Source organism: Acomys minous (genome assembly GCF_964271855.1).
Source record: "Acomys minous genome assembly, chromosome: 11".
In the NCBI taxonomy this organism is placed as follows: domain Eukaryota; kingdom Metazoa; phylum Chordata; class Mammalia; order Rodentia; family Muridae; genus Acomys; species Acomys minous.
This window is the reverse complement of record NC_140492.1, coordinates 10,829,289-10,900,902: the sequence shown is the minus strand read 5'-3', so window position 1 is coordinate 10,900,902 and position 71,614 is coordinate 10,829,289. Positions and strand designations below refer to the sequence as shown.

The following is a 71,614-nucleotide window of genomic DNA, read 5'->3' as shown; positions in this document are numbered from 1 at the left end:
GGAGAGTTGGGAATATCCTAGTCTGTTAAATCTTCTGCCACATCATTAGACATTACTTTTTCTGCCACATAATTAGACATCACTTTTAAATATGAGTGCTTCCTTCTCCAAACTAACTTTACCTTCATAGTTTGGGATTAAAGGCAGGTACCACCATACCTGGACCTAAGCTTTTCTCTACCTGAAACTTGTTCTATACCAGGCTTTAGCTTTTTGCTGTTGAGACTTACTTTAGCTTTTAGCATAACTGTAGCTATTCCCCTAAAGTTCCCCTACCCTATCCCAGCCGATCTGTTTACCTTTGTCTTTTGGATTAAAGGGGTGTTTGTATTTCAGCCAGAATACGCAGACCTAAAAGGTCTTTATATGTGCCATATTCTGAAGTAAAATTCCTCTACACTTTTTTAAATGTCTATTTTTAAAGAAATGATTTGTATACATTTGTTATTCATTGATAGTAGATGCCACTGTTACCTTTCAGAACTGGAAAAGAAAAAAAAAACCCCACAAAGATAAATCCTCTATAACAACTCTCTAGCTCCATCTTGGAGGCTTTGTGGTTTTGCTGTTCCAATTATTATACAACCCCCCGAGCTTTTTAAATGACAATTTTAGAGTAGAACAGTTGTAAAGGGAGTGTGCCTTAGTGTACTCCCCACCTCACCCCAAGCAGTGTCTGAATGCATTTTGGATTGTCCAAGTCCTGCTATCTAGTATGAAGTGCTGTTTGTTTCACTTCCTGCAAAGCAGGGCATATTTCCCTACGGCTGAAGTTGCTGTTCTGAAACAGTATGCTAAAGCAGCTTGCTTCCATCTTAGGCTTAAAAGCCATATTATAGTAAATGCAAACTAAATGCATTTCTATTTATCATTAAATCTTAGTTCCTCAAGGATTGAGATGCCCCACCTGGTACTGGAGAGATGGCTCAGAGGTTATTAAGAGCACTGACTGATCTTCCAGAGGTCTTGAGTTCAATTCCCTTCAACCACATGGTAGCTCACAACCATCTGGTGCCCTCTTCTGGCATGCAGGTGTACATGCAGGAGATGTCCCACCTGTAACCTTAACTGCAAATGGTTCTGTATTGTCTGTTCCAGGAAATGGCAACCATGTCTTTGCTTTAGCTTTTTGCTGTTGAGACTTACTTTAGCTTTTAGCATAACTGTAGCTATTCCCCTAAAGTTCCCCTACCCTATCCCAGCCAATCAGCTTAAAATGATTTGCCTAGCTACCTAGATACAATGTACCTGGAATAGAATGGATTCTTTTTGCTTGGTTATGGTCTTTTTGTTTTGTTTTGTTTTGTTGTCTTTAAAATCTCACTCTGTCCAGGCAGTGGTGGTGCATGCCATCACTCCCAGCAATTGGGAGGCATAGGCAGGTGCCATCCTGGTCTACAAAGCAAGTCCAGGACCACCAAGACGATCACAGAGAAACCTTGTCTCAAAAAAAAAAAAAAAACAAAAAAACACACACACAATAAATAAATTAATAATAATAATAATAATAATAATAATAATAATAATAAAAACTCACTCTAAAAATGGCTCAGTGTCACAGTCTTGATTACCAAATCCAGACTGTGTCCCCAAGTGTTCAATAAACTCCCATCTATTTGAATCTAGTGTCTGAGTGGTCAGTGTGCAGCTATTCCTGAACCCCAACAGCTTCAAAAACAGTCTTGCAATCCTACCTTTGTTTCAGAAGGTCACTTTGACCACCTGTGACTATCTTGCTATGATTGCCTATTGTTATGACCCCCTGTAGCCATGTCGTTGTTATGACTAACTTGTTATGCTTATGTTCTTCTATAAGCCCATCCTATTTGCCTGCAAACAGCCCCCCCCCTCAATGTGGAAGCTCCCTACCACTGAGCTATAAAACCATTGCCTTCCCCAGTCCAATGTTAACCTCTGCAACCCTGTTATAGGGGGAGGGAGCCTGTGTACATGAATTAAAAAAAAACCTGCTGTAACCAAATACTTGCTGTTAGGGTCCAGTGGAAACAGGACAAACCATTCAGATACCAATCTCAGTTAGGTGTGGATGGTTTATTGAACGCACCCCCCAAGACTGATCATGATCAGGAACACAGAATAGACTAGGGAGCCAAACTGTGACATTGAATGTTTCTCAGAATTACCTAATAAAGGCAAAATGTCAATTAGATCACATGGAGGAAGGCGGGGGGGGGGGGGGGAAACACACAGAATAACATAGTCACCTCTGACTTAAGTAATTTTTGCTAACTAGACAAAGCAGTACTAGCTGACCTTTAATTTGAATGGTTTCAAGTGGAGTTTATAGTTAAAGCCAACCGTGCTTATGGTTGGGGAATTTCTAGGAGCAGCAAGGCCACAGAGTATACCAAACACACACAGTATTTTTGTCAACCTGCTCTTGCACAGAGAGATTCTCTATATCAGCAATGAGCTGAGATGATGTGGCCTTTAGGCCTGAAACAGAATAAAACAAAACAAAACAAAATGGCTATAGCTATTCCAAAAGGGCCAGGCCTCACATTTGCTGTAATTAATTTGTCCATGATGATTTTCCTTGGTAGTTTTTCACTTCCTATCTTTGGGATTAATAGATAATGTTAAAAAACAAAAACAAAAACAAAAAACTGGGGGCTGGAGAAGTGGCTCAGCGGATAAGAGCCACTGCTCTTCCAGAGGTCCTGAGTTCAATTCCCAGCAACCACATGGTGGCTCATAGCCATCAGCCATCTATACTGGAATCTGATGCCCTCTTCTGCCCTGCAGGCACATATGCAGACAGAGCACTCATATGCATAAAATAAATAAATAAATCTTTTTAAAAAAAAAATGATCTAAAAAAAATCTCAATGTTAGATCCAAAGGAAACTCCAATTCCCCAAAGTCCACAAGGCAGAAATGATCTCAGTTTGTGCTACTCCTTGTGGTTAAAGGCCAGCATTCCTCAGCAACTTGTTAGGCTGGTTCTCTTCTACCAAAAGGAATCATTTCTCTTACCTCTGGCAGAAGGGACATAGGCTCCCTGTGATGCTTATTAGCATAGCAAACCTCAGGATGGCCTCTGCGCCCCTTCAGCATCGCAGAAACCTGTTACACATTCCATACTCCATGCTAGCATTCTAGCCCTTCTCACCTCCTCTTCTATAAATGCCCTCCAGCTCATGGCTTCCCTACCCCCAGGACTCATTCTCCTTATAGTCCTGATATTCTTAGATGCTCTCTCTCTCTCTCTCTCTCTCTCTCTCTCTCTCTCTCTCTCTCTCTCTCCCTCCCTCCCTCCCTCTCCCTCTTTCCTCTCCTGCTTCTCTCAGTGTTTTCTCTATTCTCTATGCCCTGCTATTCCCCTCTCACTTAAAGATAGCCTTGGCCATGTCCAATTGGCTGTCCCTGTTCAGTCTACTTTCTCTCTCTCCTCTGCACTCTTCCAGATGCCTCTGGATGTTCTCTCTCTCTCTTGTATCTATGGAAAAGAAACTTTATTTACCTGTTCCAATTGTTGTCTGAGACAAATACAGACTAGGGATAAAAGTTAAAATTGTGTCTATAAGCCTGGAGTAGGCTTATGCCTTTGAAACCCAGGAAAAGCATGAACATTCTTTTCTCGGTCCAGAAGACTTGATATGCAGATTGGAAAGACTCATTTTAGCATGATGAGAACCACCTTTAAGCCTATATTCAGAATAAAACCAAAGAGAAATTAAAATCTTGAGCTTGGGGCTGATTAATAAGTAGCCAGTACGTTATCAGCTTATAATAACTCTATTGATCTTATTTTTCATATATTTTAAATCTGCAACTTGCATTTATGTATCTCAAACTTCTCTTAACTTTTTTTTTTCAAGACAGGGTCTCTCTGTGTAGCCTTGGCTGTCCTAGACTCACTTTGTAGACCAGGCTGGCCTTGAACTCACAGCGATCCGCCTGCCTCTGCCTCCGGAGTGCTGGGATTAAAGGCGTGCGCCCACACCCGGCTTTTGTCTTAACTTTTATAACTTTTATATCCATTAATTTTTATAACTTGCACTTAGCGACATTTAAACACTTTCTTAGACCCTCAAGTATTTCTTTTATAACTTGCATTTATCAACCCTTAAACACTTTCTCAGACCATCAAATACTTTAGATTTGCATAACCTAAACTTTCATATCCTCAGACCTTATATAAACTATACCTTTTTTTGTTTGTTTGTTTGTTTGTTTTTTGAGACAGGGTTTCTCTGTGTAACCTTGCCTGTCCTGGATTACCTTGGTAAAGCAGGCTGACCTCGAACTCACAGTGATCCGCCTGCCTCTGCTTCCCGAGTGCTGGGATTAAAGGTGTGCACCACCACCCTCGGCCACTATACATTTTTTTTAATCTAGTGATTTGCTAAGACACACAGGCAATTGATTACTGAGTGCAGTCATCCAAATGAAAGATTAATAAAAAGTTACACCAAAAACTGTTTACCATTTAACACGAAGCCTGTGAGCAAGGCAAGCCTATTTGCCCTTTTAAACAAGAGAAGAGACTTAATATCTAGTAGTTTCAACTAGCTAATGGATTGACTAATGTACTAACAGTGGGTCTAATTGTCCTCTAGCTGTCAAGTTACCATTAACTTAGCCATCATGTAATCAGAGACTTGAGAAGGATAAATTGTAACCTAGACGATTTTATGTATCATTTAAAATGACAGAGATGAATAACTATATCCTGGTACTTAGACAGCTGTCCCAGTTGTCTCCTATGGTAACATGGCACCATGGGCTGAGACAGTCTGGCCATCGGGCACAGAAGCACAGATGACAAGAGGCTCTTTCTATGGAAGGAGAACACGGAAGAAATTGACCTCACTTCGTATTTAGCAGCATAAGACAATGACTTTCTGGGTGTCCAGTTTGTCCAGTTAGGTTGACCCATAGCACAGGGCCAGATGTTGGGAGCAGTTTTGTTCAGTGGCCAGAAACCACAATCTAGGGTGGTCTCAAAATCTTCTGAGACCTTGGGGTGTTACTGCTAGGATGTAGGATTCTCTGTCATAATTAGTTTAAATATATTTAATGCCATATTCATCAGATCTCTGACAAGCTTGAGGGCGAGGATATCTGTGCTCAATACTTGTCTGTCTTTAGCTATCTGCTCTAAACTACATCTTTCAAATATAAAACAGAATATTATAATCTATAATCTGCAGATAAGAGTTAGAGGACCATATCTGCTTAATTTTAGTATATCTGAATTACTTATTTCTAGCTATATATTGGCTGATTAATTTAGAAAACACCCATGATTAACTGAACTAGTACCTAACAAAAACATAAGCTTTAATTATCCTAAACAATTTGTGATAGTGAAAGGGAAAATTTTTAATTAGCATTAAAGCAACCAGAACAGCAGAGCTCTCTAACTCATAAGTGCAGGTCGACAGGTATGCTAGCCCAAGGTCCCAGATGATAAGTCACAAAGAATGTGGAGATAGGAGACAAAGGCCTATTGAGTGTTCCAGGGACCGGCTGGTTATAAAAGATAGGAAGGATACACAAGGACAAATTCCTGAGAGAAACAGGTACCGGACATGGTCGAGTGAGTAATGAGCCAAGACCCCTCATCCAATCTTATGGTGTCTGCTTAATCCCCCCTTGAGGCCCGCACACAATGTTCCAGGTTTGAGTTTAATCAGATGTGTTGTTAGCTCAGATAAACATCTACTCTCAGGTTCCAAGAAAAACAGGAACCAAGGACTGTTTCCATGTGATTAAGTCTGAGCTTACCCCAGATCTGCCTACGCAATTTGCTGATGTTCAAATGTTTGAAACAACCAATCGTGTGTGGCCCCGCCAAAATTTCCCACTCCCCCCCCCCCCGACCCTTGCCCATATAAACCCCTAACCCCTGGGCTTCTGGGTCAACTCCTCTGTCTCCTGCGTGAGATACGTGTCGACCCAGAGCTCTGCCAATAAACTGCCTCATGTGTTTACAGCAAGACGGTCGTTTGTGTGTCTTTGGGTGCGCGCCATCCCGAGGCTTGAGTGAGGGTCTCCCTTCAGGGGTCTTTCATTTTGGGGGCTCATCCAGGATTTGTGCGACCACCCAAGACCCCCAACAACCCCTTGGAGGTAGGTCTGTGTGAGTTTTGTGTGTCTTTGGGTGCGTGCTATCCCGAGGCTTGAGTGAGGGTCTCCCTTCGGGGGTCTTTCAATAGTAGCTTTTAAAAGAAATGGAACTGCACATAGCATATTTAAGGATTACATAGGCACAATATGTTAAAAGAGTTGATACATAGTATGCTGTCATCAAAATATAACCTTAATTTTGTATCAATATGCAAAGATTTGAACAAAAACCATCTACGCCACCTTGGGAATGGAGCATCATTCTCTTAAAATTGTTACATTAACTATCAGGCAACTGATTCCCTGATGTAGCTTACCATAAACTATGTCAGTTATTAGTATAATTTTAAATGTATTTCTGAACTATTATCAAAGCAAAACTTTTAATCATAGATACAATTCATTGATAGACTGGCAATCTTGCTGATTCTGTCACATTTCATCATTAAGACTGAACAGAAAAAGCTAGCTTAAAGGACAAAGGTTGCCCTTGGTGCTAACCAAGGCAACTGAATGTGGTTGGCAGTCTTTAACCGAGAGGCTTGAGTCTCCCACAACCAAAATGGCTGCTAGCCACATGACTGCCCTTAGCCAAGATGGTGGGGAAGCTATAGCAAAATGCCTCCCAGCCATGGGACTGCCCTTAGCCAAGATGGCGGAGAGGCTATGGCCCTACCCTTTTTATCACAGAATCAACATGGTGGCCAGCCACATGGTGTTAGAGGCTGTGACAGGCAATTTTAAAACATAGCCATATTCAGAAAATAAGCCCAAACATATTCCTAAGGCGGTGATTTTTACCTTTTTGAGAATGAAGGTGTAAACTCATGTCGGGAGAGTCTTTTCCTGGAAGCCACAATGAGAGACTGAATCTAAGATTGATGCAAACGCAAGAGGCTTTTATTGATCCATCATGACAGGATCTACCTGCCTTTGGTAGGTAGGAGGAGACCCTGAGCAGCAAAAGTAGTGAGTTTTTATACCCTTTATAGAAGCAGACTTTAGCAACAGTAATTAGTACAAATTTGATTGGCTAACAGGGTGATTTTTAAGCTGATTGGCTGGATGACCAGAGCTAAGCGAGGGGACCAGACTCAGCAGTAATGTTTAAGCAGGAAACGGGAGGCACCAGGTTCAAGCTGCTATGCTTTCAGCAGGCCATAGAAAGCATTGGCCAGAATGCTTTCTGGCCATTTCTAGAACTGAGATGGTTACAAGCAAACAGAAACACAAAAGAACTATACAAACAGAAATGTACCAATACATCAAGAGAAAAGAACCAAATTTTAGAATGGTGGACTGCACATTCTGCCAGAAACCAAATCAGAAGCAGCCTGTCCCATAACTGGGCTGGGCCAAAATCAGAAAATCAGACCTGGTCTGGATATCCTATGAAAGATTCTTAGTCACAAGAGTCACACAAAGACAAAAAAAGACACAAAGCACAAACTGAGACTTCCTGGTGCTCACAGGAAGTGGGATGTTGGCATCTTGCCACACCACGGGAGCAACCTGCTTAGTCTCCCAGACAAACTTGAGGTTGTCTGTCCCATAAGTCTCAATCAACACTGTATACAAAACAGTCATCAGACACACAAACAAACAAACACGTTTGGCTGCTGAAAGTACCAGCTCCTCCAGATCAGGTAACAAACAGATGTGAGGCTCTAAATCCTCCTGATGGGGATTGGAGTCCCCCCTGATGGGGTCTGGAATATCTTCCAGACTCCCGCAGCCCTGACTATACAGTGTATGCACTAAGTCACTCCTGCCTGCCACAGATACTAAAGTACTGGGACACCTGAAAAGGAAAGTAACAGACAGAGTCATGGCACAGACACAAACAGAGTATACACTTACCAGCCAGTGTAAGACTTTCCTGTTTGGGGTCCACCGGCCAGGGGGGTGGGTGTCCTGGGGGATCCCAAATGAGCCTCCAAATGTTGTGCCAAGATAGTTAGACCCCCACCTCCAAAGATCACCAAGACTCAATACTGATGCAATACACACAGGGTCCTTTAATTTTCTACTCAAACTGGGCTCTGCCCATCACCACAGCAGTAGTATCCGGAAAGAGCACCAGACTTTAAGCTGAGGGTAAATGTATAGGTTCCTTTCCCTCCCAGTGTACCCAATGCAGGGGAGTTCCAGCCTGGAAATCACCTATTGGTTGATACACAAGGGATATTGTGCTTTAAAGTGATTGGTTGTGAGGGCACCAAAATCACAAATGGTTCTGGTTTTCTTTGCTCCCTCCTTCTTTCTCTCTCTCCCCCCATTCTGTCTCTCTCTCTTCTGGCCCCCACCTCTCTCTCTGGGCCAGTTTCCTAGCAACCTTATTTCCTGTGGGCAGAAAGAAATGCAACAAGACTCATTGCTGGTTCTTCCCTGCAGCTGGCCAGATTACCTCCTATAAGCCTATTCCTAAACCTTTGCCCAGGTAACCCTAAAATCCTATTTTAGTTCTTCTTGTATTTCTATGTATACATATATCCTTGCCCATATGTGTGTATGTAGACACACACAGTTATATCTGCTTATATCCTCCATTCACACATGTAAACATGCAAATAAATGTGTCAAAATGAAGGTTAGTTGGCATAGATGTGAAATAAGATGAGAGTGACCCAGTGACAGTGTTAGTTAGGCTGCTTAGCTTGTTTCTGTGAGTGTGAGCTTTAGGGAGTGGAATAAGGCACCAACCACAGAAAATTAAGGGATAGAGCAAGGCAAAGGAAGCAGGCAATGCAATGAAGGGAAAGGAGGGAGGAAAAACTTGTCATTGGGTCTGAAAAGTAGTGAGCTTTAAATTCTCGTGCCCTGTGTAGGCATGATGGTGCATACAGTTAACTCCAGTAGCCGGGAGCATGAAGCTGGCTCACAACCAGCCTGTTTTACATACTGAGTTCCAAGTCAGCCGAGCTACACAGTGAGATCCTGTCTCAAAATAAGTACGTAAAAGAAACCCACCACATGTTATCACCAGTAAAGAACAAGAAGGTTAGTAAGCTTTGTTTCTTTTGTGGTGGGGGTGGGGTGGGGAACGGGTTCAAAACAAGGTTTCTCTGTATAACAGCTCTGGGCTGTCCTGGAACTCACTCTGTAGTCCAGACTGGCCTCGAACTCATGGAGATCCACCTGCCTCTGCCCCCCAAGTGCTGGGATCAAAGGCATGCGCCGCCACCACCTGGCGGTTAGTTTTATTTATTTATTTATTTTGGTTTTTTGAGACAGGGTTTCTCTGTGTAGCCTTGGCTGTCCTGGATTCACTCTGTAGAGCATGCTGGCCTCGAACACACAGAGATTCCCTGTCTCTGCCTCCTGAGGGCTGGGATTAAAGGCGTGTGCTACTATGCGGGGCTCTATTCATTCATTCATTCATTCATTCATTCATTCATTCATTCATCCATTTTACCTGGTTGTAGCCCCACCCTCCTCTCTTTTCAGTTCCACCCCTCCCTCTCCCCACCTCTCCTTCTCTATTACTCAGAAAAGGGGAGCCCCCCTTTCCCATCCACCCCAGCTCATCAAGTCACATGAGGACTAAGTGGGTCCTTTTCCCCTGTGGCCCCACATGAAGCCTGAGCTGTCCATTGGCTACATCTGTAAGGAGGACAAAGGTTAATTCCCCCCACCCCCAAAGTTTAGTAAACATTACACTGGCCAATTTGACCACTTACTGCACTACTTAATATAGTCTTATCTAGTAACTAATAAGTTTGAATGTTTCATTTATATCATGTTAGGTCCAGAAAAGAGCTCTCGCTGGACTATAGAAGGCTTTCTGGTGGTTAGATTAAAGCCAGCATCCCTTAGGAACTTGAGGTTTTTCCCTCCCGCAAAGGACTCCTGTCCCTTGCCTCTGGCAGAAAGTTGTATGATTCTCCATTGCCAGACACTTATGGTTGTCTATTAAAGCCCATGGTAGTCTCCAGGCCTCCTCGGTGCCCTTTCACAAGTACCTATTACATACTCCACAGCCCACACTAGCCTCCCGGCCCTTCTCACCTTGGATTCTTCTTCTCTCTGTGTTGGACTCTTCCAGACGCCTTTAAATATTGTCTAGCTCTCACTCACAGTAAAACCTTCCCCCTAACAGAACAGTAGTTTCCACTGAAACTACTTTACTGCGCCCCCTTGCATATGCAATCAAGTCTGTGTCTGTTTTTTGTTTTATTTTGCTTTTGTTGTTTGGCTTTTGGGTGTTTTGGGATGGGAGGGTTTCAAGACAGGGTTTTTCTGTGTAGCCTTGGCTGCCCTGGACTCACTCTGTAGACCAGGCTGGCCTTGAACTCACAGCGATCTGCCTGCCTATGCCTCCCAAGTGCTGGGATTAAAAGCACCATCACACCCTGCTTTCTTTTTTATTGTGTTGCTTGCTTCTGCCTGTTTTAGTACTGACACCCGTATGTAATTTTCTGTGATTACAGTCCTATTGAGATCCATTTAATTTGTTTCACAAAGGCTTGGCACAACGTGTATACTTACTGTTCTTTATCAACCAACTGTAAATGTTACACTGTAACATTTTCCTTTAACTCCTGTCCGTTTTGGCAAGATCCGCAAGGTGAAGGCTGAAGTTGGAAGAATGATTACTCAGTTTTGTAAGTGGATAGGACAAAATTAGGGTTAATGAGAGACATTTGTAAGTTGTTCTCTTGGCCATCCTGCAGAAAGAATGTAGTTAAGAGAAGCAACCATCCAGGGCATTCTGAGCCATAGACCATCACCTGACAGCCACTGTATAGGAGGAATTAAATAGCTCCAAGCTTAACACTGGAGCTCAGAAACTTGGCCGAATGCGAAGGCCCGGATGCCAGGAGTCAGAGAGACACACTACCCTTGGCTGAGCCATTTCCCACAATGCCACGTTCCGGAAGTTGCCTCTCTTGAAGGGTGGCTGGTTCGGCCGCGTCGCTCTCTGTTCGTCACCAGGGGTAAGCGGAGGTGGCGGCACGGCTCCGTGCCGGTCGAGGGAGGCAGTTATGGGCGCCGTCGCCCCGGGTGAGTACTGGCCGCCGCTCGCCCGGCCTGCCCGTCACGCCGCTCTCGGCGCGGCGACCTCATGGGCTGCGAGTGCTGTCAGCCCCAGGGACCGCCGGTGTGTCGCGGAGCCGGCGTCCCGGGCCTGTGTGCCCCAGCCTGCCCCGTGGGCGCGGAGCAGTTGGTAGGGCCGGCGAGCGCCGGGAAGGTGGCAGGGTGGCTGGCGTGCGAGCTCCGGGGCCGCCCACTGACACCATGTGGTTCGTAAGCGCAGCTGGCTCTGTCACCTGTGGGGGACAGCCTACTCGCAAACTTGAAAGCCACGTTTTAGAGAAACCTGCTGAGAGGGATTTCCGTTCGTATTTGTGATGGCATTTCATAGGAAGATGAAGACCGGGAGGGCAGAAAGGCGAGCGGCCGGCTTGATAGGAAAGCGGACAACAGTAGTTTTGGTTTCAGTGTTGCGAGTGAGTTGTCGGTCCAAGATGCCAATTCTTATCTGAAAACTCACCTGAACAGTGCCTGCAGAGTATTAACGTTTTATAGCACCCTTTCCCACGACTCGTCAGTTGCCTTCTTAGCTGTCGCAATTTTACTGTAGCTTCTTCTCAGGTTCACTGCTTGTCCTAATTAAAATTTGCCTTTCAGGTTTTCCTTTGCTCTCTCGAAGGAAACTGCAATCCTAAAACTAGATTTTCAAGCGCTGTCTTCACAGCTGCAGGCTTATGATGAGTTATTTGTCTGCCTTTTTCCTTTTCACCTGAAGTTGTACCTTTTCTCCTTACATCCTGCCTGTCTGTCTGTCTTATCTATCTTTGTATCTATTTTTTGTTTGTTTTGAAGACATGGTTTCTCTGTGTAGCCTTGGCTGTCCCGGACTCCGTTTGTAGACCAGGTCGTCCTCGAACTCACAGCGATCTGCCTGCCTCTGCCTTTTGAGTGCTGGGATTAAAGGCATGCGCTACCATGCCCGGCTCTTTGTCTCTATTTTATCTGTCTGTCTATCTAGATATCTCTTTCTGGGTCTATTTATCATCTATCTGTCTATCTAATCTATCTATCTGGTACTATCTCCCCCACCTCCACCCAGGTTTCTCCGTGTAGCCTTTGCTATCCTGGATTCCCTTTGTAGACCAGGCTGGCCTCGAACTCAGTGATTTGCCTGCCTCTGCCTCCCTGAGCTGCTGGGATTAAAGGTGTGCTCCACCACCACTCAGCTAGTGTATGCTTTCTTAAAGTTTTATTGAGGCCCTGTGAGTTGGAGGCCAGCCTGGACTACACAGAGAAACCTTGAAAAGCAAACAATAGGGGCTGGAGAGATGGCTCAGTGGTTAAGAGCACTGCCTGCTCTTCCAAAGGACCGGGGTTCAATTCCCAGCATCCACATGGCAGCTCACAACTGTCTGTAACTCCAAGATCTGACACCCTCACACCAATGCACATAAATTAAAATTAAATAAAATATTAAAAAAGATTAAAAAAAAAAGAAAAGCAAACAAAAATTAAAAAGTGTGTGGTGATTTGAATAGCTTTGGCCAACACCGACTCATGTGTTTGAGTGCTTGGCCCACAGGGAGGTGGTTATGAGGAGGTGTGGCCTTGTTGGAGCAAGTGTGTCACTGCGGGTGGGGGTGGGCTTCGAGGTTTCCTGTGCTCATGCTCCACCCAGTGTGGAATGAGAACGACTTCCTGGCCGCCTTCAGATGGAGATGGAGAACTCTCAGCTCCTACTCCAGCACCATGTCTGCGTGCATGCCTCAGTGCTTCTCACCGTGATGATAATGGACTAAACCTCTGAAACTGTAAGCCAGCCCCAAGTACATTTTTTTTTCCCTGTCTATGAGTTGCATTGGATTTGGTGTCGCTTCACAGCAATAAAGCCCTGACTATGACAGAAGTTGGTACTAGGGACTGCTATACCCAGGTGTTGCTGTGATGGGCCTGACCATGCTTTTGTTGGGAGGAATGTGGATTTGGGGACTTTGACAGGAAAGCAGTGGAATGCATTAAGTGGGGCTTACTGGGCCATCCTAGTAGGAGCATGGTGCGGAGGGTGCTTTGAACTGTGGGGGGCCAAGCTCAAGAGGGTTCAAAGAAGAATTTTAGTATATTGTGTACAGATCATTCTTGGTGAAGAATGTGGCTGCTTTTTGCCCTTGTCCAGTAGGTATTCTCCACCAATGAAATGAGCCAGTTTAAGCCAAATTAAAGTATAAAGGCAGGTTTATTGGGGGGAAGCTCTCGGGATGTGTTCACCAGTCCCAAGGAACAGGGCTAGGGAAGTTACCCATGGAGACAGGGAGACAGAGAGGGTGGGGGCACGAGGCGGGGGAGAAGAAAAAGAGAGAGAGAGAAACAAAAATGTCTGGATTAAACTTCAGGGTAGAGGATGGGGCATGCCAGCCATGTCCTGTGGTAGGGACTGAGAGATGCTGGGAGAACCTGGAGGCTAAGTCCACTTTTGTATGTTAAATAAGGCACCTCAGCTGCTTGCCCTGGGTCTGAGTCCCAACGTTCTAGCCTTTTGCTGTTAGTCTATGGCTACTTCCTGCTGGCATTGGGTCATCCTTGTTGGAGGTCCAAAAGCTGGACTATTGGCCAGGCCTAGAAGAGCAGGCTGCTGTCCAAGCTCTGCAGGACCATCTGGGCTTAGGGACATGAATGGCCAGTTAAGCAGTTTGGGAGGCTGAACCAGAGCATCTGTAGATAGCCACTTTGGAGCTGTCTTGATTGCAGGTTTTGAGGAAACACCTGGACTTGGCAGGATGCGGGAACAGATATTTATGTTGGAGGCAGAAGATAAAATTAATTTAGGGAGAACATTTTTTTCTTGGATGTACATTTGAAACTTTTAGCCCATGGTCTTGGTAGTTGGATCGGGGAGGGGGTCCCAGGACAAGAAAACGGGGAATAGAGCCCACCCTTAGGAATAGGCAGGTGGAGGAGGAAAACAGGCCGTTGATTGACAGTACTTGTCTGGAGTCCACTTAACCTATGAGAGGTTGATTTGAGTGCATTCCCTAAAGCTTACAAGAATCTTTTTTAAAGTTTATAAAAAGATACATTTTAGATATGTTAGTATTACTACTGTTTGTAGTCTGTACTTAAATCCACATTGTAGAGAGGGCAGTGGCCTCATGCCTCTGAGTCATAGTAAAAGCTACAGTAAAATGACTTTGGTGAAAGCATTTACGCTGTCCTCCAAAGTCTATACTAAAGGAAATTTAAGACTTTGAGCTTTAACTATGAAGTGGATTGTATAGTGGAAGGTTTACCAGAGTTAGACTTATAGCTTATCAGAACTCCATTGATAAATGTAAAAGCTCAGAACTTTGAGGTCTTTTTTGTTTGTTTGTTTTTCTTTTTGTTTGATTTTTTGAGACAGGGTTTCTCTGTGTATCCTTGGCTGCCCTAGACTCACTTTTAGACCAGGCTGGCCTTGAGCTCACAGGGATCCACCTGTCTCTGCTCCTGAGTGCTGGGATTAAAGGTGTGCGCCACCAAGACTGGCTGAACTTTGAAGCCCTAATACAATAGTAACACAGTGAGGGGAAGGATCTGAAGCATTTTTTATTCCTTTTATACACCTTAAAGTATTTTCTTATCACCATTTAAGTTTTTACATCATCCAAACTTCAAAACTTGTATTTATCAACCATTTTTTTAAAAAAAGGTTTATTTATTCATTTATTTATTTAGTACACAGTGTTCTGCCTGCGTGTGAGCCAGCAGTCCAGAAGAGGGTACCAGATTGAACTCAGGACCTTTGGAAGAACAGCCCATGATCTTAACCTCTGAGTCATCTCTCCAGCCCGTATTTACCAACCTTAAAACACTTTCTTAGACCTTCAAACACTTTCTTAGATCCTCATAACTTAAGCTTTTGTATCCTCAGACCTTACATAAACTTACAGTTTTTCCTATTCCATTATTCACCGTGAGACACAGGTGGTTGATTACTGGAAACAGTCTCTGTAAAGTGAGTTCCTTTAGATAAAGGAAATAGTAAAAAGTTACTTTCTTTAGTCTAGTCTTCAAACCCATCAGAGACCTGAGAAAAATATATTGTAATCTGAATGGCCTCCGTGTCAATTAAAATGACAGAGACTAGTCCATAGTCCACTACCTACATCGTTGTCCCAGGCTCTATGGTCTCCATGGCACCACACGCGGAGGCAGTTTTTGGCGTCAAGCCCAGAAGATGAGAGGCTTTTTCTGTGGAGGAGGGATTTGGGAGAAACCGACTCCACCTTGACTTAGGCAATGTGGGACACGTAACTCTGCAGGTGGCCTATTTGTCCACAGTTCAGGCTGGGCCCTAGCAGCAGTGATTAGTGTACCACAATCCAAGTGGAGGGTTTTTTGGGTTTTGTTTTGTTCTGTTTTTGTTTGTTTTATCATTGTGCCCATGTCTTCTTGGAGACCCCAGCAGGGGGTTGCGGTGGAGGGTCACTGTTAGGATTTGGGAGTCTCTATCTGTCATGGTAAGTTTAAACATCTTAAATGCCGTATTCAGCAGGTTTCTGACAGGCTTGAGAGCTAGTACCCACCAAGCACTTCTGAGTTTGTCGGTTTTTAGTCATTTGTTTTAAACTGTATCTTGCCAACATAAAACTGGAGGCTAAAAGGCTTATTCCTAGAATTAATCGCATCTCCAGGTGTATTGGTGCACACCTTTAATCCCAGGCAGAGACAGGTGGATCTCTTTGAGTTCCAGGCCAGGCTGGTCTACAAAGGGAGTTCACGACATCGAGAGCTGTTACACAGAGAAACTCTTGTCTTGAAAACACAAAAAACCAGCCGGGCATGGTGGCGCACGCCTTTAATCCCAGCGCTCAGGAAGCAGAGGTAGGCGGACTGTGAGTTCGAGGCCAGCCTGGTCTACAAAGTGAGTCCAGGATGGCCAAGGCTACACAGAGAGACCCTGTCTCGAAAAACAAAAACAAACAAAAAAAAAAAAAGACAAAAAAAAAAAAACCACACAAAAAACCAAACCAAGCCAAAACAAAATTTGCACATTTCCTAGCATGACTTCCAACATATTTCTGAACACATTAAAGGATATGATCATTTATAAGGTGGCTGACTACCAACTTGCATTTCTTAATTATCTTTAACAGTTTGTAATAATTTAGTAGATTTCATGAGACTAGGACTTTAGGTTCCATCCATTTTAGGTTTGAACTTTACAGTTTTCAATTGAAGCTCTTTTGGTATCAAAATAAAACTTTTAATCATAGATACAGTTCATAGAGAGACCGGCAACTTTGCTGATCCTACTATATTGCATCATTATAGACCATTGTCATTTTCTGTATTGCTTAGTTTATCCAAAGAGCTAAAACTTAAAAGACAGAGAAATTAGATAAATATTATATTAAAAAATTATATAGCTTAATATAGATTGGCACATTGGCAGCCCTTAGTTCAGATGGTGGTGAAGCCATATCTTTGTCCTATAACAGAGATGGCTGCTAGCCATGTGCTTGCCCTTAATCAAGATGGTGGGGAAGCATGACTGTTGGCTCTGTTTGATGGGGACCAAATACGTGTTGTTTACACCCCAGAACAGAATCATGGCATGTGATTTAAGATTGTCTAAGCACAGACTTTAAATTAGTAACCCTAAGTTATAAGTTAACCTTTGATTATAAGTTTAAAGCCAGATATTGTTGCAGGTTATATAAATTTTAATTCATAACCAATGAGCATCTTATCAGAGATAAAAAAAAATTAAGAGTAGGGAAGTAGAACTTTTTTTCTTGAGACAGAGTTTCTCTGTGTAGCCTTGGGTCTGAGACAAACCCAGTTTGGATAAATTAGCAGCAGACACCCCCCTGGTGTTTGGCAATCAAGGTTTAGACCTGGGGTTGTCCAATTTCCTAGTCTTTGCTGATAACCTGAAGACTAACTACACCAAAAAGCCTGGGGGTCAGACAGTCAAGAGCGGAGTAGCTTTGGGTCAAACATCCTTGAATCTGAAGATTCCCATGGAACAAAGACTGTCTTTGTCTAGAATGGACAGTCCAACCTAGTGCAGCCAAAAAATTCCCAATGGTTGGGTCCTGGACCCAGAATAAGTACCCAGTACTTATAGACAGTGGCTGGGAACAGATTACGCACCGACTCTAAAGTCAGTCATGTCAGACGGAGAAAAAGATAGGGGAATGGGGTGCTATCCCTGACACCCCTCCAACACCGCCCACTCCCCGCCTGGCTTGGCCTAGTTAGCTCAACTGGGGACTCAGCTCCACCAAGTCTTGGCACCATTTGATAGGTATTCTTCTGCCAATGAAACGAGCCAGTTCAAGCCAAATTAAAGAATAAAGGCAGGTTTATTGGGGTCAGCTCTTGGGCAGGCTCACTGCTCCCAAGGAAGGGATCCAAGGAAATAGCCACACAGACAGGGAGACAGAAGAGTGGGAGGAAGAAAGACAGTGTGGGCATGCAGAGAGGAGGTGGGGGGTGGGGTGGGGGGAGATAGAGACAGAGAGAGAAGGCAGACAGACAGACAGACACACACACACACACACACACACACACACACACACACACACACACACACACGAGAGGTGAACCAAAACGCCTGGATTATATAGTGCAGAGCCTCTGGGGGAGAGGAAGCCCCGCCCCTGGTCTGGAAAGTTCAGTGTAGAGGGCAGGGCATGCCAGCCATGCTCTGTAACAGGTAGGGACTGAGGGGGTGCTGGGAGAACCTGGACGCCACGCCCCATTTGGTATGTTAAATATGCATATCAGCCAATTTTCCCCGGTCTGATGCCAGCAGTCTGTCTGTCTGTCTGAGGCTAATGTGAAGAGATTTATATTAATTGCTTTGACAAAAGAAATCTCAAAAAAGCATAGCATAGACTTTGTCTAGTGGTTCACTCTTAAGAAGAGCTTTTTGATCAACAGTAGCAAGCTAAGAAAGGAAAAAATACAAAATATATGGTTCAAGGATTAAAGGGGCACCAGGAAGTGAAATGGAGCTAAATCCTGTGTTCAGGGACATTAAATGCAACTAAAGGAGTGATAACCCCAGGCAAGATACTGTCCAGCTAAGTGTATTGTTTATTAGTTTGCTGCTGTAGGGGGTAGTCAAGGCAGTGGTGGTTTTGAATTGTGGAGTGTAATAGACATGTACAGCACTGAATGTGGCTTAGTTGAATTTTATCTTTTAAACTATATAAATCACGTTTCTTTCATATTTTGTCCTTTTGTTTTTGGTCAAGCTGAGTTTATCTTGTTTTCTAGATTGTAATTTTGTGTCAGTGGGAAATCCATAAAGTGCCAACATGGGAAAGAAACGAACAAAGGGGAAAAGTGTTCCAGTTAAGACTTCTTCTGAATCTACAGGTATATTTCACCAATTGCTATTAAATTCTGTTACAATACTAAAAGAGTATTTCCTGTTAAATGCTTTTTTTTTGTATGTGTGTCTGCACCGTGTGCATGCAGTCCTCTCAGGGGCCAGAAGAGGGCATTATGCCCCTGTAACTGTAGTTACGGATGGTTGTGAGCCATGTGCAGGCACTGGGGCACGAACCAATATGGAAGAGCAGTCAGTGCTCTTAACTGCTGAACCATCTCTCCTGCCCTCTGTGTGATATATAAGCAATGTATGTGTTGTTATGTAATAAGGTTTTACTATTTTTTTTTTATTATTATGTGCACGGTTGTTTTGCCTGCACATGTGTCTGCAGCATGTGTGTATAGTGCTTGTGGAGGCTGGAAGAGGGGGGCATCAGAGCCTCTGGAACTGTGGATCATAGTGGTTGTGGGTTGCCATGTGAGTGCTGGGATTAGCACCGCCAGTCCTTTAGAAGAACAGATACTCTGAACCACCCAATTTATTTTTTTTTTTAAGTTTCAGTCTTATGCCTCTGAGGCTTCTGACTGTGCGTATGCCTCGTGCATCACGTCTGCACTGTGGAGGCTGAAGGAGAGCATTGGCTCCTCTGAAGCTGGAGTTAGTGAGCATGATTGTGATGGACCCCTCTCTCCAGCCCCGTTAAGACAGGCTTTCACTATGCCTGCTGGCCTTGTACTCACAGAGTTCACCTGTCTCCCAAGTGTTAAGATTCTGACAGGCACAACCGCATCCAGCTTCGATTGTACTATTGGGTTTTTTTTTTTTTCCGAGACAGGGTTTCTCTGTGTAGTCTTGGCCGTCCTAGACTCGCTTTGTAGACCAGGCTAGCCTCGAACTCACAGCGATCCGCCCGCCTCTGCCTCCCAAGTGCTGGGATTAAAGGCGTGCGCCACCATGCCCGGCTTGAGACAGGATCTTTTATATATTTTTTACTGGCCTGGAACTCCATCTGTAGACTACAGTGTCCTGAACATAACAGAAGTCTACTTGCCTCTGCCTCCTCAATGCTGAGATTAAAAGGCATGTATCACCAGCCTTTCAGAATTTGAGGATGTGGTTTTCAGTGTGAGTTAGAGATAAAATGATCTGACTACAAATGCTGGCATAGTCATTCACTAGTTATTTGCTCTTACATACTAACCTTGGCTTCTCATTTGTCATTAGGAGTAGTAGTGTCTTCTTTCTAGGTAACAATAAGGATTAAGTGAGATGAATATATTTAAACCAGTTTATAGGATCCATTTAAATCAATATCAGAGACTTTGATTACTGCAAGTATCTTTCAGTACTTCACTTTATCTTCTCTTGAAATTTTTGTGTCACTAGACTTTTATTCTTTTTTTTTTTTCTTTAGTTTTTCAAGACAGGGTTTCTCTGTGTAGCCTAGACTGTCCTGGACTCGCTTTGTAGACCAGGCTGATTCAAACTCACAGTGATCTGCCTGCCTCAACCTCATATGCTACCACACCTGGCTTTAGACTTTTCTTTCTTTCTTTAAAGATTTCTTTATTTATTATGTATACAGTGTTTTGTTTGCATGTATGTGTGCACACCAGAAGAGGGCACCAGATCTCATTATAGATGGTTATGAGCCACCATGTGGTTGCTGGGAATTGAACTCAGGATGTTTGGAAGAGCAGGCCGTGCTCTTGACCTGAGCCATCTCTCCAGCCCCTAGACTTTTTTTCTAATGGATAATCAATTTGAGAAATTCTTACTTGAGAAATTTCCTTAGTTTCTGCTCCTGATAGAATGTGAGCTCCTCAAGAAGGAAAAGGTGTGACTTGGTCACTTTTAGGTTCTCTGGGAACTAGCATAGTATTGAACCTGTAATGGGTGTGCTAAACCCTTAGCATGTTAAATGGTTTTAAAAAGATATATGATAAAAGGCTTTATTAATGTGAATAGCAAGATAAAAGGAAATAGATTTGTAGATATGATTATATTTAGAACATAAAAGTTTTTGTCCTTGAGAGATGGCTCAATGGTTAGGAATGCTTGCTCTGCAGGCATAAGGACTGGAGTGTGGATTGCAGCACCGCATAACCTAGGTTTTCCACAAATGCTTCAAGGGACCAACACTCTCCTGGCCTCTGGGCTTGCTCTGCATGCACACCTGCCCACACACATTCACACATATACCCAGAAATAAACATAAATCTGTTCTGTTTTTTTTTTTTGTTTTTCAAGATAGGGTTTCTCTGTGTAGCCTTGGCTGTCCTGGACTCACTTTGTAGACCAGGCTGGCCTCGAACTCACATAAAAGTAAATCTTAAAAAAAAAAAAAAATCAATTTTAGATCTATGAAATTGATTTTCTTTCTCAGAAGAGTTTAGATGTAGCTTAGTGGTAGTATTTGTCTAGTGTGTGAGACTTCGGCCTTTCCTCAGTACCACAAAGAAAAAAGGAAATAGGAAAGTGCTGTTCATCCTACCAGTGTGGTTGTTTCCTTGGAGCCAGTGTTTGAGGACATAGAGGTCAGCTGATGGAGCCCCACCTTGCCACAACCACACACAGACCGATACCCTTCTCAAACAGTCTTGTTTGTTTGTTTGTTTGTTTGAGACAGAGTTTCCCTGTGCAGCCTTGCCTGCCCTGGACTTGCTTTATAGATCAGGCTGGCCTCAAACTCACAGCGATTCACCTGCTTCTGCCTTCCAAGTGCTGGATTAACGGTGTTCGCCACCACGCCTGGCTTTCAAACAGTCTTGTAATATTCAAGTGCCACACAGAATGATGGATGCGCTGATAGTCTGAAACCTCACTTGTAAATTTAATGCTGAAGTTTGGATACATTTCAATATTAATAATAAAAAGCCAAATTTAATCTTACGTATTGCTTTTTTTTTCTTTGCTGTTTTCACTAGAACCAATGTGCAGGCACCTGAGAAAAGGGTTGGAACAAGGGAATTTGAAAAAAGCTTTAGTGAATGTGGAGTGGAATATCTGCCAAGACTGTAAGACTGACAATAAGGTCAAAGATACACCTGACGAAGCAGTGGAAGACCCTTCAGTCTGGCTGTGTCTTAAATGTGGCCACCAGGTATGCTTAGACTTAATAAGCGTGAGATTTTAGGAAGCTCTGCGTTTGCTTTAGTAGGTCTTATGCACGGACAGTCTGGCTGCCTAACGCCAGCTTTCATAGATCATGCTCTCTGGCCAGCTGAGTCTGAGACTAAAACTTTTTGTATGTTGGTATTTTGGGAGGGTTCCCTAAGGTACCATGGTTGTAACAGTGAGGGAGCAGGGATAGGCAGAAGGAGATGAAGAAACACAACAGAGCATTAGTAGGTCTGGCCCTTGGCCTGTGTCCTGAATAGAAGAAAAGGACTAGGTGTTTGTGCCTGTGCAGAACAGGCCCTGCTCCTGGAGAGAAGTTGTAATCTTCAGCAAGGCAGCCCCCTTTCACTGAGGATAATTCTGGGGATGGGAGGATTGGGTTCTTGTCAGTACCAAGCTACAGTTCAGGCAGCTGGAGGAACGAGAACATTGGTCCTCTGGCCTGATCAGGAATCTTCCAGAGCATCTCATTGACTACTGTGTATCAGCAGCCTCCTGAGATAGTCAGCACTAAGGAAAGCCCAGGCTCTTAGGCACCATTAAACAGTGGCATGTCTGTCTATTGTCTATCCTATCATTTTTCTATTTTGAGACAGGGACTTAATATGTAGCTCTTACTGGACTGGAACTCCCTGTGTGGAACAGACTTGGCCTTGAACTCACAGAGGTCTGCCAGCCTCAGCCTATTCAGTGCTGAGATTAAAGTCACCATGCCCAACTGGTAGCACGTTTGTATTAGGAAACTAGACTCCTGGTCAGTCTTGCCATGGGGCTGTAAGATGAGACAGACAGCCAATTTTTGCTCCATCCTTTAAGCAGATAATAAAAGTAGAGTGGATATGGAGGTATACAGCTGTGGTCATGGCACAATACCAAACAACAAATAATGTTTGGCACTCAGGACAGGGCTATACTGGGGGCATCTTCCATGGCTAGCCATTGGTAGTACTTACATAGGAATAATATCTTGTTGAAGTTACTTTTATAAAACTGTTTGTTTCTCTTACTTTCTTTCTTTCCCTTATTTTCTCATTTCCTGTTTTTTGTTTTTGTTTTTTGAGTCAGGGTTTCTCTGTGTAGCCTTGGCTGTCTTGGACTCACTTTGTAGACCAGGCTGGCCTTGAAGGCACAGAGATCCACTTGCCTCCCTGAGTGCTGGGATTAAAAGCATGCACCACTGCGCCCAGCTCTAAAAATAAATATTTTAAGATTTATTTTTAATTATGTGTATTGTATGTGTCTGTGGTAGATATGTAAACCTGAATACAGATATTCATGGAAGCCAGAAGTGGCTGTTACATCCCTTGGAAGTGGGTGACAGGCAGTTGTGAGGCACCTGGTGTGTGTGTTCTGGGGCAGAACTATAGAGTAGTATGTACTTGGCAGCTGAGCCATCTCTCAAGCCCACCCCATTATTATTTAAAAGTTGAAACTGTATGGAAATAATTACAGATTCAAGTATAATTACAGTCCTAAAAGTTAACACATGTACTCTTATAAATTTTGCTCAGTTTCTCTCAGTGGTAATATTTTACAAAATTGATGCAATGCCATAGCTAACATTTTGATATTGATATAATTCATCAACTTAGATTTTCAGTCTTAGTCCTACGTGTGTGTGTGTGTGTGTGTGTGTGTGTGTGTGTGTGTGTGTGTGTGTGTGTGTGTTGGGGACAGAACCAGGGTCTTATTACACAAGGCAGATGTACTACCACTGTGTTGATGTGTTTTAGTGGGGACTAGAAAGTACAAGTAGTTGAAAAGGAAGAGTGATTTTAGTGCTAAAATGCCCTTTTCCTTGAATATCCTCAGTAGCCTATGGATATTTAAGTTAAAAAAAAAATCCAGGTGTTCTGGAGGCTCCTTTTTTTTTTTTAACATCTTTATTTGTGTGCATATGTGTGTGTGTGAGTAGGGATGGACATACCCAGGTGCTAGTGCAGGTTAGCAGACAGCTGGAGAGAATGTGTTCTCTCTCCTAGGGCCTTAGGTAACCACATTCAGGTTCTACCTGTTAATCTGTCGTCACTAGCCCGACACTTTATGTTTGAAACCATAGATGGCAACGCTTTTAAAGTGCTTCTGTACTCTGTGATGGGTTACAGATGAACTGGGTGAGGTTTTGGCTTTGATGCTCCTCATTATGACTCCCTAGGGCTGTGGCAGAGATTCTCAGGAGCAGCATGCCTTGAAGCACTACACGACACCAAGATCTGAGCCTCACTATCTGGTGCTTAGTTTGGACAACTGGAGCGTCTGGTGAGTTTGTCTGGAATACTAGAGAATGAAACTGTTGAAAAGTACTTAAGAACAAGTAAGGAAACTTGTACTGCTTTGTCTCTTAGTACTGCACGACAGAAAACAAGTTCATAGAAGACATAGGCACCATCACCTCTTTCTTTTTCTTGTGGTGGTGTTTTTAATGTAAAATGGGGACACCAAGAACAAATTTCAAATAAATGAGAATATAGTAGAAGGATAATTAGTTTCCACAAACCACTGTCACACCCCTATGTTACATCTCCTAAATTTTAACATTACTAACTGATTTTTATTTCATTAAAAACTGCTTTTGCCAGGCGTGGTAGCACACGCCTTTAATCCCAGCACTCGGGAGGCAGAGATAGACGGATTGCTGTGAGTTCGAGGCCAGCCTGGTCTATAAAGTGAGTCCAGGACAGCCAAGGCTACACAGAGAAACCCTGTCTCGAAAAAACCCCCCAAAACCAACCAAACAAAAAAAAAAAAATCTCGCTTTTATGGGCTGGAGAGATGGCTCAGAGGTTAAGAGCACTGGCTATTCTTCCAATGGTACGGGGTTCAATTCCCAGCAACCACATGGTGGCTCACAACCATCTATAATGTGATCTGGTGCCCTCTTCTGGCCTGCAGTTGTATATGTGATACAGAATACTTTATAAATAATAAATAAATGAATCTTTTTTTGGTGTTTCAAGACAGAGTTTCTCTGTGTAGCCCTGGCTGTCTTGGACTCACTTTGTAGACCAGGCTGGCCTCCAACTCACAGCAATCCGCCTATCTCTGCCTCCCAAGTGCTGGGATTAAAGGTGTGCATCATCACCTCCGTCATCCACTTTTTGATTTTAATGATGTACCTTGTGTTTGGAATTTCTGCACTTTTGTGTAGCAGTAATAGTGGTGAATTTATTAATAAATCAGACTTGTGATGTACACCTAGTTGTATTAACACACTTTTAAGTTTTATTTTTATTTTTAACTCTGTATACTTTTATATTTGTGTGTAGATTTGGCTCATGAGCAGGTCCCTGCAGGGCCCAGAAGCTACAGGATTCCCACAGGTGGAGTTACAGGTCATGTGTGCTGGCCACTATGGGTGCTGGGAACCTAACTTGGGACTTCTGGAAAAACAGAACTGTAACTACTGAGCTGTTTCTCCAGCCCTCAAGAAAGCAGTTTTTAGCCGGGCGTGGTGGCACACGCCTATAATCCCAGCACTTGGGAGGCAGAGGCAGGAGAATCGCTGTGAGTTCGAGGCCAGCCTGGTCCACAAAGTGAATCCAGGACAGCCAAGGCTACACAAAGAAACCCTGTCTTGAAAAACAAAAAACAAAAAAACAACAACAACAAAAAAGAAAGCAGTTTTTTATTTTCAGTTTCTCTACATTTTGTAGCTTATTGTGTATATAATGTGTGTGGACATGTGTGAGGGCTGTTGTGCAGCCTGGGCACAGTGCATGTGTGAGGACAAAGGGCAATTTCAGAATCAGCTCTCTCCTTTGGTTGGTTCTGGGGATTGAACTCAGGTTGTCAGGATTTTGAGGTGAGCACTTTTATCCACGGAGCCATTGCCAGCCCTACTCCTGTTATCTTTAGTAGAATAATTTGACAGTTAAATGACTTGTCTCTCGCTCTTGTAGTTGTCAGTTTGTCAATTTTCTTTTCTGGTTATAGGTGTTACAAGTGTGATGAAGAAATCAAATACTGTAGTTCAAACCGATTGGGCCAAGTGGTTGATTATGTTAGAAAACAAGCTAGTATCACAACTCCAAAATCAGGTAATACAATAGATCTTTCTTAATAGACGTGGCAATGTTGGATTTGTGTAGCTGCTTTTATTTACTCATTCTTTTCTTTTTGAGACAGTGTCTCTCTATATGTATGTAGTCCTGGCTATCCTGGGACTGTCTGTAACCAGACTAGACTTGAGCTCACATTGATCCTCCTGTCTCTCCTTCTTACATACTGCGATTAAAGGCATGCACAGCCATGCCCAGACATTCATTTGCTTTCTGAGACCACATCTTTCTGTAGATAAAGCTGGCCTAGAGTTTGTGAGTAGCTTGCCTCAGCCTTCTGTTTACTGGATTATAGGTGCTTGACCCCACACTTCATTAATTCATTACCTCTAGTATTGCAAATAGCAGGTCATATTAACTATGACTCATTTTGAACTGAGAAGCTATTTTTGGTGTTACAATTAAATAGGATGTAAGAAATGATCAGTCATATATGAAAAGGGGCCTGGACTAAGGTCATTGAAGGTCAAAGGAAGTAGGCACAGTCCTATTATAACTGTGGCCCAGAGCGTGTGTGCAGGGGTGGGGAGCAGGGGGGTGGGGGGGCAGGAGGCAGGGAATGATAACGCCTTTCTTTCTCTATTTTTCTTTTATTCGACTGATTCAATTGTCAGCTTCAAGGCTTACTGCCTCTGTCTGTTAACCTAGGCCTATAATGTTTTCAGCCTCTAAGACTTACTGCTGAATAAACTCATCCTTTCTTTCTTTCTTTCTTTCTTTTCCTTTCATTTCTTTCTTTGGTTTTTAGAGACAGGGTTTCTCTTCATAATAGCCTTGGCTGTCTTGAACTCACTTTGTAGACCAGGCTGGCTTCAAACTCACAGAGATCTGCCAGCCTCTGCCTCCCTAGGATTAAAGGCTTGTGCCATCTCACCCATAAGCTCACCCTTTCTTGTCTTGTTTTGTCAGTTCTGGCTGGCTGGTTCCACTAGGCTGTTCTAGCTCAAACTCCTCTCCAAAGCTGACTGATTCAATCTGGCTTCTCTGAGTTTCTTACTGAATTGCTCTGCTTGGCCTCGTACATGTTGTTAAAAAACAAAAACAAAAACAAAACCCTCAAAATCCCAAACACTCAATTTTACCAATAGATTCAGGAGCCAGATGCTGGTGTGAAAGTCTAGTTCAGAGAGGCAGAGAAAGCATCCAGCTGGCCTTCCTCCTCAGATCAAGTTCCAGAGAAAAAAGCCTTTCTACTCAGCTCACATCCAAGATGGAAGAAGCCAAATACTAAAAGCGAAAAGCTTGCTAGCTCAGCTGCCAGCCCAGAAGGAAAAAGCCAAAAGCCCAGGAGCTCCTTCTCTATGCTTCTTAAATGCTCTTCCCTCAAAGTCCCTCCTTTCTGCTTCATCCTTGTCAGCTGGTTTCTGACTCTGGTTCTAGTCCTACAGTTAACTTTATTAAATCCGGTGTACAGAAAATTCTTGCATTAAAGGTGTGTTAGGGCTGGCTGAGACACACCCATAATCACCTGTTTACAATAAACAGAAAGTTATTGGATTAAAAGTTGTGTGCTAAGGCTGAGCCGCTCCACGACTAGAAACAGGTTTTTACAGTTCACAATCTCATTTTCAATGGGATCAAATATTCTGCAACACATACTAACTTTGGCGGTCTGCTCTAATCTTCTGGCTTCTTCTCATTCTCTGGCTCCTTCTGCCTTCACCAGTGTCTAGCGTGTTCTCTCTTCAACCTCTCTGTAAAACTCTGCTGGTAAGCTGGGCATGGTGGCTCACGCCTTTAATCCCAGCACTGGGAGGCAGAGGCAGGCGGATCTACAAAGTGAGTCCAGGACAGCCAAGGCTACACAGAGAAACCCTGTCTCGAAAAACCAAAACAACAACAACAACAAAAAAAAAACCTCTGCTGGTAAAAACTGCCTCTGAGTTCCATGAACTGAACTGCCATGAACTCAGCTCCACCACACTGCCTCATAATCCAATAACTCACCCAAACTGCCTGAACAGAACTGACTAGAACTCAGAGATGCGTGCCTCTGTCTACTGAGTATCACCAAGCCTTGACCTAAGCTGTTCTTTACTTGAAGCTTGCTCTATACCAGGCTGGCCTTGAACTCAAGGGATCTACTTGCCTCTGTCTTCTGGGAGTAAAGGTGTGTCTGCATTATAGCAGGATCACACAGACCTAGAAGGTCTTTGGATGTGATCTCTTGCCAGAGCAGCCATGTTCTGGGTTAAAATTCCTCTACAATTTTTTAATGCAATATATTCTGATCACAATTTCCCCTTTCCCAACCCTCAACCCCACTCAGACTCCCTCCACATCTCCTCCCATCCAAATCTTTCTCTCCCCTTACAGAACAAACAGGAATCTAAAGGATAATGATAAAATAAGGAAAAGCAAAAACAAATTGTAATACGACAAAACAAACATTAAAAAAAACAAAGGAAAAGCGTAAGAAACACACATATAAATGCAGAAACACACATGTCTGCATAACAGAAATCTCAAAGACATAAAACTAGAAATCATAATAGATACTCAAAGGACCTGTTGGTGGGAGGATGCTGATAAAGCATTAGAAGACAGAGAACCTCCAAAAGTGCCATTGGGTTCACCTGGAGATAGCTTCTGGGTTAGGGATGGGTGGGGTGGGTCATAAGTCTATCTGAGAACTGGGCCCCCATCTGGTGCAGACCAGTGCAAGCCCTGTGCCTGGACTCTGAGGAGATTGGTGGCTGTGGGTTGCCTCACGGGGAGTGTTTCTGAGACCCTGTCAGGTGTGGTCACTGTGGATCCTAAGTAGAAAGTGTTTATAGGAATTGGGAGTTGACAGAAAGAAATGAGGAGGGTGAGGAAGGGCTGGTGCTAAGAGGGTCGACAGGAGGGAGGAAAGCTGGAGTGCCACGACGGTCACTGTAGTCTCCTGGGAGTGAGGGGCCACAGCAGACGGCCTACCACAGAGCTGGGGATAAGACTAGGGCATTGGAATTGGAGGACAGGAAGGAAGAGAGTGAGGATTACTTACCTGCTTTCTTGCCTGATGTGGGCACCATGTTTCCAGGAATGCCTATAGACTTAACTGTATTTAGTGTGGTATATTTGCAATAGAAATTTTTCAGTCTATCTGTTAGGTAAAATGAACACATTCACACTGGCTTTTAGGCAAAGGTTGTGTTTTGTTGTTTTGGAGATCTTGGTCCTTTATGACCCTGGGTAGCCCTGAACTCACATAGGTCTGCCTGCCTCTGCCTCCCAAACGCTGGGGTGAAAGGTGTGTACCACCCTGGCAGGGTAGAGGCAGGGTCTCATGTAGTCTTACTGACCTTCTATGCAGTCAAGGATGACACTGAGTTTTTGATCCTCCTGTCTCCACTTTTCAAGTGCTGGCTTACAGACATGCAGTACCACCTTTTGGTTTTATGAGGTGCTAGGATTCAAACCCTAGGCTTCATGTTTGCTAGGCAAGCTGACCTTGAACTCACAGAAATCCACATGCCACTGCCTCCCAAGTGCCACTGTCACCCAGCATTTGTGACATTTTTCTAACTGTCAGGTTCTTAGATGTTTCCTGAGTATTAAATGAATTGGCATGCTGCACAGTGTCTGCTTTAAGCCTGTTATTTAGCTACTTGTGTTGACAAATATCTTCTTCAAGCCACAGTTGCTTATTGCTAGTATTAGGTTCTGGTTAGTAGAATCCACTTAGACATATTATGCTCACATTGCTCTGTGGTCTAGCTGTACATGGTAAGATATACTCACGTATAGAGAATATTTATGTCCTAAAGGGAAGGCATATGCTACTTTTACATTTGCCAAACTTGTTATATCACCAGTTCTGAATGTCTATTGCTTCTTTTGTGAATTTACCACTACTTATTAATTATCAGTCAAATTGATACCAATAATTGATACCAGTTAAAATAAAAAATCTTATTACAGTGCTCTAAGTGTAACTTTACATTTAACATAGGCACATTCTATACTCTGATAATCTTTTTATCCTTTTTATAGCAGAGAAAGATAATGGACACATTGAACTTGAAAATAAGAAATTGGAGAAAGAGAGTAAAAATGAACAAGAAAGAGAGAAATCAGAAAACATGACTAAAGAAAATATTCCCATGGACTCTGCTTCCCAGATCATCGTGAAAGGACTCAGTAATTTGGGAAATACTTGCTTCTTCAATGCAGTTATGCAGGTGACAAAGTTTTCTCATCTCCTCAGGCTCTGGAGCTTAAAGTTGTGCCTTCCCTGTGTAAATTCTGTATATTCAATGTAACAAGTGCTAACTGCTTACTATAAAGCACTGGTGAGCACTGGTAGTGATGGAGTTTCAAGCAGTCATGGCCCTGCTCTCATGAAGCATGAGTTTACATCAGGGAAGCACAGGGCTGCCTGGTACAGAAAGAGGTCTGGAGCTGGAGCGGTAGCAAGTGGATGTGTGCGTTACTGCTGCGATGTGGGAACAGGTATTTCCGCCCTAGTCACAGCAGGACTAGCTAGAATAAACACTTAAATGTTTGAATGGCTTGATTGTATAATTGCCTCTTTTGTTTCCACCCTGCATTGCAGAATTTGTCACAAACCCCAGTGCTTCGGGAACTACTGAAAGAAGTGAAAATGTCTGGAACAATTGTAAAAATAGAGCCACCTGATCTGGCACTAACAGTATGTATTTGATGCAATTTAACTCTTATTATTTCTTTTTTTTTTTTTTTTTAATTTTTGAGGCAGGGTCTCACTGTGTAGCTCTGTTGTAGATTTCACCGTGTAGATCAAGCTGGCCTTGAACTCAGAGATCCTCTGAGTTCTGCCTCCAGCGTGCTGGGATTAATAGCATGTGCCACCACCCCATCTCTGTTTCCGCTTTAAGATAGGTTCTTGCTGTGTATCCCTGGCTGACCTGACAGTTCTGTGTGCCTGAGTCTGACCTCAAATCTTGGCAGGCTTTCTGTCTTGCCTTTCCAAGCTCTGGGATGGAGGGTATCTCACCATGCTAAGCCAGACTTTTAACATAATTAACCCAGAAAAACATGTCTCCATGGTTAAACTCACTAGCTGCCAAACCTGGTGATCTGAGTTTAGTCTTTGGGACTGACATGGTGGAAGGTGAGAACTGACTATCCAGATTTTTCCCCCTGACCTCCACACTTGACAGCACAGCATGTGTATGGACTTCTATACACAAAATAAATACATGTAAAAAAATAAATAAAAGTTGTCTTTTGAATATCTTCTTTGTAAATATACATATTCCAAGTTGTTTTCCGAATTAAAATTTATCTCTGCCTTTTTGTTTGTGTTTATTTCAGTCTAAATTAAACAACATGGGACCAATAGCTGTTACAAGAACCTTACATTTGCTATGAGTATGGCATGGGTTTTTGGGTTTGTTTGTTTTTTGTTGCTTTGTTTTGTTTGGTATGTGTGTGTTCTACCTCCCTCTTAGAAATGTTGATAATTGTGAAGTTCCCTGCCTGCACTGTTGCTTTATGTACGTATGTACATATACATGTGTGTATTTTATGTATATGAGTACTCTGTCTGCATGCATACTTGCATGACAGAAGAGGACATCAGATCCCATTATAGATGGTTGTGAGTCACCATGTGGTTGCTGGGAGTTGAACTTAGGACCTCTGGAAGAGCAGCCAGTGCTCTTATCCTCTGATCCATCTTTCCAGTCCCTGCACTATTGTTTTTAACATCTTTCAATATGACTTAAGGACTATGTAGCCAAATAAATTTTACCTTATCCATTGTTGTTAGATATATTTTGCCTTGGCTTTCTCAATTCTTAGGTAATAAGTTCCTATCCATTTAAAACTAAATTAGAGCTCAATTTTCCTTTTAAAAGCTTACTAAAATTTGTGTGTGTGTGTGTGTTGGGGGTATGAGTGTGTACTTGGCTATGGTATGCACAGGTCAGAGGACAGCTTTATGGAGTGGATTCTTACCTTGCACCTTTATACAGTTCTGCGGACTGAACTCAGGTTGTCAATTTTGCACAGCAAGTTTTTAACCACTGAGGTTAAACCACTGGCGCAGAGTTAAATTTTTTTTTTTAACAGAGTTTCTGTATCTTGTACACTTCAGATGTTTGCAATGGGTACCTCCATCAGTATCACTGACTAGTTACATTTTGTTAAGTGAATGATTCTAATGTTTGACTGAAATAGTTTTTATTCCTGTTTTCAGGCACCTTTAGAAGTAAACCTTGAGCCTCCAGGTCCTCTTACATTAGCCATGAGCCAGTTTCTTAATGAAATGCAGGAGAACAAAAAGAGAATTGTGACGCCGAAAGAGCTCTTTTCTCAGGTCTGTAAAAAGTGAGTATCCACTTGATTGTGCTTTCAGTGGGTCAGGAAGACGCTGAGGAAAACGGTTTTGACTGATAGCATGAGAGCCAAAGGAATAAGCACATTGCATTCCAATGTAAAAGCAACACACTTTCTGCGACAATCAAAGCTGCTTGGGGTATTCTTACAGTAGACACATATTTTGAGAAAACTACGATGCTGTTACTTGGATGTAATCCTAAAACCTTAAAATTAGCTTTGTAATGTGGTGAACTCATCATTGCCTTTCTTTTCTTGTGTTTTTGTTCTTCAGAGCAACACGATTTAAAGGGTACCAGCAACAAGACAGCCAGGAGCTACTTCGCTACCTACTGGATGGGATGAGAGCGGAAGAACACCAAGTTAGCATACTCTGAGAACCCAGTACTGTAACCTCACAGGCTCGCCTGCCATTCCCAGCCAGTCACAGAGGCCACTGTGCTTTTAGACACTTATTTATACAAGGTTTTCCAGCCAATATGCTTCTTCATTAGAATAAGTGAAGAGGATTAAAATTATTCTCTCTTTAAAAAAAAAAAAAGATTTATTTATAGTGTACACTGTTGTTCCTGCATGAACAACTGCACGCCAGAAGAGGGCACCAGATTTCATTGTAGGTGGTTGTGAGCCACCAGGTGGTTGCCGGGAATTCACTCAGGACCTTTGTTTGGAAGAGCAGCCAATGCTCTTAACCTCTGAGCTATCTCCCAGCCCTAAAATTATTCTCTTAAATTGAGGCTTTTTTGTTTACTGGATGCTTGCAGCAACACCACCTTTAAGGGCTCTGTTACACTAGGCTCCACCATTAGAGGTGCAGAACACTGGAAAACCATTGCTCCCCATAGTGTTTGTTGCAGCTCACTCTTTCTCTGAATGTGTTTTAATTCAAGTGCTGAATCTCGGAAGTATTTTCACTTTAGTAGTAGGGACGATTTTTACCACAGAAACCTTTTTTTTTGTTAGTTACTAGGATATATAGTGTATTTTGGAGGTATGAATTTAATTAATTACACTAGTAAGAGCTGTAATAACTTGTTTGATTCTTTACTTATACCGGGCACTTCTACCTAGTTCTTGCAGCCATCTTATGTGGTAGAGTATTATTACTCCGTGGGCTGGTGTAGATGTCCCATGCTCAGTTCAAGTCACTCAGTAATGACACAGCAGGACAGTACATGTTGGAGCTGGTTCTGGCTCTGGAGTGACCTCGCTGGCACTAAGTATCTCAGTGTTTTCCTGAGGTGGCAGCATGTGCTACAAATCCAGGCTGAATAGGTTTAAGGTCTTGAAATGTCAAGACCACACCTGTATTCAGAGGTTTGCTTTATAGGCTTAATTGGCATAATTTATTTTAGCTCCTTGAATTAATTTTGAAAATGTGATTATCTTCATAAATTTGGGAGCTACATCTTAATCCTTTCTTGAATTTATTACATATTTCCTAAGGAAAATACCTTTAAAATGTAATAGTGTATATATATTCATTTTATTACTTTTAGAGAGTGAGTAAAGGAATTCTTAAAGCATTTGGTAATTCTACTGAAAAATTGGATGAAGAAGTAAAAAATAAAGTTAAAGGTAATGTCTGACTTTTTGAACTAAAACACTATAGTTGAATTCTTCTGTACCTTAGAACAAGATTACTGGCACATACGTTTCAAACCCAGAATCATTTTAAACACAATTTATCCATGTCAACATTGAGCTTTAAAAATTAATTAGTCCTACAGTGGTAAATATTTAGGAAAAGTTTAATTTGTATATATCCTTTTTAATATATTAATATGCTGAGATTATAAAGGCAGAATTAAGATAGATCACAGGTTTATTTTCAGAAACTAATTATAATTAACAAACAGTAAGTGAATGATACTTGTTTGACTTATCAATATCTGGTTACTAGTCATAAAGCTGGACTAGCTCTTGTGTGTCAGTTAAGGATTTAGGACAGAATCTTACTCTAGCTCAGGCTGGTCTAGAACTCTCAGATCTTTTTGCTGGGATTAAGGGCATGAGCCACCACACTTGGCTTTGTCCATAGAATTTAATGTTATGATGGGGCTCTCCTGTAAAGACATGACTGCCTACACGTAGCCTCTGAGCATTTGACACATGACTGATGAACACAAGAGCTACATTTGATTTTTATTTAATTGTGTAACATGTAAGCAGCCACAGTGACTAAGGGATTGAGTATTAAAGCTCAGGTTCCTGCCACCTCATAGCAGCTCTGCCTCTGCGGCTTCTTGTAGAGCCCGCTTAGTAACAAAGCAGTGCCTGCCGGCACATCTGCTGTAAAAGTATTCTCCGGCACCTGAGCACATACCACTTGAGTGATGCATAGACATTTCCTATATTTTGAAAATTAAATGACCAGATAGTAAAATACTCTCTGAATTTAAACATGTCAAAAGTATCGATAGGACTATAGAAAATCAAAGGGTACATTTTGCCTGATAGTTCCTTGGGGTTTTTTGGTTTGTTTTTAAATATAAGAAATGTTCAGTTTTAGAGCTCACAAACTAAGTTGTGCATTTTCTTCAAGTTTTCTTTTTTTTAAACGGCTATCTCTTATTATTACTGGTTGTGTGCAAATGCTGGAACAAGGCAGTGATAATATCAACCAGCAGGGTCTAACATTGTCATCTTACTGACCGATAAGTCGCATTGACTTGCAGTTTGTTTCTTTGTTTTGTTTATTGTTTTTGGTTTTTTGTTTTACTGACAGGGTTTCTCAGTATAGCCCTGGCTAACCTAGACTCACTTTGTAGACCAGGCTAGCCCTGAATTCATACCTATCCGCCTGCCTCTGCCTCCTGAGTGCTAGGATTATAGGCATGCGCCATTACACCCGGCTTGCAGTTTGTTTCTTATTAAGACTTTAGAAACGAACATTAACGTGTGTGTGTGTGTTTATAAGAAAGTGATTGTGCTAATTATATTCTCAGTGGTAGAATGTAAGTTAGTAATGTTCACAGCTTACAAATGCAACACTGGTGATTATGAATAGAGGAAAATATTTATGGACAGGACATTAAAAATGAAAATTTAGATGTTTTAAACTTTTCTCAATTTTAAGAACGAATTGTAATTTTTTTGTTGTTATAGATTATGAAAAGAAAAAGACAATCCCAAGTTTTGTGGACCGCATCTTTGGTGGCGAACTAACTAGTACAATCATGTGTGATGAATGCAGGACTGTAAGTGGATGTCATGTGGGGTGGAGAGGGCACTAAACTCACTGAGGACAGTTGGTCTCGAATCTCTTATAAGACAGGCATGACTAATTAAATATGATGTTGTCCCTTGGTTTAAGATGTAGCCCAGCCTGGCTGGGAACTCACCAAATTGTCTGGCCTAAGCTTTCTGAGTGTTGGAATTACAGGTGTGTAGCTCCATGCCCAGCCCTCACAGGACACTCCTTATTTATGTATATGGTTCTTCAATGGAAATATTAGCATCCCTAAAATGTTTAATGAATTACAGTAGCTTTACATTCTTCCCCCAATGCTGCGGACCTCCTCAGTTAGGTATAGGTCCTTGGGAATGAGAGTTCTCGAAGCGTCGGTGGATGAAGATAGGCAAGTGACAGACTAACCCAGGGGAGATTTTAAGTCTGAGTGTATTTTGCAGGCAAGCAAGCTAGGTTTTTATACACATTTTTTGGAACTGGGTTCCGGGGGAGGGTGTTTTTGTGGTTACATTTTTTCATACAATTCAAAATACAGGATGCAGAGTAATAACTGTTGTCATCAATCCTGAATCATCATTCTTAAGTCCTTAGATTGATGTCAGTACACATGTGCCCTCTTTATCAAAGGTCAGTGTTTTCTCATTATGCCAAACATCTGTGAGTCAAGACAGTTTTTTCTTAGCTCTTTTCTTCACTATCTGGAGCTTTCTTAAACACTTTATTTATAAGTCATAATATAACTAGTAACTGGTGATTAATTCTTAGCCATGTTTGTAATAACAAGTGGAGTGGAACCTGAATGGCCCTTGGCTGCAGTCCCAAGTTAGGCATCTCCTAGCAACTCGGTTATATTTGAAAAGTTTTGGTAAGAAAGTAAAAACAAAGGCAGAATGTTCCAAAACAAGTGAGTAAGAAAAACACTGCAATCAGTTACTCCTGGCAGGAACATCAGACCCATTCCAGCAGGCCCTCCCTGGGTGGGGGGGGGGGGGTCATCACCTCGGATTCTGCAGTATCATTTGTCACACAGACTCCATTGGAGGGGTCGTGACACCCCAATTTAGGGTTTTCAACATTCTGTAATTTTTTTTTATTTCAAAATTTCTTAATCCTTTGCTTATTAAATCCCATTTCCTATCCTCCACCTCTGAGTGGTGGGAGAGGAATCCTAATAGGTAATATTTAATTCAGTGTCTTTCTCTCCAGGACGGGAATGATCTAATATTAAGATTTAACAGAGTTGTTTTTTTTTTTCCTTTTCCTTTTTTGTTTTACATTGCCTCTTTGGTTGGTTAAGGTCTCCTTGGTGCATGAATCTTTCCTTGATTTGTCTCTCCCAGTTTTAGATGATCAGGTAAGACTATTTAATCAAACAAGATTCATTGCCTTATGTATTCATTTTGTCTTTGTTAGATTTTATGAGCAACACTCTCTTACCTTTTAAGGATGTATGTATTACCAGCCAGCCCATGGAGTAATTTTCCAGGGTCTATTTGAAACGGAATCATTTTTTTTGGATTTTAAAAAGAGACTATATTCTTTAATAAAAAGCTGTGTCTAAGCCAGGTGGAGTGGCACATGCCTATAATCCCAGCGTTCAGGGAGGCAGAGGCAAGTGGAAGTTTGCGGCCAGCCTGGCCTACTAAGTGAGCCCATGACAGCCAACACTACACAGAAAAGCCCTGTCTTGGGGTGGGGGAAGCTGTCTAGAATTCTTTGTATTATCTTGATAGTATTACATACAGGGAAGCATTTTTTTCATTAAACAGCTGTTTTCATTACTTAAGGCTGACCACAAGTTCCTTGTTGTCTTAAGTGCATAAAGATGAGGTAAAAATTATAATCTCAGTTTTATACCATATTGCTTTGGTTCCTTTAAGTGGCTGTAAGATACAAGAGAACTTTGCTGGATATGGTTTCCTATGGTTTTAATTTCGGCTCTGGGAAGGCAGAAATAAGCAGATCTCTGAATTTAAGGCTGGCCTGGTCTATAGGGAGTTCCGGCCCACCGAGATGACACACTGAGAAACCTTACTTCTAAATGAATAAATGAATATTGAATAAGTCATAATTCAACTTCATCATCAAATTAGGGACTTTTGCCTTGTTACTTAGAGTAATTAAAGACTTACCAAAGTAACTTTATTTGTTCTTCAACTATCACTTACATGCAGGGGACACACACACACATACACAAAAAGGAATTCTGTGGTGTAATACAGAAACCACTTAGACAAAATACATATACAAAAGGACATGTATACAACATGGTACGGCATGTAGCCAGGGTAATTCATTACATTCTCTTCGTATATACTTACATGTGATACTGCCTTTTTAAGATAATGTGTACATATGTGTGTTTGTGTGTGGGGTATGTGCAATTGACTGCAGGTGCCTGTGGTGATATTTTGTTTTCCTCCCTATTTTAAGAGTGGTAAGAAAAGTATAAATGATAAAAATGTGAAAAAGACAATGGAGGAAGAAGATAAAGACAGTGAAGAAGAGAAAGATGACAGCTACATGAAAACAAGAAGTGATATTCCAGTAGGGACAAGCAAGCACATACAGAAAAAAGCAAAAAAGCAAGCCAAAAAGCAAGCCAAGGTGAGTAACTGCAGGGAAAATCATGCTGCCCCCGACCCCTTTATTGTATATTTGCTTGTTTTGTTCTGGTTTGGTTTTGGTATTTCCAGACAGTGTTTCTCTGTGTAGCCATGGCTGGCCTTGAGTTCATAGAGATCTGCCATCACCGCTAAGCCCAGAGCATCAACCACGCAGCAGAGAAAGAACACTGGGAATGACACGGGCTTCTGACACCTCAGTGCCTTCCCCCAGTAACAAAGCCTCACCTCACATGTACCTCTGGGCTGTTTCCACTCAAACTCCCACGAGGGGGTTGTCAGAACCAGCACTGTGTCTAATACTTAGCTGCTCAGTTTTAACCTGTAAAACTCGGCATAGCTTACTTCTCACGAATACACGGCATCTCTTGTCCTGCTATTTCCACAGTAGTCCAATGTTCTGATGAATAGTGATTATTCTTGGTTTAATTTAAAGAACCTTTTGTCATAATTTACTTGAAGTCTGATAGTAAAGCAATTTTTAAAATCAGAATTTGAGAATGAGCACTCCTTATGAAATGGTTTGAAAAGCAACAAAGCCTGATGTGGTATGTACACCTTTTTTTGTCTCTCCTCTCCCTCCTTTTTTTTTCCTCTTTATCTTTATACATACTTTTTACACAGAACCAACGAAGGCAACAAAAAATTCAAGAAAAAATTCTTCACTTAAATGATATCTATACCACTGACCATACTGAAGACAATGGACATGAAGCTGAAATATCACCTGTGGGGGAAGTGGAAGTGGATATTGAATCCAACCATGTTTCTCAAGAGGCAGTTACACACACAGAATTCTGTGTCAATCACAAAGATTTGAATGGCCAAGAGAAGACAATAGAAAGTACAACTGACAGTCAAAAATGCCCAGAGGACCCAGATGTGACAAGTGTCAACACTGAAAGTGATCTGAGCATTTTGACATCTGCTACTGAATGTGCTAGGAATGTAAACGATGCCTTCCTGGAAGAAGGGGCCGATGGAGAACTAGACATTACCAGTGGTTTAAAAAACCTTAGTTTGAATGCTGCTATCCATCCTGATGAGATAAATATAGAGATTCTGAATGACAGCCATTCTGTGGCAAAGGTGTATGAGTTCATGAGTGAGGATCCAGAGACTGCTTTCTGTACCCTTGCTAACCGGGAAGCTTTCAGTACAGATGAATGTTCTATCCAACATTGTCTGTATCAGTTCACTCGTAATGAGAAACTTCAAGATGCTAATAAACTGCTTTGTGAAGTGTGCACAAAACGGCAGTGTGAAGGACCAAAGGCAAATATAAAAGGTATTTACATTTTTGGTTTTCTTTTTTCCTTGCTCTAAAAATTGATAGTAAAGTGCATATTTTGCAGGTAAAATACTTGCGAATTATAGTCACATTGGGGTTTGGAGAGTTACTAGTGCCCTTCTTGTTTATAATATTCTAATAGGAAGAAAAACTTAGTTGCCATGGCTAGTACACTGGTACCCTAACAACAATAAAGTGGAACAGCTTGCTTCCCGGTCTCCTTCTGTGGGTAAATTTCCCACTGAAATGCTGTCATAACATTCTGGCAGTGGCTGATTCTCTGCATCCTCATATCCTTGTCAGCATTTGTGATGGCCTTCATCTCAAGGAAGTGTGACTCAGGAAGTCACACCTGAAGTTCTCAGTGTCCTTATGTAGCACACCCAGAGCAAACACGACAGGCTTCCTGTCTCCTTCCATTGTGGAACAGAGATATGGATACTATCCCCTTGCCTTGTCCACATTTGAGTAAGTGGGACTGAAAGGGAGTGGATGTCACAGTTGAAGATCTTCACTAAGTTGAAGTATGATAAAGTCATTTTTTTACATGTAGATGTAAAGAATAAGTAATGTTTTTAGGGATTTTATTTTAGAGTAGGTAGTGGCAAGCAAGCCAAAACCCATAGGCTTAATACTGGTTTTGATAGTAAAACATGCTTCTGTTTTTGGTCATTTTTATGGAGGGAGGGATGCCACAAGTTCCTCCAGACATCTTGGTGATGTAACAGTTCTCAGTTATCTTGGAACCTTTTAGTGTCTGGGACTGAACCTAGGGCCTTGTGCATTTTAGTGAGCTGTACTTTAAGCCATATTTAAAAAGTGCTGTGTGAGATTTATATATCCCTTGCCTATCCTCAAATTTGCCATCCTTTTGCCTCTACCTCCCAATTACAGGCATGTGGCACCAGGCTCCCACTTCCTCAAAAGTGTGTTTTTATTGGTATTAATAAACGATTTGATGATATCCTAAGTAAATGTGCCACTTACTAAATATCTTTGATTTTTCTTCATGGTTAATAAACAGATACACACACATTATCTGGGAAGCTAATCCTGGTTTTAGTTTGAGATGACCTTATAATATCTCAGTGTTTGGAGCTAACAGCTTTCCTTTCTGTAGGTGAAAGAAGGCACGTTTACACCAACGCCAAGAAGCAGATGCTGGTCTCCCTTGCTCCTCCTGTCCTCACTCTACATTTAAAGCGATTTCAACAGGTAACCCCATTTAAATATGTAACACCTACTTTCTCTCTCCTGAATTTTTGTTTTCTCTTCTAATTTTAAAAAAATGGGTAATTAGAAGTATATATATCGGTTTGTCAATAAGGAGAAATGTAGTAGGTCCCTAGAGCTCAGGGCTATGGTCTCTTATTCAAAGCTTAACTTCAGATTAGAAAAAACACCAGTTTAACTGTGAAGATGGTTTTGTTTTGTATATCTTATTTTTACTGACTTGATAAGACAATACATAATTTTGTGGCTGGATCACCTTTTCTGGAAGATTTGATATACTACTATAACTTTCAAATTCTCCAGGATTTTTAAGGCATTTCCACCCCCCTCCCCTTTTTTCTTAAATTTTCCCTCTTATTGGTCAAGTGTTGGCTTGAACAGCTGGTTGGGTCTTACTAGAGGTTGTGTGACATGGAACATGAGCTAAAAAGTGATTCAAAGAAACTATTCTGCTATTGCTGAATTTCAGGAACTCAGAGCCTCTGACCCAGTCTGGCATTCCGGGTGACTAAGGCAGAATCAGGGAACTCTCATCATAGTAGTTTTGGTAGTGTATAGTAGTTCAGAAAAACTAAACTAGTTGGAAACAACCAATGAGGAAAATCAATCTCCCTAGAAAGGTGACTAGCCCTGGGTGTTGGGAGCTCTTTGGCACCAGAGGGGACAGTCTGTGCAGTTTTTACAGGAAAATAACTCTGTAATCCTCCTTTTTTAGGCTGGTTTTAACCTACGCAAAGTTAACAAACACATAAAGTTCCCGGAAATCTTAGATTTGGCTCCTTTTTGTACACTTAAATGTAAGGTAGGTAAAAATGATTTTTAAGTAGGGTTTCTTTGTGTAGCCTTGGCTGTCCTGGACTCAATTTGTAGACCAGGCAGGCCTTTGCTTCCTGAGTGCTAGGGTTAAAGGCATGTGCCACTATGCATGTAGTAACAGTAATTTTTAAGAGAAATCTTAACCTATCAAGTACTCCTCTAGTACTTCACAGTAAGTATGAAGTTGATCATTTTTGAAGACTGTAATATAGCTCAGTGACAGAAGTGTTTGGCCAGAATTATTTTATAGCATGGGACTGTGATCATTATACCTTTATAATTTCAAGATGAGTGATAAATCATTTTGAAATCTAGGTTATTTCAGGTTGTCTTACTGACTTTTCTACTGTTGTAATAAGGCACCATGACCAAGTAAACATATAAAAGAATGTTTGTTTGGGGCTTACAGTGTCATGTTAGAGTATATGACCATCATGGTCAAGCATGTCTAAGAGCTCACATGCTGAGACAACCATAAGGAAGAGAGAAGTAACTGGGAATGAAGTAGACTCTTGAAACCTCAAAGCCAACCTCACAGTAATACACTTTCAGCAAGACCCCACATTGTAATCCTTCCCAAATATTCAAACATGAGCCTCTAGGGGCATTTCTCACTTAACGCCACCACGAATAAAATTATTTTGAGTTATTCTTGTGGTAGACATTGTCTCAATAGTTGAGGACACACACACAAAAAAGATGGAGGTAGTATTACTAGTTAGTTCTAGTTCAATACAATTTAATGCTAAGATACACGGAACAGATACATTCTGCAAAGTCCTGCATGCTGGTGTATCAGAGAAGGCCATGTAAAGTAGAGCATGCCTAAGCCAATACAAGGAATTATAATGAATCAAGTTTCCACACAAAACAATCTCAGGACAGAAACATAATGGTATGAAAAAGGGTGGTGCCTGCCAAAGAGCAGGTTTACAGCTCACAGAACAAAGCATAGGAATTCTAAGCCAAAGACGACAGAAATGAGGACTTTCATGCCAAGGAAATTGGACTTACTAGATATGAAGCAATTTGGTGACCAAGTCCCACCTGACTGTTACCTAGATTATTTGCTTTATTGTAGAAACTGGATCTAAGGACAGACTGAAAAGGCATCGAGTTAAGTGAGGATTAAGCCAGTTCAATTATTAAAGCCATGAAGCCAGGGTAGGCAGGAGGAGGATAAGTAAAGAAATGTTCAGGAGGTAAAATTAGAGACTTCTCTGGCATTAGAAAGGGAGGCAGAGCCCTTTAAGTGGATGTTGAGTGGGGCACAGAGTTGAGGATTTCTAGATCCAGGCTTGAGTGATTGGACATATGGAGTGCCATATAGGGCCAGGCATGATGGCACACTTTCCCTCATTTTCTTATGCTTTTCAAGATATAGTTTCTCTGTGTAGCCTTGGCTGTTCTGGACTTGCTTTATAGACCAGGCTGGCTTTGAACTCAATGATATGCCTGCCTGCGCCTCCCCAGTGCTGACATTACCACACCCAGCTCATGGCACACACTGTTAATCCTAGCATTCAGGAGGAAGAGGCAGGTAGATCTCTTGAGTTGCTGGCCAGGGCTGCAGAGAAAAATCTTAAGAAACAGACAATGCTAGGGAATACAGGAAACAGAAGGACTGAGGTCAGCTTTGGATACACTGATTTTAGGCTTTTTTCCCCCCCTGGTTTTCCGAGACAGGGTTTTTTCCTCTTGTAGTCCTGGCTGGCCTCAAACTCACAGAAATCCACTCCTGAGTGCTGGGATTAAAGGCATGTGCCACCCCACCAAGCAGTTTTAGGCATTTTTGATGTGCAAGAACCTAAGTCTTGGAAGCATTTCAAATGTACATGTCTCACACCCAGGCCTGCCTGGGCTTGAGGTGCAGATTGGAAACCAGTGCATAGATTGTAGTTCAGAATGAGGTATCATTTGTGTTGAGCCTGGAAGATAGGAAGACATAGCATTTGAGTGGAGGGAAGACATTAGGAAAGGATTTCAAGGATCAGGTCATGCTGCTCTACTGCATTTTACTTGCACTGTTTTAATGTAAGCACACTACTAGTCCTTCTTGTTCTGTTATGATTTCATTTTAGTGTGCACTCAATTGTCATTTTTCTTACTGAGTATTGCTGTTGCTGCTTCACAGGCCACTTCAGAGTGCTTGAGGTTAAAGAGCACAGAAAGTTGAAGTGAGAGTGCAACACTACAGACATCTGGACTAGCCAGATGTGGTGGTACACACCTTTAACCCCAGTACTCAGGAGGCAGGCAGGTGAATCTCTGTGAGTTCAAGACCAGCCTAGCCTACAAAGCCAGTCTAGGACAGCCAGGGCTACAGAGAAACCCTGTCTCAAACAAAAGGTCTCTGGACTAGTAAGTCCAAAAACCCAGCCCGTTATGGCTGAAATGGAATGGCACTGCAAACACCATGCATGTCACAGGCGCCCATCTCTGGGTAGATGTAGGACAGGTAAATGGAGGCAGAGGTCACAAAAGAGTGCACAGTATAACAGTGATAATTTTGACAAGAGCGCAAAGTTGAAAACTGCCCCTGCTTGAGGGAATTTGTATTTGTCACAGGAGTTATGGTACGTTGGGTCTTAGTGCCTTTCACTCTGGGTGGGAAAGTGCAAAATGCAAGCTAGTGTTGCAACAGCTTACACTGGTGGCAGAACCATGACGATGGCCAAGGGTCCTGAGGTCTTTCAACTGGCAAATCTAGTTAACTTACTTGCATCACGTGGCCCATGACCTAGTTTTAGCAGGCTAAGAATAGTGTGACTGTGTCTTGCCAAGGACATCTGTATAAATGGAAGGAGACTAAAATTAAGCCTTTTCCTTTTTAAAAGAATGTTGCTGAAGAAAGTACAAGAGTACTGTATTCCTTATATGGAGTTGTTGAACACAGCGGCACTATGAGGTCAGGGCATTACACTGCCTACGCCAAGGCAAGAACTACAAGTAGTCATCTCTCTAACCTTGTTCTTCACGGTGACATTCCACAAGGTAAGTCATCTTGGACAATTCAGACATTTTTCAGATTATGCCAAAGCCAAAAACAAAACAACCTGATCTTTCTTTTTATATTTCCTGACAGATTGTGAAATGGAATCAACCAAAGGGCAGTGGTTTCACATCAGCGATACACATGTGCAAGCTGTGCCTGTAACTAAAGTACTAAATTCACAAGCATATCTCCTATTTTATGAGAGAATACTGTAATAACAAAAGTGCTTTCTCTGGAAATACACCTATGGCTTTTATACTGGCTGTAACAACAACAAAACACCTATAAATTATGTTCACCCAAGTAAATGACAGAAAAAAAAAATCATGCTTATTTATTTAAATATGGGCAAAATAATTTACAACAGTTTTTGTACTCTTACTGGTTTTTATTCTTTCTAGTTTCAACTTTAGAAAGGGTTTGAAGTACTAAAGTCCTATGCCTAATCTGACTGGGTGGTAATTCTAGACATACCAATAAACTGATATCCCCAAATTTTTAAGTCGTATTACTGGTAACACCCTCTAGTACTGGGATTAAGTTTATATTTCCAGTAGTGATGGGGAGCAGCGTGAAATCCTAGTGTCTATGTGCATAAGCCAGTCAATCAGGCCAGTCAATCACAGGAGCTTAAGATTTGAAAACTGCAAGTTTGAGGTAACGACTTTAAAACAAGCCTGTTTTGGTCTCCTGTTACAAATATTCAAATTGCCGGGCAGTGGTGGCACACGCCTTTAATCCCAGCGCTTGGATCACTGTGAGTTCGAGGCCAATCTGGTCTACAAAGGGAGTCCAGGACAGCCAAGGCTACACAGAGAAACCCTGTCTGGAAAAGCCAAAAAGCAAAATATTCAAATTGCCTTTCCCTTGAAGAAATCAACTGCCAACAACATATGATGATTATACAATTTATTTTTAGAAGCAGGCCAGATATACAGGAGAACAGTAATGTAAAAGTGACTTGTCTTGCCTGCTGCCTGTGTTTTAAAAGGTTGATATAAGCAGCAGTTGATCAGACACGCCCAACAGTAACACGTTTATTTTACCACTCAGCAGAGTATCAACACAATACTTTAATTTAAGAAGAATAAGAAAACATTAGGCAAATTCCACTCTACAAATAAAATTCTTCACCTATAACAAAAAGGTCCTTAGTCATTTTGGTCATCATCCCAGTCTTTCTTCCCACTTGGAGGTTTGGGCCCACCAGCTGGTTTTGCCATGATGATCTGAGTAAGCACAATAAACAGAAAAGACCGTTTTGTGTCAGCAACATTAGGAATTAAACTTCTACTGGTAGAGGCTTCCTTGCTTTTGTAGGTCAGAGCCACAAGCCCTGTGTAAAGGCTGTGTAAAGACACTTTACAGCTGTCAGTGGAGAACACTAGGAATATTAAAAGCCACCAGATTTCTAGCACCCCAGGCTGTGCTTGTTAAAGCAGGAAAATTCACCTTCAGGCCTTACCATCTGCACTTCTTTCATGCCCCACATTCATACCTCTCTAGAGTGCTTGTGCATGGGGGTTCTAAGACACACCCCAGTATGTCTAAGCATCCTGTCAATTTCAACACTCTAGATGTCAGGGTGAATAAATAGCACAAATCACAAGTGCTGCATCTCCTATTAAGAAGTATGTAATTTTAACTTGAGTGCCCTGGCCAGGCAGTGCAGAGTCCCTGGGATTTGCCTTCTGGGCCAAACAGTAACAAACTTAACGTCCTTGTGTTTGTAAGGAAAGCTTTCCCATCTGAACCATCTCCCTGGCCAGAGAATTTACTCATTTTGAGATAAGGTGTTGCTCTGCAGAACACGCTGGCTCGGACCTCAAAAAGATCTGCCTGTCTGCCTTCAGATGCTGGGACCGTGCCTGCCTCTGCTTCCCATGTGCTGAGATTAGTGTACCTTGGGGCTGGAGAGATGGCTCAGTGGCTAAGGTGCCAAAGGACCAGGTGACCTGACATCCGCACGAATGCACACAAAATTAAAAAAATAAATAAATAAATCTCATTTTTTTTCACTTACCTGATCCACTCTAAGTACAGTGACTGCAGCATTAGTGGCCAATTTAATAGCCCAGTATTTTCCCAAGTAAGTATCTAAAATACTTGCTTCTAACATATCCTTTACAGCAGGAACTTCAGCCTGTCGAAACAAAACTGTGTTAATTTCTTACACGAGAAAGCTTATACTCATCGTTATAAATGTACCAGGTTCCTAAACTACAACTAGTACTTCACTCCTAAGCTGTCAATAAAACTAAAAATTCTATCACATAAACTAAATAAAAATCAATCACAGCTTCTTGTAAAACTAGGCTATTTTGTTATCAATTCCCCCTTTATGCACACTGTTTAGACTGTATATTCATGAAAAAGTAATTTAACAAATACCTCAATATCCAACCCCACATTTTTGTTTCCTTCTTGGTGCACTGCATAGAGTTTAGAGATAACTTCATTGGCCTTCACGCCAGAGTTTTCTGCCAGTGCCCGTGGAATAGCTTCAAATGCTTCAGCAAACTTCTTAATAGCATATTGTTCAAGTCCAGGACAGGTCTAAAACAAAATGTGTTGATTAATGCATTTTTAAAAGAAACGGCAGTTTTAAATAAAAGGCAGTTTATATAGAAAAGGTTATACCTCTCCATATGACGTGATTTGTTTAGCCAGTTCAATTTCTGTTGCTCCACCTCCAGGTACAAGACGCTTATCCTATTTAAAACAAAACACAAAACTAAACTAAAATAGAATTATTTCTTCACATTATAGGTTTTTTAGTAGACCAGGCTGGCCTAAAAGTCAGAGAGATCTGCCTGCCTCTGCCTCCCCAAGTGCTGGAATTACAGGTGTGCGCTACCGCACCCAGTCAGACTAACTGCATGTAGGCCAAAAGAAGGCACTTGACCTCATTATGAGCCACCATGTGGTTGCTGGGGATTGAACTCAGGACCTTTGGAAGAGTAACCAATGCTCTTAACCCCCGAGCCAGCTCCCCCACCCCAACTCCTTTATCTTATGTGAATTATGTTAAAAAAAACTTGTGAAAAATACAAAACATAATTAGTTATCCTAATTTCTTTCTTCCTCTTTGCTTCAGTCCCACTGTGTTTCTATGTAGTTCAGTGATGATTAAATCGTCACATTGTTAATTTTCACAAACTTTCTTATTTTGTGAACTACATCATGAACCATCTCTTCAGGCCCCACTAGGCAAAATTTGGTGAAAGTAAGTGACTACACAATGGGAACACACAAACACAGCACTGAGCGCCTCAGCAGAAGACGCAGTCCCCATTCTAAAACAGCTTGGCTTGCTCCTTTTAAGGTAAACTTCATTGTCAGCAGATGTTGTTAAACTGTACATCTAGACATTCATGTGTGAGTCTATCGACTGCTGTCACAAAATCACACACTTCTGAAATTGCAAATACTGACCCTTGTGAGAACTTTGAAAGTATTGACTCCATCGTCTACTGCCCTTTCTATATCATCCATCAGATTGTCTGTAGAACCTCGAAGAACTATAGTAGAAATGGCACCATCTTCTTTTTCTGCCAATACATAATTTATGGATTAAATTTAAGAAAACATACCTCATAATTGTACAAAACACACTTTATGCTTACCACTATGACATACCATGTTTAAAAACAACCACCTGTGTGTCTCCAACTTCTGAGAGGTAAACACTGTCACAATGTCCCATTTCTTCAAGGACAGGAGGAGTCTACGAGAAAATGATTCTTATAGTAAAAATCAAATGTGTTCACCTATCTTTTGTTTTCCAAAATACATACCAATTTAGGAAGAGCTGTGGCACCAACTGTTTTACAGAGTCGTCTGAGATCCCACTTTGAGTTCAGCCTTCAAGAAAAATTATTCAATTATGTTAATATAAAATGCAGAGAATAAACAGCAAAACAAAATAAACCAGATGAAGTGGCACACCCCTTTAACCACAGCAGTCAGACGGGCAGATCAGATCTCTTGACTTCAAGGCCAGTCTCATCTACATGGCCAGCCAAGGCTACCTCAAAACAAAAATGTTGTTTTCACTCTATTCAAACTGAACACATCTTTTTTGCACTGAATTGGGAAGCCAAGAAGCTGATTAGTGAATTTGTGAATGCAAATTCACAACTAGCCAGTAAAGCTGTATTTGAAGTTTATGGCATCTACAGATACAAAAGCTAAGGCCAGTTTAACAGTGCACTCTTTAATCTCAGCCCTAGGGAAGAGAAGACAGATGGGACTAGGCCTACATAGTAGTTGCAGGCTAGCCAGGGCTACGTAGCAAGAACGTATCTTAGACAAGTAAGTACTTGTCAAATTGACAAATTTATAACAATGTTTTAGAAACTAGAATGTTGAAGTCTGAGACTTCTAACCAGGAGCCCAGGATATAGAAAACTTGTCCTGTAACTTGTAAAATGCAGTCTGTAAGGAAGAACAGAGATATCTGCTTTAAGTATCTGATTTGACACTAGGTAGTAAAAAGTTGTTTCAAATGTGTGTTGTCTATGAACAGGCATTTTTCTTGACTCACATACCCTATCTGATAAGCAATTCATTAAGTTTGTAGCTTAACCCTTAAGCTGTTCATGTTGCCTGGAATGCCTTTTCCCTCCCTGTTCAAATAACACCCACTCATCGATCCTTGGACCCCCCCCCCCCCCACTGCCTCCTTGAAAGTCCTTTTGCTGATCTAAGACCTTCATTTTCCCTTTACTAACTGTTTTCAATTTATTGGACTTGCTCAGCACTAATAATAATTTAGTTCTGTTTATAGAACGTAGCTCTTAGCCAGGTGTGGTGGTGCACGCCTTTAATCCCAGCACTCAGAAGGCAGAGGCGGGGGGATTGCTGTGAGTTTGAGGCCAGCCTGGTCTACAAAGTGAGTCCAGGACAGCCAAGGCTAACACAGAGAGACCCTGTCTCGAAAAGAACGTAGCTCTTACCTCACTAGCATGATATTGTACTTGTTAGCATAATGAAGAGCCATGTCTGCTACTTTGCCGCCTGTTACTATGACATTTGCACCAGTGCTAGCAATCGCTTTCACTTGGGCATCCATAAGATTTTCTTCTCCTTTACTAAAGTTCATCAGCTCTTCAGCAGTCTTAATCAGTACTGTTCCCTGGAAAATAAGGAAGCTTTCTTTAAAATCACTTCATAATTTTGGTGCTAAAAGTTGTAAGATAATGTTTTACCCAATAATTTAAAGATCTGAGAATACATGAAGATAAATACTTTATTATGAACAAATATGTAACATGTATGAAATAAGGTCCTCAGCTTGTTCCTACACCCCCATATTTCAAAGCAACTGCATTTGCAATGTGCTTGGCACAGATTTCTTTTAAAGATGTCACCCAAAAAACATACCAAATTTTCCTTGAGACATGGACTAGACAACCATCCTCCTCCCCTTAATTCTGTAAAATCAGCAATTTGGATCTGCCAGGAATGTTTGGCATGAATCCAAACATGTGGTTTTAAAGACTGACTTATTTTCAAATTGCTTAGCATGGTTAAGCGTGTAAGAGAATGTCAACATTTTCAAACAGTGGCTTCATGAGCAGACAAGATACCCAGTATTAACAAGGAGCTGTAAGAATGCAAATACTGCCGGGTGCGGTGGCCCACGCCTTTAATGCCAGCACTCGGGAGGCAAAGGCAGGCGGATCTCTGAGTTACGATGCCAGCCTGGTCTACAAAGTGGGTCCAGGACAGCCAAGGCTACACAGAGAGACCTTGTCTCAAAAAACAAAACAAAACAAAAAACCAACCAAAACAAATACACATACTGGGCACTGGAGAGGTGACTAAGCAGTTGGGAGCACTGACTGGTCTTCCAGGACCCAGGTTCAATCCCCAGCACCCATATTACAGCTCATAAATGTTATAATCCCAGTTCCAGGGACTCTGACACCCTCACCCAAACACACATGCAGGCAAAACACCAATGTACATAAAATGCATATAAATAAAATTTTAAAACCCATAAATACTGTCACAAATGTTTCCAGTTTAGTAGTTGGTAGCTAAAGCAAATATTCACAGTCTGGGGAAAAAATGATTCCGTAATTTTTAGTTTATTACAAAGCATATAGATATAGATATAGAGCAAACCCACCTAAAAAATAAATACTAATATAAAAAAGCAACCCAAACATACTTTTCAAATCACATACCTTAGTCTCTGTAATCATGCCATCAAATGGACACGAATACACAGCTATTTTTGCATCTTTGACAGACGTTACATCACCTTCGGTTTCCTTCTTAAAAACCATGCCATGTAATACTGAAGATGAATAGATACCAGAGCCCTAAGGAGTCAAACACCAACACTGTCACTGGAGTTCAGATGTAAACTAAGGCTGTATACATAGCAAGGTTAACAGGAGCAGACAGTAGGCGTAAACAAGCCATTCTTGTCAGGGCTGGGAGCACCATCGCATTAGTCACTGCTGTGGCGGGAAGGCATTTCAGTGCACCAGAACCACCACAGGTAGAAAGCCACCAAGCCATTTACTTGCCTAACCACCAAGCACTGGGCTCTAACGGACCTGGTAGACCCGCTACACTAAAGAGCAGGACAAAGATGGCTTCATCAGACATGAGCCTTCTCTCCAGCTCTACTCTTTTATGTTATGCTCACTCCTAAGCATCAAAGGGGAAATGATGACTTCACAAGGCAATATACTATTAACAGGTAGAAACATCACAATTTATTAATACCAAATGTTATTTAAAATTGATGCCTTAAAACAGCAGTTCTCAACCTGTGGGTCATAACCCCCTTTGGGAGCTGCATATCAGATATTTACATTATTTTAACAGTAGCAAAATTAGTTATGAAATAGCAACAAAACAATTTTATGGTTGGGAGTTACTACAAATGACCCTGTATTAAAGTGTCACAGTATCATCAGGAAGGTTGAGAAGCACTGCTTTAAGATAGAAGTACTAGGGCGTGGTGGTGCACAACTTTAATCCCAGCACTCGGGAGGCAGAGGCAGGTGGATCGCTGTGAGTTCGAGGCCAGCCTGGTCTACAAAATGAGTCCAGGACAGCCAAGGCTACACAGAGAAACCCTGTCTCAAAAAACCATAAAAAGATAGAAGTACTAAGTCTAAAACGTGAGGTAAAATTTAGGGGCGTAAAGATGGCTCAGTGATTAAGAGCACAGATTGCTCTTCTAGAGAACCCAGATTTGATTCTCACACCTCAGACAGTTGCTCAAAATCTGTAACTACAGTCCTGAGGGGTCTGATGCCTTCTTCCGACCTTCACAGAAACTACATGCACATGGTACACAAACATAAATGCAAGCAAAGACTTGCACATAATTTAAGTCTTAAAAAAAAAAAAAGAAGGGAGGGAGGGAGAGAGAGAGCAAGCTGGGGTGTGGTGGTGCACGGCTTTAATCTCAGCACTCAGGGAGGCAGATGCAGGCAGATCTCTTGTGAGTTCAAGACCAGCCTGGTCTACAAAGTGAGTCCAAGACAGCCAAGGCTTGTCTCAAAACAAAGAAAAGCAAAACAATTGGAGCAGAGGATAGGCACAGGAAGTGACCTTGGACTGGAAATGGACCTCCATGGTATGGTGCTTCCCCAGCACGCGCCAAGCTCTGGGTTCAATACCTACTACCGTAAGAATACCACCCTTCTCTAAGACCTGTCTGGATATGGTAACGCATTTTTTGGAAACTTACCAGAATCTTACATACTCTGATGTTATCAACATTGAAATTGCCAGAATCAGGAAAAATAGATACTGTCAAGAAAATGAAACATTTTTTAGACAACAAAGATATCTCAGTCATGTTAAAGATGATGTGTTTTGGATTTTTTTGCTTCTTACTCTTACTTACCACATGCCTGAGCAATAAGATTGGCCAGAAATGTTTCGCTGCCGTACTGCTTACTCATTATGGGGGTCCGAAGCAGAGATGACACTTCGTCAACATCTCGAAGGTTTTTTGCAGAACAACATACCAAATCAGGAAGAATCTCATGAGCTTTTTTGCAAGCTATTTCATAGCCTGATATCACCTAAACCATTAAGATTTAAAAAATATGTTTTAATAGACATCATTTTGACATGACTTACTTCGGTAATCAAATAGATGGGTATTTCCAACATAAAATGACAAGTTTTGTAAAAGACATACGGCAGAGCCAATAGCTATAGACTACACAGTTTTGAGGACAACACAATTTCAATCCTGACTCTACCATTTATCTGTTGTAGGACCTTCAGCAAAGTTTCTCCATTTCAAACCTTTCTTCATATGAAACAGTGAGTTTAAGAAGGCTTAGCAATAGGGTTCTTCTGAGGACACACCACAGGTGAAGCATATGCCAACGGCTAGCACAGTTTAAGCCATTCAACACTAGCTATTATTAGTACATTTAAAGTTTATTTTATTTTATTCTAATTTTTATTATTATTTTTTGGTTTTTCGAGACAGGGTTTCCTTGTGTAGCCTTGGCTGTCCTGGAACTTACAGTGATCCGCCTGCCTCTGCCTCCCGAGTGCTGGGATTAAAGGCGTGCGCGACCACGCCCAGCTCTAAAGTTTATTTTAAAATGTTCATTTGTATATGGTAAATGTATACACATGGAAGTAAGTGTGATGTATGTGTACAGTGTATGTCTATATGAATATCCAAGTGTGCATATGCACAGTGGGTAGAGGTCAGTGTCAGGTGTCCTGCTCCATCTCTGACATATTCCCTTATGACAGACTCTTTCCATCGGAAGCTCAACTGCTAGTCATCAAGTTTCTCTCACAGTGCAGGAATTAGGCCTGAGCACTACATGGGTTCTAGGGATTTGAACTCAGGTCCTCAGGCTTGAGTCTTCTTACTGACCTAGTCTTAAATTTTAAGCTTTAAGCAACTACATACAAGTAATCAAATATATGTAATTAGAGTGTAAGATGAATACTTGCCTCTGATACTGACAGACCAATCCGCAGAAGTTCTTCAGCTAGTTCCAAAAGAGCACCAGCAAATACCAGAACAAAGTTTGTGCCATCTCCAACCTCCTGTTCTTGCATATGAGAGGCCATCACAATCATTTTTGCAGCAGGATGCTGTACCTGAAATAAAGGGATTATCAAGTGAAAACATCTGTATAGTTAGAGTAACATAAAGCCATTCATTTCCTGGGGTGGCAGGTAAATGCCACCTGATCAGTTAGTTACGCAGTTTAAAGTATGTTCAACTATGGCCCACAAGCACCACTACACCAGTACAAAGTAAACAGTTTCAAAGCACACCTTCTGACAGCCACTCCACAAGCTCCACAAGAACGCCACCTTTATTTCTAACTTAGAAAGTATAACTTATTTCCCACCTATCAACCACTAAACTTAGCAATTTTAAAGCCTTTAGAAAAGAGAAGCTGAGTGTGGTGACATGCACCTTTCAACTGTCATCTTCTCATCCACCTGGCATGAAACTTGTGTCATCCCACCCCTCCCGGACCTCATGTCTGACAGTGTCTTGCCAAGTCTCTCCATGTATTGCCTAAAAAAATGTTTGGCCAGGTGTGTGGGTGCACACCTTTAATCCCAGCACTCAGGAGGCAGAGGCAGGTGGGGAATCTCTTGATCTGGAGACCATCCTGGTCTGCAGAACTAGGCCAGGTCAGCCATGAATACACACAGAAACTATCTCAGAAATAAACTATAGTCTTTAGAAGAACTAAAGTAGACATCACTCAACTTGAGTAAAACCAAAACACAAACAGGCCTGGGGGTGGTGGCTCATGCCAAGGCTACACAGAGAAACCCTGTCTCAAAAACAAAAACAAAAAAAGAAACCTTATTTTGGAAAACCAAAACACATAAAGGGAATATATAAGCTCCTTTTTCTTTCTTTTTAGGCAGGATACACACAGCTCAGACTATAGATGAGGACGGATGGAAACCTCTGGTCCTTTTGCCTTCACCTCCTGAAAGCTGAGTATCAAACCCTCAGCAAGCACCCTACCAAATGATTTAATGACTACATTCCCAAGCCTGAAGTAAATTTTAAAAAGCAATACAATTCTCAAGTTCTTCTAGATATTATTCCAATGTAAATCTTTGATAATGGAGACTGCTAGACTACAGAGCTGTCTCCCCAGGCTGTGTTGACAAATCAAGGGTGCCTCTGACTCTCAACACTGCAGTGCTGTGTGAAGGCAGGCGCTAGGTCCCTAAGAGCTGGAGTCACATGTTGTGAGCTGCCTGAGGTGGGGCCGGGAACTGATCTGCCAGAGCAGCATGCACTCTCAAGCATCAAGTCATCTCTGCAGCCATTTCATTTACCATAAGAAACTTCTCCACAAATCTTCTGTATAGTTAAATTTGTCCTTAATGTATCATTCTTTAAGACGTTAGAGGAATGTTAATTTTTCTCATTTTCTTTAAAGCACAGATTTAAGTTATTGGTTGTGCTTTGGGAAAATTCCCAAAGGTGAGCATGTACTACTAAAGACTACAAGGCCTAACAGGGTGAGAAATATATGTGCTAGACATTTCCCTTATCTGTTCTGTAGCCTCTTGGATATCAAAACTGCAGCAAAAGAAAGCAAAATTCCAATGGTTACTTTAAAAAAAAAAGCATCCATATTTATCAGCTATTTTATGTCATGTAAAAATTCTTATTAGAATTAATCTATAGACTAATGAATCTGATCATCCCAGCAATACTCCACAACCCATTCATCATCAACAATAATTTAAAACTTTTTAAGTAGCCAAAATGCTAAACCTAAAAAGACCACTTATAAATCTTCACAATCAACTTGAGGAAGAAACAGCCCTTTATAATCTAATTTGAAATGTAATTTCATCCATGGTAAAATAGTGAGTTTTGCTTTTGAAAAAAACTTACTTCTAACTCTCTTAAAATAGTTGCTGCATCATTTGTCACGAACAACTTCTCCAGGCGATTGATGACCATTTTATTCATTCCTCAAAAAAGAAAAAAAATCCATTATTATTCAAATATTCTTCGAAATAACCCAGGAAAAATAAGGCCAGAAGCTGTACCGACTTTAGCCCTCTGAGCACATTCTCTGTTACATCACAGCCTCATGGGCGTCCCTGGACGAAATGTCCACATGCATCCCATGCAGGAAGTGCTTAATAAATGGGGATCAACACACACAAAAATAATATACTTAGAAACACATTTGGCTTTATGCTTGGTCCCCTAGTCTGTATCTTTAATTCAACTGGTGGTTAAAGGTAGTTAACTAGGCCCATTTTTCAGACTGCTAAGCCTTTTCCACAATAAGAGCTATGCTAACAGTGAAAGTGCTGCAGTTTTCCTATCACCTAACAGGGTAAAAGTATCACTTTCAACTTTTCTTTTTCCAGAAAGCTGAATTTCTGACTGGAAATTAGAAGCACACTAGTGCCACCAACTATGAAACAACTTACAAGACCTGCCCTGTACATGTAACACTCTCAGGACAAACACCAGACAGCCGACACACAATCCCACCAGCGTGTCTTCTATAGCACGAATGTGGTCATTACCATTTGGTCCATACGCTGTTCGGGTGGTCTGAGCAAGCTCCTTGCAGGCTTGTATATTTCTATACACAGCCTCTTCTAATCCTGAAAAATGCTGCAAAAGAAAACATCTGCTTAAATAGGATAACTAGGTAAAAATTTCAAACATAGGCATTCTCTATTCATTATGTTTCTAATAAAGAGCCAGGATCACATAAGGATTTTTCACATGGAGTCTGGAGTCCTAATGGCCTTAGTTTCCCCCTAACTTACAACAAGATCTTGGTAATTTTTCCTATCTACAAATAATGGGATAACTAATAGTTCTTACTTTACAGATTGTTTAGATTCACCTAACTACCGAAGAATATTTTTCCCTCCCATCCATACCCAAGGAATCTACCATTAAATCACAACCCCAGGCAATTAATACTAGTTTCTAATGTGAACCATAAAGTGGTTCTATGTGCTAAAGTGCCAGCCTCTGAGTGAAATGCTTCCCATGGACCATTTCCTCCATCTAAGTGAGGGAGGAAAAGGCCTACATTGGAAGCTATGACCCACCCCCCAAAAAGGTGAAACATCAGTATCACTTTCCAGAACTCAACAACTTAGCATTAAACCCTGACATCCATTTAGTATGCCAAGTTATCACTATAAGTGAGAACCTACACTATTAAGCGTCCTCTATTTCCCTAAGACCTTAAATTCAATTCACTTATCTATTTCTACAAGTCTTAGAACCGTGGACAACAAAACAAAATTATCCAGCAGCTTGAACATCTCCAGCCAAATGCTGCATATGCAGTGTGACGCTTAAACAAACAAACAAAAACCAAACAAACATAAAACCCCACTTTTGATGGTCCTGGTGGCGCACGCCTTTAATCCCAGCACTCTGGGAGGCAGAGGCAGGTGGATCATTCTGAGTTCCAGGCCGGCCTAGTCTACAGCCAGGCCTAAAACAGAGAAATCCTGTGGGGTGGTGGTGGTGAGGGGGTGAGTTACTCTCCTAAAAATATGTTCAAGAGGGTCACACTATTTTTTTCTCTGCTGGGGCCTTACTTAGCCAGTGGGCTATTCAGTCAGATAGTTAGAATCTAAAGATAATAGCATCTTTTGGCCCAATCTCCCCAACTTAGAAAAGGTAAAGAAAATACAACCCTGAGAGGTAGGTTATGAATAAAACTTAAGTTGGGATCGGACGTCTCTGGATGGTCGAACAGGTTGTCTTTTAATTTCATTTGGAAGGAAGCAACCAAGAGCAGGCTCAAGGGTTGCTATGCAGGGCTGTCCCTTCCATCCCACAAACCCTGGGCCGTAAAACAACCGGTTATCAATTCTTTCCAGGTTCCTCAACTGCACCGCCAGCTCCCGTTAAGGGCGGGGCCGGTGGCTTCCATGCTAACAGAGGCATGCGGGGGCTGAGATGCAAAGCCGCCGCCTTGACCCTCCCGGTCCGGCCAACCCCGATGGGGGAATTACAAAAAAATGCCCAAGGCTTCAGCGGCCTGGAGAGCACACCTCCCTTTCTAGAACCTTCTCTCGTCACGCCCGCAGGCCTTTTGAGGCCGCCGCAGGCGCAGGCCCGCTCTCCCACCGCACCACGTCTCTCTGCCACCTACTTTTGCTCCATCCTTGAGCATCTGGGCAAAGCCCGGAGCTTTGGGGACGTGAAGCGCCATGGCCAAGTAGCAATCAACCGCTCACGCGCTCGCTCCAAGATCCGGAGGAAGCGGCGAGGACGCACAGCCTGCTGGGAACGGGGCTTTGCGTCGCTTCACGTCCCTCTACGTCCGGTCGCTCCGCCCCTTCTACACCACGCTCGTCTGAAGTATCGCGAGAACTAGAGGCGAACACTAGGACGGCTCCTGCTGCCAAGACCATTCTGGCGATTCCCGATCAAGTCGAACGATCAGGCCAAGCGCAGAGTTCGCGCCCGGGACGCGTGCACCGCTGCTGCAGACTTTGTCAACTAGCTCTCCGTGTCCTTAGAAAACTAGGTAGTAAACTCGGGTCTGGACGTTTGCCTTGTGACCAATCTGAGGCGGACACCGGATTTCTTAACCTTCATTTGCACCTATTCTTGTAGAGCCACCGCCCTGATAGGCTTGCCTTTTCTTCTCGGAGCGCACCCGCCTTCGTCCCTACAAACCACTCTGTGCGCTGGGCATTGTAGGATGTGCCACAGCGTGTGGTTAGTTCTAAGTGGTTTGCTTAAGCGTAGTTATCGTTGGTATTGGCCAAACTTAGGGATGAATATTATCTCCGTTTTTACTGAAGGGAGATTGACGCCCACATTGATATGCCAGAGGTTACCAAATCAGTAAATAGTAAAATGAGGGTTTCTACCCTAGGCTAGAAGATTTAACCACTTTGTATACTCCGTTTTATTTTTTTTTTTCCTTATTAGGGAAAAAGAAAAAAAAATTTCCTTCTACTCCCCCGGAATCTTTTATCACATGCCGCTACTATTCCTTCCCAAATCAACACAGTTAATATAAATAGATACGTTTCACAGAGAAGGTAAAACGCTCTTACAGGGAAAAAAAAAAAAAAGGAGGAAGGAAATGGAAACATTACTGTCTTTGCAGAAAATATGAAACGTTTTGGTGAGTCTTGTGGACATGTAGAGATTAAGGTTTTCTTTACATTGGGACAGGTTCATGCAATGTTTCCTACATTTAAAATCTGTAATCATCAAAATAATACTTTCCTGCCAGCTAGCATAGCATAGTAATTGTACCATCTATATGGGAAAACAGTACAAGAGATAGTGGTCCTCAAGGATTGGTTTAGATACCTCTGAGGCTCTCCAAGACCTTTCCACTGTCCATAAGATTGACACCATTTTCATACTAATTTCTTGGTGTCTCCTGTCTTCCTGTGGAGAGTTCTAAAGGTCTATGTGGTGTTCAGTGTTTCACAGTATGAATGTGGAAAGCATAAGGAGCCGAGTTGTCTTTCATTAAGCCACCTATGAAATATTTGAGGAAAAAAATTGTGAATGCTACTCGTCAAAAAAGTTATTTTCAATAATATTATGTTAGCTGGTTGGTGGTGGTGCATGCCTTTAATGCCAGCATTTGGGAGACAGGCAGCGGATCTTTGTGAGTTTGAGGCCAGCCTGGTCTACAGAGCAATTTCCAGGACAGCCAGGGCTACACAGAGAAACCCTGTCTTGGAAACAACAGCAACAAATTATGTTAGCTTGCAATATTCATTGTTCTGTTTTTAAATTGATGTTTAGTAGTTTGGTTTATGATATTAACTATGATCGATTACTATAATACACATTAATAAATGATCATTGAGGGACTCTACTTTAAACATTTGCCTGGGTTCTATGACTGCAAAGTAGATGAGATGTGGACAGTAGAGCAATCTTAAGATTTTTCTCATGTATTAGCTAAAAAAAATTAAAAACTCATGTCTTAGAGAACATAATTTATTAGTATAACTGACACAAAATACAAGTGAAAGGGCATTTAAAATGATACTTGACTCATTAAAGGTGACTATGAGGAATTAAATCTTGGCAAAATTTGATAACTGGATTCTGAAGAACTAAACTTGAGTTCAAGACAATGGATGAATTTCTATAAAAAGCTTATAATAAAAGTTGACCTTGCGCGGAACATGGTGGTGTATGCCTGTAATCCCAGCCAAGGCTACACAGAGAAACCTTATCTCAACAAACAAACAAACAAACACAACAAAAAATTGACCTTTCATGAATTGTAACAAATGGGAAGAATTAAAATTAATTTAAATTTACTATATGTTATTTTGTCAAGGAATTAGGTTTTAATTACCAATAATTCCTTCAAAATGAAGGTTTATTAATTTTGTGTAATTTGGGCTAAACTGTATTATTTATAATTACAGAGTTGAGATACCAAGGGCAAAGGTTCTACTGGGTTTAAATAGAGTATGAATTATCCAGAAAAGAAAACACAGATCTTTGATGTGATTCTCAGCCCAGGTCCTAGCCCCTGCTAGGTATATTGGTATCGTCTCCTGCTTGGCTTCACTGTGCCGTGTAGCCACAGCAGACAAAACAGCTCACTCTGCTTTCTTCACTCCCTGATTTGTTCTTCCAGTGTGACTCTCTGGAGGCCAGGTTCTAGTGGGTAAAGCACCAGAGGCCAGTTGCCCCTGGTGTCCTCTTTATCTAAGGTATTTTCTATTTACCAGGTGGACTACTGGGCAACCAGACAGTAGTCAGAATGTCAGTGCCCTCCTACACGTCCCACGCTACAATCCTAACCACCGACAAGGTGAGCCCATTTGGCAGGCAACTGCTTCATAAAAGAGAACACATGTGAGTGGATTAGCACCTTATTAGCATCCTTAAGTGAGCTTGGCTGCTTTTGTACCGTACAAAGATACCTAAGAATCAGAAAGTAAGAATCTCACTATTTCACACTTAGATCTTGGATTTCTCAGCCTCCAAGACTGAGGAACGAAATCCTGCCATTTGTGCGCTACTGTTATAGCGCACAGCTACAGGGAAGGTGGGACTCTCTTTTCCTTTACTTACAGTACAGTTAACCTGACAACAGGACATACATAACAGGAAATTTGCCCAGTTTATAAAAGACCAAGGAAGTCATCGGTTTCTGAGATTTCAATTCAAGAACTTCATGTGATGAACACAGAGGTTCTCAACCTGTGGGTCACAACCCCCTTCACAGGGGTTGCATACCACATATCCTGAATACCAAACATTTGCATTATGATTTACTCATAACTGTGGAAAAATTACAGGTATGAAGTAGCAACAAAATAATTTTATGGTTTGAGGTCTAGCATGAGGGACTGTATTAAAAGGTCACATTATGTAGCCGGGCGTGGTGGCGCATGCCTTTAATCCCAGCACTCGGGAGGCAGAGGCAGGCGGATCACTGTGAGTTCGAGGCCAGCCTGGTCCACAAAGCGAGTCCAGAACAGCCAAGGCCTCAGAGAAACCCTGTCTCGAAAAACCAAAAAAAAAAAAAGGTCACATTATTAGGAGCATTGAGAACCACTGTATTAACAACTGAAAATATAGTCGCCAGCCCTCTGCTCCCCCTTCAGAGAGAAGACTACTATAGACTAGGGCCTGGGTAGGTACCAGCCAACAGAAGCTGAGTTCACTGGTTGTTTTCTTTCTTGTTGCTTTTTTTTTTTTTTGCTTTGTTTGCTTTGAATTTTGTTTTATATTTTGTATTTATTTATGTAAGAGACAGGGTCGAAGACTGGAGAGATGGCTCAGTGGTTAAGAGTGAATACCACTCTTGCAGAGGACCTACTTCCTGTTCCCAATACCCCTAGGAGGCTTACAGTCACCTGTAACTCTAGCTCCGGGGGCATCTGTTGGCCTCTTCTGACCTCTGTGGGCACTACACTCACATGAACACACACACACACACACACACACACACACACACACACACACGAACAGTAAACAAAGAACTGCAGACCACTATCTTTTCCATATGCCTGTTTTTGTGGTTGTCAATCATTTTATTACATGGCACCTTTTGTACATGATCTATAGGAACATGTGTTCCATCTTTCAAACATAGTTTCTAATGCTATGGTCTCCATGAACCTTAAAACTACCTATTTTTTGTTTTGGAACTGAGGGTAGCCCATTTTGACCACCTCTACAGGGCTTTGACACATTTCTTATACTCTCCTTTTGCCTTAAGTATCTTAGTTTAAACACACACACACACACACACACACACACACACACACACACACACACACACGAAGGCATGGTGATACATTCCTATAGTAATCACCACTGGCAGGCTAAGACAAGAGGACTCTGGAGTTCAAAGTCAGCTTAGGTTGCATGGTGAGTCCCCAAACAGTAAAATCCTGGGAATGCTCATGGTGCCCGTAGGTTTGGGAAGGATTAGGAGATGTGGCCTTGGAGGAGATGTGTCACTGGGAGTGGTGGCTTTGGAGGCTGCAAATTACTCACAGGCCATTCACAGTTTCTCTCTCTGCCTCCTACTTGTGGATCAAGGTGTGAGCTCTTCGCTATTCCTGTCACCATATCCTGTTCTCAGCTTTGCCCTGACATTATGTACTCCAACCATCTGAAACTATAAGACTATTGAACATTTCTTTTTTTTTTTCTCTTCTATTCTTTTTTTTTTTTTTTTTTTTTTTGAGACAGGGTCTCTCTGTGTAGCCTTGGCTGTCCTGGACTCAATTTGTAGACCAGGCTGGCCTCAAACTCACAGCAATCTGCCTGCCTCTGCCTCCTGAGTGCTGGGATTAAAGACGTGCGCCACCACGACCGGCCATCATTTTATTTTTTTAATTATCTTATTTTATGTGCATTGGTGTGAGGGTGTTAGATCCCTTGGAACTAGAGATACAGACAGTTGTGCGCTGCCGTTTGGTGCTGGGAAGTCCTAGGTCTTTGGAAGAGCAGCCAGTGCTCTTAACCACTGAACCATCTCTCCAGCCCATAAAGGCTTTCTTTTGCTGGGTGTGGTGGAGCACGCCTTTAATCTCAGCACCAAGGCAGGGGGATCTCTGAGTTTGAGGCCAGCCTGGTCTACAAAGCGAGTCCAGGACAGCCAGAGTTACACAGAGAAACCTTGTCTCAAAAAACCAAAAAAAAAAAAAAAGTTTCTTTTGTAAATTGCCTTGGTCATGGTGTTTTGTTACCACAATAGAAAAGTAACTAAAAAAAGAAAAAGAAAGAAAGAAAGAAAAGTAACTAAGACACCTTACCTCAAAAATAACAATCAAACACACGTCTTAATTGATTTTATTTATATTTTATAAGCTAGATTAAATCCTTGATTGAGTTTAGTGGATTATCCATAGTTTTTGTTTGTTTGTTTCTTTATTATGTATTCAGTGTTCTGCCTGCATGTACACCTTCAGGCCAGAAGAGGGCATCAGATCACTTTTATAGATGGTTGCTGGGAATTGAACTGAGGACCTTTGGAAGAGCAGACGGTGCTGGTGCTCTTAACCTCTGAGCCATCTCTCCAACCCAGATTATCCATATTTTCAAAGTTACTAGAATATGGGTTCACAGATGATTTTAAAAATTGTGGGGAGCCATGCTAAATTCAGCCATGTTAGAAATCCCCTGCTTAGGCTGCACGCTGTGAATTGTGGACCCTTGCTGAAGGAAGTCTTGCATTCTAGGCTGTCTTGGGATTGTTCTTACAGGGAACTACCCAGAGGATTAAGGAAGTTCTTACAGAGAGCTATTCAGGCAATTGTATTCTTGCCTGGGGGCTAGCGAAATTGGGAATGCAATAAATTCTGTTGACTTTGCTATATAAAGTCTTATTTGTCTGCATTAAAGAGAGTCTTGATCAGAACTTTCCAGACTTGACTCGATTTTCAAGCGTCTCTGTCCCCCACTTTCAACCCATGCCCCCTCTTTCAGGTGAACCCTGGTTTGTTTTGTCTGCAGGCTGGGACAAAAAGTGAGAATCATCATTTCAGAACTTTAAAACTTTTAATGTAGGAAAAATGATTTACATGTATTTATTCTCCCCCCCCCCCATCAAGTTGAGGGCGTTGATCCTCTACTTCCACCATTTGGGTCCCAGGGATTGAACTCTGGTCACCAGGCTTGGCAGGCAGTGCCTTTACCCGATGAGTCATTTCACTAGCCAGAATTTACAGTTTATTGGTTCAGTTCCCAGCACCCACATGACAGCTCACAACTGTCTGTAACTCCAGTTCTAGAGGATCTGGTACCCTCACATGGACATACCTATAGACAGAACATCAGTGCACTTAAAATAAAAAAATCTTTGGGAAAAAACCCACAACCACACTATTAGTAACACAATGCTACATTATTATAAACAGATGCCAGTAAAAACAGAAACCAGGGAATCACTGCAAAATTTCCCTGCTCACTAGTTGGTGCACATAAGATGCTTCTGATTTCTTCCCTTCCTCCCTCCCTCTCTCCTTTCCTGCATCCTAGAGATCAAACCCAGAGTCTTGCACATGCTTAGTAAGGGTTCTACCCCTTAACTGCAGCCCAGCCCTTGGGTTTTGCAGACAGGGTCACAGTATGTAGCCTTAGCTCACCTCTAACTTGTGATTCTCCTGTCTCAGCCTCCCAAATTGTTGTTATGAAGAATGGAGATCCCAAATCATTCATTTTCCAATAAAGACTCAAGAGCCAGATACTGGGGTGAAAACCTATTAGTTCAGAGAGACAGAGAAAGTACCCAGCTGACGTTCCTGCCCAGCTTACATCCCAGAAGGAAAAAGCCAAAAAGCTTGCTCGCTCACTTGACAGCCCAAGAGAAAAAAGCCAAAATCTTCTTCTCCATGCTATCTTATTTATTCTTCTCTCAAAGTCTCTCCTCTCTACTTAATCCCTCTCATATGGCTACCTGCTCTGCCTCTTGACCTTGGGTTAACTTTATTAAATCATGTGTAGTGAAAGCTCTTGGATTAAAGGTGTGTGCTATCCTTGAGGCACACCATGATCACTTGCTTCCAAACTACAAATCCTTGGATTAAATGTGTGTTAGAGCTGAGCCCCACCAAACAATAAGCAGGTTTTTACAGTTCACAGTGGAATCAAATATCCTGCAACACCAAATGCTGGGATTGTAGGCACATTCCCATGTCCAGCTGGTCCATAGTTTCTTTTAGATGCTTAGCCATGAGACAGTACTTATTTTTGGGATTGTACTGGTAAGGATGCTTGACAGTTCAAAGGCCTATTAGCCATTGCTCTTCTCACTTGTCCTATTCTTAATGTTTTAGCTATTTTTGTTACAGTGATTTCCACTAGGGTTTTCAGTGGGGTCAGTCATTAGTCTCGCAGAGTAAAATAAAAGGATCCTTGTGTCTATTTATGTAGCAGTCTGCTAGAGCAATTACCTTTTCTCATTGCTATGTGACGGCCCATTTCCTGTTTCTTAATAGATCTCCCCTCTTCTGACTGCACGCCCAGCTGTATCACCGAGAAAAATGTTGAGTCACACCAGCAGTCTCCATGCAGGACGGAGGGTAATGGCTACCGAAATGACCTTCCAACAGGCGGTCATCTCTTTAATGTGGCTATATGGTGAAAACAGGGAAATGAAGTCTAATAATTAGAAATGAACCCTGCGAGAAGAAAAGAGCCTTTGTTTAGGAATTGTAAGTGAGAAAGGGAGGGACAAGGAAGTATGTTTAGATCTAATGACACCCATTTATCTCACGATGACATTCAACTTTGTCAAAAATCCCAACAGAGAGCAGAAATGTAAGCAAGAAAAATGTCTTTTTCTAAGCCCATATACTTCCTTCTCATCTGTGATTGTTATGGGTTCAGGAATAACCACACACTGACCACTCCAACAGCATACTCAGATTGATGGAAATTTATTTGAATGCTGAAGAAAAACTGGCTGGTCCGGGACTTAATGTGGGCTCAAGAGCCAGACTATGATGCTAGTCTGTTTCTGAGGCAGGCTTATTATAAGAAAAACTGTAAAAATAACTTTTATTCTCCTGGCTCAATTGTCTGGGAGGTTTACTGCCTCCTTCTGCTAACCTAGGCCTAGTCCCGGAAGCTTCTAGCCTCTGTACACTCTAACCTAGGCCTGGAATGTTTTCAGCCTCTGAGATTTGCTGCTTAATAAGCTCATCCTTTCTTGTTCTTTCTGAGCTCTGGCATGACTGGTTTAATTTAGCTGTTCTGGCTCAAACTGTTCTCCCAGTTGATTCATCTGGCTTCTCTCTCAGTCTGGAGTTTGCTCTGCTTGGTCTCAACTAATTTAGCAATCCGCTCTAATCTGGCTTCTTCTCATTTTCTGGCTCATTCTATCTTCACCTGAATTCTCTCTCTACCACCTATCTCTCTATTATTGTCCTGGTAAAACTGCCTAAGTAGCTTCCTTTTCCTCTCCCTGGAGAGTTGGGCGTATCCTGTTCTGTCAAATCTTCTCTGACTTGTCAGTTTTTCTGCCACTCAATTAGACATCACTTTCAAACTTGGGTGCTTCCTTCTACAAACTAATTTTCCTTCCTTTGGGATTAAAGACATGTATCCCCACGCCTGGGTCTAAGCTTTTCTTTACCTGATACTTGATCTATCCCAAGCTGGCCTTGAACTCAGATCTGTTTGCCTCTGGCTCCTGGATTAAAAGTGTGTTTGTAATCCAGCCAGATCACACTGTCCTACAAGATCTTTGGATGTGATCTCTTGCCAGAGCAGCCATGTTCTGAATTAACATTCTTGTACAAAGGGTTATAACATTAATTGCCTTGTGGTCAAACTTCCAACTCATGTTCCAAAATGACAAAGGAAAGGCCATTCTTCAACCCGGTAACCAGGTAGAAGCAAGGGCGGGCGAGGTGGGCAGCATTACATCATTTTGATTAGCCAAACACAGGAAGAATCAATTTTGCTATGAGCACAAAGTATCCAGGTGACTAGACAAAGCATTTAAAGCTGATTGGCTGGGATTTAGCGTAGGGGAGCTTTTGGGGGCTTTCCAGCTTGTTGGGAGCAAGGAACATAGCAGGATGTTTCGGTCTTAACTCTAATAGAACATACATTTGTCTTTAACCCAAGCAGAACATGCGTTCATCATCTGTTGTTTTATTCTAAGCACCAAGCATTGATCCTTCCTGGTTCCAAGCACATAGGGCCCGAGAAGTTGAACCTAATTTCACTTTATAATCAAAACTGAGACTTGAGAAAAATGGCTTCTGATATGCTAAAGTGATAGCTGGTGTTAACAAAGGAGCCACAGTTATGCTAGGAACTAAAGCAGGTCTCAAGAAAGGGGCCATAGAGTTTAAGCAGGTTACAACAGTGATATGGAATAAATAATGGCCCTTTGCTGAAGCCTTTTGAACCAAGAACTGCTGTAAAATACTTTTAAATTTCCATAAGCCTTATAGTCTTCTTCCTCACATAGGACAAATAAGAACAGACATGAGCATATATGAGCTAAGAACATGAGATTTGGGGCTGGAGAGATGGCTCAGCGGTTAAGAGTACTGACTGTTCTTTCAGAGGACCCAGGTTCAATTCCCAGCATCCACATGGCAGCTCACTACTGTGTGTAACTGCAGTTCTAGGGTACACATATATACATGCAGGCAAAACACCAATGCACATTAAAGGGTAATAAATAAATTTTAAAAAAGAGTAAGAACAGTTAGATTTATTGATAGTAGCAAGAAGTTACAGGTAGTGATAGGCAAATGACAGACATGAAACTGCCACACATACAGAAGACCCCAAAGCTAGAGAGACCTAATTGAGGCCAGCTGGTGAAGCCACTGCATTTACATCATTTAGAGTGATTATTGTCTATGAATAAACAATAAAACAACCTCTGCTCCTTGTTTGTGCAGCCATTTGGAATAAAATATGATCTAGAATTTTAAAACATCTTTTGAGTCTTTTTTGTTGTTGTTGTTGTTTTTGTTTTTTTTTCGAGACAGGATTTCTCTGTGTAGCCTTTGCTGTCCTCGACTCGATTTGTATACTAGGCTGGCCTGGAACTCACAGGGATCCACCTGCCTTTGCCTCCCGAGTGTTGGGATTAAAGGTGTGCGCCATCAGGCCTGGCCATCCTTTGAGTCCTTGATAGGGGGGTTTATCTTTATCAAGAGAACCATTTTGTAGAAATCTTCATTCCTCTATATAATTTATATGAATGAAATATCAGCATATTTAGCAGACTTTGAAGCATGTTGCAATGGCTTATATTCAGATTTTGAATTCTTTACTGCACCATTGAGAGCCAGCTTACTAGCTAGATTACTGCCACAAGAGCACCCAGGTGTTGGTTAAATTGCACCTGTGCAAGGTCTGTAGGGTGAGGCAGCTACTCCTCCAGTATGCCCACCTACCCTCCTCACTCTCCTTCCCACAACTGCCCACTGTAATCTTGGCTTGGGTAACGGAGTAGGAAAAATGAAAAAGATCACAGTGAAGACATGAAGCTTCTCCGTCTCCCAGCTAACAGTCCCGGGCACCCTCTGGGTGGCTGAGGGAGGCCACAGCCTATTTGTTAAGGTGCTGATTGAGACTCTGGAACACCGGTTCCTTCTCTTAATATAAAACCAATTTTGAGCCAAGTCATTTAAGACCTTTCGAAAACTGACTCTAAAATAGCATGTGATACCCTGAGGAAAAAAATAAACCATGATTTAGTAAACTGGATGATCCATGGGGAAAGGGCAGCTTTATATGGTGTTCTTACAAAGAGAGAAGGCATGGTTGATAAAGTGAGGCTAGGAAAACAAAACAAAACAAAAAGCCCTTGGCACATCCACACACGTCCCAGCTTGAAGTGGATACTCCATGTCTGCAGCCCAGTGAGTGCTGCCATGAGCTCTGAGGAACGGGCAAAGGGGCCTCACCGAGCCTGTAAAGTGGACAGTCTACTAAACAACAACGCTCCTAGGAGAGCGAGGGTGGTATTTCTTTCTTCTTGTAAAAAAATATTTATTGATATTGTTTATGTGTATGTGTTTGTGTGCATGTGCTTTTGCATGCTCCCCACAGGCCAGAAGAGGGTGTCAGATCCACTGGAGCAGCAGTTAGAGGTGGTTGTGAGTTGCCCTATGAGGGCGCTAGGAAGGCAACTCAGATTCTCTCCATACGTACTCTTTTAAATTCTTATTTATTTATTTATTTATTTATTTATTTATTTATTTATTATGTACACAGTGCCCTGCCTGTATGTACACCTGCAGGCCAGGAGAGGGCACCAGATCTCATTATAGATGGTTATGAGCTACCATGTGGTTGCTAGGAATTGAACTCAGGACCTCTGGAAGAGCACTTGGTGCTCTTAGCCACTGGTCCATCTCTCGAGTCCTCGATAAGTCCTCTTAACTCTTAATCGAAGACACATCTTTTTTCTTTTCTCTTGAGACAGGGGCTCACTATATATATAAGACTTAGTTGGCCTGGAACTCCCTGTGAAGAGCAGACTGGCCTTTAACTCACAGAGATCTACCCACCGTGGCCTCCAGGGTGCTGGGATGAAAGGCGTGTGCCATGTGCCACCAAGCCCAGATAGATGATGTTATTTCTTAGGAGTGTTCCTTCAGAGTCATTTTGCCACAGGCAAGTCACTGTTTCACGGAAGAGATGAACAGAGCTGGCCTTCAGTTTCACTGATGTTAATGGTGATGGTGAAAACGAGCGCGATGATAAGATACGCAGTGAAGCCTCGCACGGGAATCTGCCTCTAAGGTGATGAGCAGTTGATGCCTATCTGCTCCTCAGCCTCTGTCCTCACTGCACTAGTCTTGTAAGAACTGGATCCTAAATTCTTTACAAGAATGAATGCTTTTGGACCTAGAGGTACTACAGATCGGTTTGTGTGTGTGTGTGTGTGTGTGTGTGTGTGTGTGTGTGTGTGTGTGTACTTTTTTTGTACCATGTGCTACCGTGAATGTTCGTGTGTACCGTGCTTTTCACTCTCCACACCACAGCAGTGTTGCATACTTCATACTCTTGAAATGTGCCATTCTTTTTTTTTTTTAATTTAATCAATTTACAGCTTGATCCAAGTCTCCTCCCACCTCTTGCCACAGCCCCATCCTCATGCCCTCTCTCCCTATTCCCTCTTCTCCTTCTTTAAGGGAGGCCCTCATGGTGTACCAACCCACCCTCAAGTCACAGCAAGACTAAATGTATCCTCTCCCACTGAGGCCAGGCAAGGCAGCCTGGGTAGGGGAAAAAGATCTAGTGGCAGGCAACAGGGTCAAAGACACTCTTACTCCCATTGGTAAGGGACCCATATCATGACCAAGCTTCACATCTGCTACATACATGTAGAGGGTCTAGGTCCAGTCCATGCACATGCATGTTCTTTGGTTGGTGGTTCAGTCTCTGTGAGCTCCCGTGGGTCCAGGTCAGCTGACGCTCAAGTTCATCTTGTGGTGTCTTTGACCCCTTCAGCTCCCTCTATCCTTCCTGCCACTCTTCCACGGAACTCCCCAAGCTCAGTCTATTGTTTGGCTGTGGGTCTCTGCATCTGTTTCCATCATCTGCTGGGTGAAGCCTCTCAGAAGACAGCCATGCTAGGCTCCTGTCTGCAAGCATAGCAGAGTATCACTAATAGTGACAGGGGTTGGCTCTCTCCCATGGGATGGCTCTTAAATTGGGCAGGTCATTGGTTGGCCGTTCTCTCAATCCCTGCTCCATCCTTATACCCCTATACTTCTTGTAGGCAAGACACATTTTGGGTGTAAGGTTTTATGGGTGGGTTGGCGTCACCCTCCCTCCACCGGAAGTCCCACCTGGCTACTGGAGGTGCCGACTTCAGTTTCTTAACTTCCACTACTAGGAGTCTCGGCTATGGTCACCTCCCTAGACTTCTAGGGGCCTCCCCTGTCCCAGAGATCCCCTCCCCCACACCAATTGAAATGCAACACTTTTAAATCCATTTCCTCCACAGAGCTCTTCCTTGGCGTCCTTCTGTCTAGACTGTCCTTCTCTCAACCCTTATCACAGACGAGTCTGTCTTGTTATTCAGGTCCTGGGTCAAATCTCACCACACCACAGAGAATTCTCTGAAAACTCTTGTCTACAAAACTCTATCAATCTCTCTCATATCAGCTTGTTTTACTTCCGTTCTATGAACGGACACATCATCCTTTAGCATCTGTAGGCAAGGGCCCTGGGTTCTCTGCAGAGATCAACATTCACGTATGCTCAGTCCCTTGTAGAAGACGGCACAGTGCTGTAATGCACATCCCCTTGCCCGTTCTATCTCACCTCTGTTACTGATGATCACTAATGTAACGCAGATGCCGTGTGAGAAGTTGTCATATGTCCTGTGTAGGGAATGGGGACCAAAAAAAGTCTGTACATGTTTTCTTCAGATGCAACTTTAAAAAATGCTTTTGGGGGGGGGGCTAGAGAGATGACGTGGAGATTAAGAGCACTGACTGCTGCTCTTCCAGCGGTCCTGAGTTCAACTGCAAGGTGGCTCAAAGCCATCTATAATGTGATCGGATGCCCTCTTCTGGCTTGCAAGTGTGCTTTTGCCTGTAATTGGTTGGATTCACAGATAGGAAATTCACAGATGTAGAAGGACATTTGTAAAGCCAGCAAATTTTCCTTCTCAAAATCAATCTCTGTCTCTGTCTGTCTGTCTGTCTGTCTATCTGTCTGTCTGTCTGTCTGTCTGTCTGTCTGTCTCTCTCTCTCTCTCTCTCTCTCTCTCTCTCTCTCTGTGTGTGTGTGTGTGTGTGTGTGTGTGTGTGTGTGTGTGTGTAGCCAAAGTTGGCCTCAAACTGAAGCTGCTGCTTGCTCAGCCTCCCACATGCTTGGATTGCAGGCGTGTGTGCCACCACTTCCTACCAAGGTTGTGGATTTTTTCGAGTTCTTTTGTTTTTGTTCTTCAGACAAATCCTCCTGTAGCTCAGGCTGACTTTGAAGTGCAAGGCAGCTGAGGATGGCCTTGAACTTCTAATACCCATGTTTCCACCCTTTGAGTGCTGGCATTACAGCCTGGGCTTGTGTGGTGTTGAGCATGAGACCCACAGATTTGATCGTGCAAGGCAGGAACTCTGCCGACCGCGCTACATCCTCACCTACTTAATGTTTCCTTTATTTTCATTTCTGAGATAAGGTCTCATGAAGGCCACGCTGGCCTCAGAATCTCTGTGTATCTGAGTATGATCTTGAACCTCTGGTCCTCTGACTTCCCAAATGCTGCCATCAAACACATGTGCTGTTGGGTCTGAGGGCCACTGAGAACCAGGTATACCAAAAGCAACTGTATTCACCGCAGGGGAACGACTAGCAAGCTAGGACTGCAACAGGTTTGGGAGCTGCTGCAGCAGAAGGGAGAGGGTTAGTTTCTTTTAAAGCAAAAAGCCACAACTAGATAAACAGGGGAGGATTAGGGAAGCATTCATCATCCATCTTTCGAAGTGGACATTCAGGCCTTCTTTGAAGTGACAGGCCCCTTTCTGAGGATCAGGGCGAAGCAGTAGGGCCCTCTCTTCCTAAAGCCTGTTGAAGGCCGGTCAGCCTTCCCTGAAATTAGAGCTAATCTAAAGACAAGGGGCAGCCGGAAGCTAGGCCAAAGGGCACTCGGCAG

At 42.2% G+C, this 71,614-nt stretch overlaps 2 protein-coding genes across 3 annotated transcripts; one reads left to right on the top strand and one right to left on the bottom strand.

Annotated features, from left to right (window-relative positions):
• The first annotated feature begins 10,961 nt into the window (after positions 1-10,961).
• Positions 10,962-44,519, top strand: USP16 (ubiquitin specific peptidase 16). 2 transcript variants are annotated; one of them, XM_084802343.1, is made up of 18 exons: positions 10,963-11,100; positions 18,334-18,435; positions 21,319-21,494; positions 23,667-23,770; positions 25,445-25,548; positions 29,545-29,732; positions 30,107-30,202; positions 31,733-31,863; positions 32,147-32,234; positions 33,372-33,450; positions 34,981-35,072; positions 36,363-36,419; positions 37,499-37,672; positions 38,314-38,977; positions 40,101-40,195; positions 40,929-41,015; positions 43,867-44,023; positions 44,115-44,519. In XM_084802343.1, the coding sequence occupies exons 2-18, from the start codon at positions 18,375-18,377 to the stop codon at positions 44,237-44,239; spliced, it is 2,478 nt and encodes an 825-aa protein (XP_084658469.1). In that variant the 5' UTR covers positions 10,963-11,100; positions 18,334-18,374; the 3' UTR covers positions 44,240-44,519. The 2 variants fall into 2 exon arrangements, with proteins under 2 accessions (XP_084658470.1, XP_084658469.1); XM_084802344.1 differs by lacking the exon at positions 40,929-41,015 and having other exon boundaries at positions 10,962-11,100.
• Positions 44,520-44,918: 399 nt separating this feature from the next.
• On the bottom strand, positions 44,919-57,332 carry CCT8 (chaperonin containing TCP1 subunit 8). Its single transcript, XM_084802351.1, has 15 exons — positions 57,170-57,332; positions 55,569-55,659; positions 54,919-54,998; positions 52,986-53,135; positions 51,904-52,084; positions 51,745-51,806; positions 50,219-50,356; positions 48,983-49,161; positions 47,822-47,888; positions 47,664-47,751; positions 47,460-47,575; positions 46,665-46,736; positions 46,416-46,580; positions 46,048-46,167; positions 44,919-45,253 (listed from the first exon to the last, which is right to left on the bottom strand). Exons 1-15 carry the CDS (start codon positions 57,227-57,229, stop codon positions 45,176-45,178), a joined length of 1,647 nt encoding a protein of 548 aa, XP_084658477.1. The 5' UTR covers positions 57,230-57,332; the 3' UTR covers positions 44,919-45,175.
• Between the last annotated feature and the right edge of the window lie 14,282 nt (positions 57,333-71,614).

Bases quoted from the DNA above. Each gene is read 5' to 3' on its own strand.
- USP16 (XM_084802343.1), top strand. From the start codon at position 18,375: ATGGGAAAGAAACGAACAAAGGGGAAAAGTGTTCCAGTTAAGACTTCT. The intron at 32,235-33,371 runs GTTAGCATACTC...TATTACTTTTAG, and splicing joins TGAGAGCGGAAGAACACCAA to AGAGTGAGTAAAGGAATTCT. The intron at 38,978-40,100 runs GTATTTACATTT...TCCTTTCTGTAG, and splicing joins ACCAAAGGCAAATATAAAAG to GTGAAAGAAGGCACGTTTAC.
- CCT8 (XM_084802351.1), bottom strand. From the start codon at position 57,229: ATGGCGCTTCACGTCCCCAAAGCTCCGGGCTTTGCCCAGATGCTCAAG. The intron at 47,576-47,663 runs GTATGTCATAGT...ATGTATTGGCAG, and splicing joins GGTGGTTGTTTTTAAACATG to AAAAAGAAGATGGTGCCATT. The intron at 45,254-46,047 runs GTAAGTGAAAAA...GTGCTTACTCAG, and splicing joins CTGTACTTAGAGTGGATCAG to ATCATCATGGCAAAACCAGC.